Source organism: Schistocerca americana, chromosome 5, assembly GCF_021461395.2.
Source record: "Schistocerca americana isolate TAMUIC-IGC-003095 chromosome 5, iqSchAmer2.1, whole genome shotgun sequence".
Taxonomy (NCBI): Eukaryota; Metazoa; Arthropoda; class Insecta; order Orthoptera; family Acrididae; genus Schistocerca; species Schistocerca americana.
In genome coordinates, this window is record NC_060123.1 from 73515737 (window position 1) to 73587825 (window position 72089).

Consider the following 72089-nt stretch of genomic DNA (forward strand, 5'->3'; position numbering starts at 1 on the left):
ATCCTCCATTTCTGCCCTACGAATGTGAGAAGGTAACCTAGATCCTGCAACACCTAACCCATCTATACCAGTGGTCACACGATTTTCAGAGAGGCTGATTATGTCCATTTGGTTGGATGACTCTTATTCATCAATGCAGGTAAGTAAGTAGTTCATTAATTTTACTTATTAGGCTACGAATATTTTGATGCAGTAATGTTAGTTGGCATTTCACAATTGCTCAGGTAAAACTGAGTGGAAATAAATTTACTGCTGATTGGTGAAGATTTTTAACCAACAGCTGTGTTTGCTGGTCCATTGTGCCAGAATTATGCTGTTATTTTCCTTTTGAAACTGGAGATTCGTTTCAGTCCTGACCCCTCTCAGAAACTGACTTCCTTCTGTCCCATCTATCCTAAATAAGTTTCTGCTCCTACACCTGTATCCACTGGTATTTTACCACTTGTGATAGTGTCTCCCCCCTCCTCCCCTCAAATTTCCTGCTTTAGCCCAGCCACTTTACCCTTTCCTTTGGTGTTGATGTGTTGGCCATACTTAGTGTAATCCAGCCTACACAGAGAATCAGCAGGCACCAACACGGGGCCCCAAACCTGATCAGAGCACCAATTGCATCTGCAAATTAACTCTCCTGACAGAAGAGTTCAAATTAGGTTGGTCAAAGCATCTCAGATCAGACAGAAACTATACACTGGTATGTGTCAGTGCTGCTGCAGTCTTTACCAGCTCACACTCTACATTGTAACCAGGATCTCTGTCAACACTGTTGCACAGTCCACTCAAAATAATCAGGATGTCTTCCTTGATAAAATTTTTACAGAGTGAACTAAATCCTTTCACCTTACTCAGACCAACACTATATTAAAATGAATTTGTGACCAGGTCCTCTGATCCTGATTCATCCTGAAGAACTTGGCCTACTCTTCTGGCATAAAAATTACAAAGACAGGGAAAAGCACTGCTGCCAGTACGTAGTAGCTATGTTAAGTAAGATGAAAATGCGACGTTACGCATGACCGAACTACGGAATTATGTAGAACAAAAGTCATTCCTAGAAATGTTTCATTTCTTACACAGTTCATAGGGAGGCCATCTACTTTTCATTTTACATTGTCATTTTGCCTCTACAAAGTGAAATCCATGGCATTAGTTTTCTTAATGTTCAATGGCACTTTATTGCTTATTACCAATCATAAACGTCCTTGAGAGTTTCATTTGCTTTCTCTGCAAAGAGTTCTCTTTTTATTCTCAGTGACTATAATACTACTGTCATCAGCGAAGAGGATTTTTTTCCCCATGATTAACACTACCAAGAAAGTCATTGATGAATATCAGGAATAGTATTGGTCGTGATGGGCCTCTCGCAAAACCCCTATGTTAATGTATTTGGGTTCTGATAATTTGGGTTGGGTTGTTTTGGGGAAGGAGACCAGACAGTGAGGTCATCGGTGTCATCGGATTAGGGAAAGATGGGGAAGGAAGTCGGCCGTGCCCTTTCAGAGGAACCATACCGGCACTTTCCTGGAGTGATTTAGGGAAATCACAGAAAACCTAAATCAGGATGGCTGGAGGCGGGACTGAACCGTCGTCCTCCCGAATGCGAGTCCAGTGTCGAACCACTGCACCACCTCGCTTGGTTTCTGATAAGTGTTTTACTAAATGTGCAGATCTATTTCAAGTGTGTGTTATCTCTAGTCTTTGTACCCTATCAGCTAGGTATGATCAAAATCAGTCGTTAGCTACCCCTCTTGTTTCTAATGCTTCTAATTTATTTAATAGCATTTTGTGGTCGACAATATGAAAGGCCTTAGAAAAACCAAACAATTTGCCTTGACACACTCATCTTTGTCAAGAGCATCTAGTATAACTTTTTTGAATTCTACTATGGCTGACTCTATATTTTTAGCACTTCAGTAACCAAACTGTGATCCGCTTAAAAGACTGTATTTTGTTAGGTAATTCATTAATCTGACTTTCATAATTGCTTCTATTATTTTTCAGAATGGTGACAACATGGAAAGGGAAAGTAATTTTCAGTCTTCTGCATTATTTTTCTTAAGCAAAGGTACAATTCCTGCCTGTTTCAACTGCTCGGGAAATGTCCTTGGCGTGAAGGGTTGAGTTGTTATATTTGTTAAGGGTCCTTGTATAATCTCCATGCATTGTTTCAGTACACACTTTGGTACTTCATGTAATCCTACTGACTTCTTATTCTTTAGTTTTTGAATAGTTTTATTGACTTCTTTCTTTGTGGTTGGAAGTATCACCATTGTATTTAGTGCAACATTATTTACAGATGTTATATTTGCTTTGGGGAATTTTTGCTGTGACTTCTCTGCAATACTTGAAAAATGATTCAATACGCAGTTTGTCAATTGGTGTGGATCATTTATTACCACATCCCCCTCTCTTAGTATTATGTTATTCTGCATATGTTTGCCTCCCCCCATTTCCTTTTTATAACATCCCAGACTGCTTTCCTTTTATTCTCTGCATTATATATTAATTTGTCATTGAATTACATTTTTGCAGCAATCAGCACCTTCCTATAGATCTTTTTGTATCTATGATAGAAATTTAAGAATTCTGGATCATTGCATGTCTTTTTCACGGAACTATGGTACTTAAGTGTTTGGGAGGACTTCTTAATACCTGGTTTTGTAAGATGTTGTTACTCACATGCATACTTTATGAAATTCATTTCAAAGTTCGAGGTAAATAATGTGGAGAATTTACATAATTTCATATTCACATTGGTTTCGTTATATATTTCATCCCAGGTTTATTTTCGCTAGTTCTTTTGAAAATTTTTTATGTTTATTTCCGATAGATGTCCTTTGCAGGGTTCAAGTTTAGGGAATGATTCGATGACTGATTTTACTGTTGTTACTTCATAGAGATGGTCTGATAGCCAGAGATAATTTACAGCTACATCCCGTTTGACCTGTCCATATTTGTGACCACATTGTCAGTTACTGATACAGTAATTGCAGTAACACTAGTTGTACTATTGACCTACAGGAACATGCTAAACTTTTGAAGGATATTTATGAGCATGCTGCTGGATTCATTTATGATACTAGTGTTGATGTTAATGCCCACACACAGAATTTTGTTCACCTTTGTACTTGAGACTTTATCTAGAAATTCTGTTAATTTATTGAAAAAGTGTCCACACTACCACTGGGATATATATACACTCAAAAAATGATTATTTTCTTGGTGATATCAAGCACTGTGAATTCAACAGCTGGTATTTCAAAGTGCTTGTCTTCACTTACTGTACTGAGGTCATGTCTTCATTTGAACTATGTTCCTTTTCTGATATCAAAGCATGATCTTCCGCCCCTTAAGCCACTTCTGCAGTATGAGTTTGCCCTTTCATACAATGGTAATACTATATATTGGATTTCTGTGTCTCTATACCAGAGCTCAGTAACGTAAACTACTGTGCAGCTCAAAGGTTGGAGTCCAACATCTAATAGTTGTATTTTATTTTTTATTGATAGCATATTTTAATGGAGGATTTTTAAGTCTGTGAAACTTACATGTTACTCTTTCCAATAGCTTTTTTCTTTGTGACATGTGGTATGTGTGATATTCACAGTGTTAAAATCTGTCTTGCGAGTGATTGTTTTAGTATTTCTTAAACTACTGGAGATGCTCTTTAGGCAGAGGAACCTGTTGTCTGGATGTATCCAAAAAAGACTTAGTGTGCAGTTTTTGAAGTCCAGACGACCTACTTCATAGGCAGAAATGCATCCCCAGATCATCTGTCCTGTTGGATGTATGACTGTTGTTATAAATGAAGGCAAAAATTCTTCACCTACTCGGCGATACTCTGACTCGTTGCCATTGGAGCCATGCGGATTAAATGTTGACTCATCTGAAAAGATTATTCTGGCCCATGTCTCCGATTTCTAGATATATTGCGTGCGTTTTTGCTCATTCTAGACGCTGTTGACATATTACCTTTGTCAGATAAGGCTTCTTCTAGGTCGAGGTGCAGTGAGTCTAACTTCCGGCAGTCTGTTTGTAACAGATCTACTTGCTACTGAAACGTCACAAATTTCTTCCCAGTCTCGCTTTACTTCATTTGATGGGAGGCTACTACCCACGAAAGAAAGCCTTGGAAATATCGTATCTTGATTCGTAGTAAACTCACTCTTTCTACCCCTTCCTTTCTCACGATTAACATTCCCTTTCTCCCTGTATTTTTCCAGTAAGCTCGAAATTGTAGACTGATTAAATACTATCTCAGAGAGTATTTGTCTTGGTCTCAGACCAGCTCATGCGTAAGCAAGTATGTCAGTTTTATTCTTTGGTGATAGTTCCACTGCTCTGACTACTTCGTCTTTTCGTTTCAATGTGTCAACTAAAAATGAATGTACAAACACTGCTTCATTGTAGACGACAACAGCAGCAACAAGATGTAGGGTATTGTTGAAAAACGTGTGATAGGAAGAGAAACAATAAAGGCAACAATATGTAACCTGTGGTTTAACAACAATGGGCTCTTATGACATGAAGAATACTGCAGCCAAAGACAAAATTCTGAAGCTTGTGTATTTCACCAGACGCGTTTCTCTCTACGGAGGTAAAGCATCCTCGGTGGTCTGTAGTATCATTCCTTGCACACCACTGATGATGCTTTCCCTCAATAAACTTGTAGTTGTAATGAGAGAACGAAAATACCTTCACACATTGTAAAACAACTGTGGACAATGCGGCCACACAAGTGAAGAGGAAAAAATTGCCAAGTAATAATCGTACAAAAAATCACTTTAAAAAATACCATGTTCCAGAAAACGTTAAACGCTTCCTATTTTGAAGCGATTTCTGTAATATGGGACTATTTGTGGTTCAGCATATTGCCCCCAAGGCGTCCTCAACATTTTGTGTGCAACTCTAATTAATTATGAATTCTCAATGAAATTTTGTGCTGTGCGAATGTTAGTACAAACTGACCTCGGTTAAACAGCACCTTCCTCTCGTCTGATTTGATAATACATCTATGTTTTTGTATTTTCTACTAAATCATTTATTATTAGTGTTGCGAACCTTACCATCTTTCTCCAGTACTCCAACAAAGGAGTGGCACCAGCAAATATGGATGTACCTGTATTCGATACCTTACAAGGTCTGATATTACATTGGAAATAAACCTGAAATCCGATGCAAAATTAATATTCGCCTCGGTCTCAAACTGGTACAAGTTTCCTTTCACTTGCCCTGCCTGCGACTGTAAAGGCGGTGCCAGACAGTTTATGTGCGGTAAGTATGGTAGTGACCTGTAATTGAAAAGTGCCCTAATTACTTCTTCAGTGGCAAAAGTTTCCGGAAAAGTCTCCCATTCGAATATCCGGGAGGGGATTTCCAAGGGGAAGGTGACCATGAGAAAAAGATTGAATAAGCAAAGAAAGGATAACGTTCTACGAGTAGAGGACGTGAAATGTAATGTCATAAGTTCCAATGTGGTGGGAAAGCTATAAAATCCTAAAAGGGAAATGCAAAGACTCTATCTAGATATAGCAGCGGTCAGTGATGTGAAATGGACGTAAAACAAGGATTTCTGGACAACTGACTACAGGGTAGTAACAACAGCAGCAAAAAAATGATGTAACCGGGGTAAGATTCGTTACTTATAGGAAGGTAGGACAAAGAGCGCGTGACTGTGAACAGGTCGGTAATAGGGGTGTTCTTGTCAGCATCGACAGCAAACCAACACCGACAACAATACTGCAGGTATACATGCAGACGTCGCAAGCTGATGATCAAGAGATAGACAAAGTATTTGAGGATATTGAAAAAGTAACCGAGTACGTAAAGCGAGATTAAAATATAATAGTCATGGGGAACTAAAATGCAGTTGTAGGAGAAGAAATAAAAGAAATGGTTACAGGAGAATATGGGTGTGGGACAAGGAATGAAAGAGGAGGAAGACTGATAGAGTCTTCTAATGAATTTTAGCTAGTAATAGCGATTATTCTGTTCAAGATTTACAAGAGGAGGACGTATACTTTGAAAACATCGGGTGATACGGGAAGACTTCAGTTAGATTACATCATGCTCAGACAGACATTCCAAAATCAGATACTGCGTTGTAAGGCGTACCTAGGAGCAGCTATAGACCGGGGTCACAATGTAGTAGTGATGTAGATTGAGCTCCAGTTAAAGAGACCGGTCGGAAAGCCTAAACTCGCGAAGAAGTGGTCTACAGAAGTACTAAGAAATGACAAAAGATGCTTGAAGTTCTCTAAGGCTATAGATACGCCAATAAGGAATAGCTCAGTAGACAGTACATTGGAAGAGAAAAAGGCATCTCTAAAAACGAAAATCACAGAAGTTGAAAAATAAAGAAGAAGGTAACTATGAAAAAACTAATGGCAACAGAAGAAGTACTTCAGTTGGTCGATGAAATAAGAAAGAAAAAAATATTTGGGGAAATTAAGGAATAGAAGTCACTGAGAAAAGAAGTAAATAGGAAGTAGAGGGAAGCGAAGACGGAATGCCTGCACTAAAAATGTGAAGAAATCGAAAAAGAAATGATTGTCGGAATGACAGACTGACATATAGGAAAGTCAAAATAACATTATGTGAAATTAAAAGGAACAGTGGTGACATTAAGAGTGTAAGGGGCATTTGCTAAATGCAGAGAAGACAGCAGATAGGTGGGAAGAGTATAATGAAGGCATCTAAGAGAGGGATGATTTGTCGGATGTGATGGAACTGAAAACAGCAGTCAGTTTAGAAGAGATAGGGGATCCTGTTTTAGAATCAGAATTTAAAAGAGCTTTGAAGGACTTAACATGAACTTAAGCAGAAGGGAAGATAACATTAGACGAGAATTTCTAAAATCATTGGAGGAAGTGGCAACAAAACGAACGACTGTTCACGTTGGTGTGTAGAATATATGAATACGGCGACATACCATCTGACTTCCAGAAAAATATCATCCACACAAATGTGAATACTGCAAGAACTTACAAGTGGAAGAATTACCGCAGTCAGCTTAACAGCTCATGCATCCAAGTTGCTGACGAGAATAATATATGGAATAATGGAAAATTGAGGATGTGTTGCATGACAATCAGTTTCGTTTTAGGAAAGGTAAAGTCACCAGAGAGGCAGTTCTAACAACGCGGGTGGTACTGGAAGCAAGACTACAGAAAAATCAAAGATTTGTCGAACTGGAATATCATTCGATGATGTAAAATGGTGCAAGTCTTTCGAAATTCTGAGGAAAATAGGGATAAGCTAGAGGGAGGATAATATAAATGTACAAGAGCCAAAAGGGATTAATAAGAGTAGGCGCAAATAACGAAGCGCTCGGAGTTTAAAAAAAGGCGTAAGATAGGGAAGTAGTCCTTCGCCCCTGCTGTTCAACGTGTACATCGAAGAAGCAGTGACGGAAATGATAGAAACCTTCAGGAGTGGGAATAAATACAAGGTGAAAGGATATCAATGATCACATTGCTATTCTGAGTGAATCTGAGGAAAAATTACATCATCTGTTGACTGGAAAGAACAGTGTAATGAGTACAGAATATGGATTGGGAGTAAATCGAACAAAGACGAAAGTAAAAAGAAGTAGCAGAAATGAGAACTGTGAAAAACTTACAAGCAATATAGATGAAGTTAAGAAATTCTGCTACCTAGGTAGCAGAATAATCAACGACGGACTGAGGAAGGAGGACATGAAAAGTAGACCTGCACTGCCAAAAAATACATTCGTGACCAAGAGAAATGTACTAGTATCAGTTATAGGCCTTAATTTGAGGAAGAAACAATTGAGAATTTATGTCTGGAGCACAGCATTGTATGATAGTGAAACATGGGCCGTGGGAAAGGGCAACAAAAGACAATCAAAGTATTGAAGATGTGGTGCTACAGGCAAGTGTTGAAAATACGGTAGACTGATAAGGTAAGTAATGATGAGCTTCTGTGCACAATCGGAGAAGAAAGTAATATGTGGAAAACACTGACAAATAGGAGAGAGAGGATGATAGGACATCTGTTAAGACATCAGGGAATGATTTCCATGCTACTAGAGGGAGCTGTAGAGGGCAAAAAATGTAGAGGAAGGCGGAGGCAGAGATTGGAATAGATCCAGTATATAATTGAGGAAGCAGGTTGCATGTGCTACTCTGAGATGAAGAGGTTGGCACAGGAGACAAAATCGTGATGGATCGCATCATATCTGTCACAAGACTGATGCCTACAAAAAATGTAAATTAAAATAAAATAGAATAAAATAAAGGTAGGTGCAACATCATTCGCACACTGACCATCGACACGTATGTACATCATTATAGCGGCAACGTTTTTATGACAGGTAGACCAGCCGCAAGGTAGCATTAATGTTGTCGATGTGTAATGTTGTTACCAGACCTGGTAATTCATGTAAGGTGCGTTATCGGAGTCAGATGTTGACTGATCTCTGTGAAGGAGACGAAATGATGTATATTCATGTGAGACTGTGCGTAATAGACTAACCGAGCTAACAAGCGTTTTTGCTGTCATTGTGATCTTCGACAGTGAAACAAAGTGACACTTCACCGCTGATGAACACATATTTGGGTAAGAACATGTCATGCCACTGATTTAATGGTATGAAAAGATTTCCCTGGTGAATGAGTCCCGGGGCTTCGTTCTTACATAAATAATGATAGGTTTAACAATTAGAACGGAATCAACTAACTGTGCCCAGCCCAACCCCAGTTTATTACGATTACTCCTTGTGAACACATACATAAAGGACATAGCAACAATAACCCATTTGCGTGATCAATAATATAAAGAGTGAAAGGATCTGGACGCTGAAACAAATTTCAACTCGACCTACGATGATTCCGCAAAGACTGCAAGGAACAAACAATATGGGAATAACAATCGTCTCAACAGGCCATACCTGAAAATGCATAGCTATGAATGAGTGCGCAGCAGTTGTCCCGATCGTGCAAGAGAGGTGTATGAAATGCACATGCAAATGATAAAGCCTGCTTAGTCCAGAATAAGCCGTCGATTACCTGACCACGTCTTAAATGATGGGATAGGATCAAGATAAAAAACAACGCGACGAGAAACGCCTGACTGCTGACCTTCCCAGGTAGCCTTTGCTACCAGATACTTTCACCATAGGTGACTGGATGGACAGTCGAGGCCTACATGTGGCCAGACCTGATGCCAGCTCCTACTCACCAGGCACTTTGCAATGGGCTGATCCTCGGTAATGCAACATGACTCCTGCCACGTCTCTTAAGTCAGAGTGTCCTCTTCTACATCTCTTAACAGAGTGTCCACTTCTCAACATTTAAAATACCCCAATGTTGGCTTCCATGTCTCTCACCAGAGTGTGACAAAAATTCTATGATTTCTCTCTGCTGTGGACAAAATCCACGCAAAATACACCTTTCCAGAAAGAAGACTTCATCAAGCATCGAGAAACTATACTAAAAGGAAACAGCGATGGAACTTCACCTAGCATATGTATTACAAATAATCCTATGTACTGCCCTCCTCGTATACCATTTTGAACAAAATGAGGTCCAAACTCCCAAATCTTAGATATTTTTACAATGTCCAATGGCCTGTTCTCCCATGTACGAAATTTCTAGAAAAGAAAACCTAAAAATCCACTTTCACATTTTCTTTAGTTCACCCATGAGTTGCCTTTTCACCTTGAGAGAATGGGAAGTCCTCATTCAGATGGAGGATTGGCACCTGGCTGTCGTAGTTCCTTCGCATTTCCTCCCCCAAGAGGGGACAAGCAAAAGCGCCTAACAATGCAATTCAGAGGGTACAGACGAATTACTCTCGACCAACCTGGTACAGTTCCGTTTTCTAGCAAAAGCGTTACTGCCTTAAATGACATTCAGACAAGCTGAAAAGACCCACTGACTTGTAAAAATTAATCATTCTACACTAGTCCGGACGAGTAAAAAATTTCGTTACACTAGGTTTTCTAGCCAGAGACCCAGACCACAAGGCACGTGGCCACAGTTTGTAGAATATTGATCATGCATGCCTCATTGGCACTGTGGCAGACATATGGAGCCTGTAAATGTGTAAGTGACTTCAGTGTCCTGATTGTCGTCCTATGATCGAACTAGGCTATTCTCCCCAGGGAGCCCCAGGGAACTTCGGCAATGACCTCTTTCCCTTTCCTACAGAGTGGGCCATCCAAGGTTTAATCAGGTTCATATTGGATTACGAATATGGGACATGAAATTAAATGCACACAGATAGATGCCTTAATCTTAGAACTATTCGAATACTCCAGGATTCTCTGAATCGGCTATTACTTATTTATTCAAAGCATAGTACTGAATAAACAGCAAGTATGCATGGGATGTGCATTCCACCATCTGACTGATGAGTTTCGTGCATTATCAGCACATGACAGAGTTAGAAGTAGGCTCATTGTCATTCCCCATTTGGTCTGGCGGCTGATAGTGCAATATCCAGATTCTTGCAGCATTTGTATGTGACACTGGCCTGGTGAGGTCAGGCATTCTCATCGTCAAGAACTAGTTGAGCACGTCTGGGCACGACAAAGCTAGATCGCCACATTCTGCACCAAACACATTACAATCCATTCAGTCCTCTGTCTGCCAACAGAGATCAACTGATAGACTTCATGCTACATTGTGTGTCATCTTGCACCAATGGCTGGGGGCTTCCAGCACCTGTAATACGGAACTGCCATCCCACGTGCAGGCTGGTGTTAATGTCACAATGCAAATGCCTGCATCTGCAGTGATGCCATGACCAGTAACCATGAACTGCTGGTCAATGGTGGTGTACCATGTTCATTGAAGAGTCATGATGGTGCACTATAATGGATGACTGTTGTAAGCCATTATGCTATCTCAGTAGAGGTCAGATTCTTGCAAAGTTTTCGAGAGGCCCAGCAGTGTTGCTCCTGGCATCATCATCTGCCTAGCAATCATGTATGGCTTCAAATCACTGCTCATATTCATTGATGGAACTGTGATGTAATAGACATCTTACGCTGGCATGTGGTACATCTCATGCGACAGTATCATGGTGGCATCCACACATGACTCATATATCTATGATATGCCTGTATGAAACTTATGTTCTCTTACACTCTGCATGAGTCACACACCACTTCAAAATGGAACTTCTGTGGCACCACCTCTGATGTCATTTCCTCCCTGTGTCAAGGATATAAACGAGCAGTTCGAAATAGTTGTGCACCAGCTGGCTTTATACAAGATATAGCTGCTGCATTATAAACTTCCCAACCGAATCAATGCTAGCATGCGACGTACAGGGGATGCAACGTAAAACTGATAAAGGGAACTCTTATTACAAAACCCTGTGGAAATTTTATTCGATTTTGTAACTGTTGAAACACGTCGAATACAGCCGATCCATGAACCTTCCTATTCTTCTACTGGGTTCTTCATTTTATTTTGTCAGACAGTGTAATTTGATTAGTCACAAAAAGAAAACATGACCTTCCCAAATTGATGCCCGGTAAGAACCAAGAGCCCTGCTTAGGTATAGGTGAGACATCGTCCAGACAGGGACATGACAGCGATACTTGATGGTAGATACATTATTACTGAACACCACAGCCACCGACTGTTGACATCTGGACTCTTTCAGCCACACCACGAGCAGCCCAGGCAACGCCTGTCACATACCTTGCACTGCAGCAGTACTTCCACACAAGTCGCCTGCCAGTTCCGTTTGCCTCTAAGAAATTACGATAAAAAATCGTGGTACTGTAACTAAGATTTTTCATTTGCAGTACCGCAAATGATGCAAGCATTTTGTGAAGCTGATTTGTGAAGTATAGTCTTTACAATGGGGCATCTACGATGGCGTGGTGTGGGCGGTGATTCTTTACTGGAGACGGATGTGAGGTGTGCAGAAACGATCCAGTCAAATTTACAAATAACTTGGCAGTATGAGTCCGATTATATCTATGATACTGTACTCCATGTGGCCTGGATGCATGCACTCGTACGGTTGGGAAGGCTGGCCTAAGGGCACTGTATGTCCTGAGGGGAGCTGTGCCGCAACTGTTGCAACTGCCCATGGATATCTGAGCTAATGGAACTCCCACAGATTACACGTTCCTGCTGGTCCGACACATTTTCTTTCGGAGACAGCTAAGGGGGTCTCGTGAGGCACCACTGATATGCAGCATAATGACAGTGGGACGGATTACACGTTCCAATTGGTCCGACACATTTTCTATTGGTGACAGCTATGAAGATCTCGTAGGGAGCCGTTGATGTATGGGCTAATGGCACTGGGACAGGTTACACGTTCCAGCTGTTCCAACACATTTTCTATCGGAGATAGATACGAGGATCTCATAGGGCGCGACAGTACCCCAGAATCATGCAGATAGTTCATAGACACATGCGCCTCCTGTGGAAAGAGAACCGTCGTGTTGAATAACAGTACTGCGATACTGCTGTGTGAGACGTAATATAGTAGGGCGCTGGATGTCTGTGACATGAAACTGTGCGCTCAGGATTACATCAATCACTGCCAAGAGCGACGTTAAGTCATATCGAATGGCTCCCCATACCACTGTGCCTCTACAAAACACTGTACGAATATGGCGTCTAACGAGATAACACCCATTCTCGCCGATGAAGGACGTCAGGGGTGGTGCAGAACCAGGATTCATTGCTGAATACAGGTGAAGTCATTCATCAGCAGTCCCTGCTTCCAAATCACACCACAAGTCCAAACGCAGCCATTCGTGTTAAAGTGGTCTTACTGGCAGCCCTCACGTACCTCGGCAATTCCATAATGCAACTATTTTGATTCTCCATCACTGAAGCGGAATGACGCAGAATGTATCAAGGAGTTTATTACGTGTTATCCAATAACAAGTGGATATGTGAATGTGGCTGGTGGACAGTGGTCGTCAGACGTTTTCCATCGGAAAGTGGACCATGAGTACGTCTGCCATGACGTTCAGACACCTGTGCGATCATACAAATTCCTCTTTCAGCTGGTTCCCTTGAAAGGCTACGGTGGAGTGTTGCCCCAATTTTCTTCATTTAGAGTGATTGTTTTGTCTCTAACGCCATCGTCGTCGAAAGCATGTAAGGCCTTCATCTATCCTCGTTTCCCCTTACGACTGAAATCCAATTTGATGCATCAGAGACTGGAACAATACGAGACTGGAATAGAAGGGAGAACCGATGGAGGCACTCAGCGTACCCTCCGCCACACACCGTCAGGTGGCTTGCGGAGTATGGATGTAGATGTAGATGTAGATGCAGATGTAGATGTAGATCAGTCGAACAGGATAATTTTCCTGATGGATGAGTGGTATTGCTTTGGTTGTGTATACAAGTCCAAACGTCCATTCTTTATTCTCATTTATTTGTAGCGTGCATTCCAGTCACTGTCCTACCCTACAGTTTTTACCATCTACAGCTCCCTCTAGTACCGTGGACGCTATTCCCTGATGTGTTAACATATTTCCAAACATGGTGTCCCTTCTCCTTGACAGTGTTTTCAGTATCTTCCTCTCCATGCCGATTCTGTGGACAACCTCGTCGTTCCTGACCCTATCAGTGCACCTAATTTTTAACATTCGTCAAATGTTTAGATTCTCCTCTGCTGCGGTTTCCCATGGTCCATGTTTTACTACCATACAATGTTGTACTTCATATGCGCATTCTCAGAAATTTATTCCCCAAATTGAAGACTATGTATAGTACCAATCGTTCTACCTCAACTTTTAAAATAATGTCTGTACAGCATAATAGTTTTGTGATTGTTGAGAACTTGCAGCTATTGAGTTAAGAAAACAGTCGCTGCTCTTACAATGGACATCGAGATACAAGTTATACTGATGTAGGATAAAATATCTCTACTGATCCATCATCTGAAATAATTATAACTGTGTTCTATTTGCTTATGGTTCCCGTTTGCTTCGATCTCGTAATTACTTATCAAAAGTTATATACATTCAGCCACAGATTAAAATTTTCTCCTTAATATGCAGCTATTTTTGTTAAGGGTTAGAGTAGCCATCTGTGAGCTACAATTATTATATGGAAGTTACTGCAAGTGTTTTTCGATTTTTCCACAGCGTATTTTAATTCTTAATGCTGGTATTGCTTAGCCGTAGAGCAACAAAGTAGGCTTATAATCTTAATTTCTTCATAGTCTGTATGATACTGTCTTTCATCAGAAACCAAATAAAAGAAGAGGTATTCTAGTACAGACAGACTCGTGAGTGTGTTAATTACATCCCAAACCACGCCACTATCGTATTCGCTTCCCAGTCATGTTCCAATAATAATCATGAGATGAAAAATAGTAAACACACAAACGGCATTCCGTACGTGACTGTCTAACAATGTTCCGTAATTATGCAGTCCTAATTAACAAAACAATCACATGATTTGCCGTCGCTGTGCACACTAATGCGAACGACGGAAAGGGCAGGGGCATTTCACAAATTGCCTGCTCCATTGTGCGGAGCTGTGCGGACTTCTTTTATCTGATAACACAGAGGGCGATGCAAACAAAGTGACATGAATACATTTCTGGCAGTAGGTTAGACGGTTGTTTCCGGAATTTCTGAAGGCGTGGCGCGTTTGGAAAAGAGCTACCTTGTGCTGCTTCGTGTACGGGTCTTTTTCTTCATTTTTAGAGACGTTGACAGCATTTGTTTTTCTCTGTTCAGGTACTTCATAGCCTGAAACTTTCCACTTTCACGTTTCAGTTGACGACGCAACAGCTCTAAAAGTACTGCTCTCTGTTGCAGCAGGATTTGTTGCACTATATAATATAAATAGCATTTCATTTATGCAGTCCATTTCTGTTATGTTACACCATTGACGACAAACCACTGGAAACAGTAACAATCCAATTTATCGATGGTTAACCATTAAGAGCGCCGTTCGTGGCATGGCCTTATAAATCAACCTGTGCGAAAATCTGAAACCAAACTGAGGTTTATCGGAAAACGTTCTTTTGAAAACATTTTTAGAGAACATCAGCAATCAAAATTCAATATTTAACATTAATTACAAAATATTTTAGACAGCAAGATACGTTTATTAAATCGTGACCGGTCTCTGTCGTCATGTGATCATCTTCAGACCGTCAACCATAGTGATGGACAATGGCTGTGCTTGGAACAGGAACCGCTGAATGACGATTGTCAACTGTTCAATTGACTATCGTTAATCAGTGGTTCCTGATCCAGGCACAGCCATTGTCCGTCAGCATGGTTGACAGTTCACTATCATCATTCACCGGTTCCTGCTCCATGCACAGCTGCTGTCCATCAGTCTGAAGGCCTGAATATGATCATCTGATGATCAAAACCGGCCGCCTTTTAATAAATGTACCTTACAGTCTAGACTGTCTTATAACTAATTTCGGTTACTTTAAAACTCTAAGGAAAATGTGTCTTACAAACCATTTTCATCGCCGATTTCTGAATCAAGCTCATCAGCGAGCAACCCCTACCATGTAGGATTAACGGAAGCAACAAAGAAAGTCGACGTCATGGGTGTGGTAATCACGAGAACCTTACTGAGACGCTCGAACACCAGAGGTAGATGCATAAGACTGGCGTTGTGTATTACTAACAGATTTGCTGTTGAAGTTCTTGGAGCTTACGTTCCAAGAAGAGCCTGTCAACATTTAAATTCATCCTACTTATTTCTCGCGGAATGACCGCTTAGAGAAAAAAAGATCAAATACGAAGGTTTATCGAGAGGTTCTTCACACGGATCATTCGCCAATGTAAAGAGAAAGCGGGTAATGGGAGATTTTCTGTTGAAGTTCCAAGAGCTTACGTTCCTAAAAGAGTCTGCCAATATACAACTTCACCCTACTTGTTTCTCGCGGAACGACCACTCAGAGAGAAAAAGAGGACATACGAAAGTATATCGAGAGGTGCTTCTCAGGGATCATTCGTCAATGTACAGGGAAAGCGGTTAGTGGTAGCGGTACCGCAACTACCATTTGCCACACACCAAAAATCGCGTGAAGGTGTACTTGCACATTGTCACCTCATCGGGCTGAGGCAATTTTACCTTTCTTGTCGAGAAATCATCCTGTCATCATCACCTTTCTCATTTTTCTTATCCCACGAACTGCGAATGACGCTGATTTATCATGAGGTGAAAATAAAGGGACTGACGCGACACGTCTGACTGGATACGCTTCGTCAGATGGGTACTTACACCATTCCACGTTATGACGCGAGTTCTGAGTGTCGGAGACTCGAATTAACGCGACTTGTTGATATTCTGACAACGCGTGAATAATGGCCTCGTATGTGTCATTTAGTAATAAGTCAGTCCGCCTGTGATCAATTACAAATGTAGTCAAGAGAGATGCACATACTTTGCAATTTCTACCAGTCATTCATCACTAAAAATGACACATGAACAATGAGGTGACTTTGCTCCAATTGTCCAGAACGCTGTTCAAACCGATCGCTTATAATTATCGCCCGGTGGCATGGTGTCATTCATACATATTCCATCGTTATTTGGAAACATAAAGAACACGAGGGGCTGCAAATTATCTCCAAGTAGACGAACGTAACCAGAACCGAGTTCATACCTTGTAAACAAAGCCCACCCCATTTTCAAGTAACCAACAGCTTCCACAGTGGCTTGTCAACAACTTGGGTGCATGGTTTCGTGGGGTCTGTGTCACACCCGAATCCTCCATGGGCACCTACCAACTGCAATCGGGACTCATCTGATCAGATCCCGGTATTCCATTTCGTCCTTTTAGCAAAGGCACTCACGTCGTCTGCTGCCATAGCCCATTAAATCCAAATGTCTCCGGACTGTCCTAACGGATACTTTCGAATAAGTCCCACGTTGATTTCTGCGGTTAATTCACGGATTGTGCCTATCTGTAAGCACTAACAACTCTACACAAAGGCCGCTGTGCTCAGTCGCTATGTGAAGGCCGTCCGGTACAGAGTTATCCGTGGCACACTCCTTACAGTTTGGATCATGGCATGTTGAATTTCCTAACGACTTTCGAAATGGGATGTCCAATGCGCATATCTCCAGCTACCGTTCCACCTTTAAACTCTGTTAATTACTGTCGCGAGATCATAATCACGCGGGACACCTTTCCAAATGAATCATCTGAGTATAAATGACGGCTCCGCCAACGCACTGCCCTTTAACACCTCCTGTACGCGATATATGGGACCTTAGTGTACATCACATATGGTTAAATGTCTCTTGCAAATTTGTTTAGATCCCGCAATGAACTAAAAATTTCCTCATTATTCAGTTGGCTCCACTAAACGAGCTAATTAACAACTCGACAGCAACTATGTACAGACCACTATACATCTGTAGAGTCTACTACATGTTATTATTATTATTATTATTATTAGTATTAGTATTAATAGTAGTAGGTCTATTCGTGACAGCGGTATAACTCAAAGAACTGACAACATGTCTACCAACTAAGGAGTTCAGCAATCAAGTGATGTACTAACAGTAGGCTTAAGCACAGCACATACAATCAAAATTGGTTGATTTTAAGTATGGTGGAGGGTGTTGGTGAAGCAAGTACCGTTACAAAGCGGAGTGGTGCAGAGGAAGCGTGTTCTGTGACAGGTATCTTCTATCATAATGGATAGTAACTTTTGCCGGCCGGAGTGACCGAGCAGTTCTAGGCGCTACAGTCCTGAACCGCACAACCGCTAAAATCGCCGGTTCGAATCCTGCTTCGGGATGGATGTGTGTGACGTCCTTATGTTCGTTAGGTTTAAGCAGTACTAGGTTCTAGGGGACTAATGACCTCAGAAGTTAAGTCCCATAGTGCTCAGAACCATTTGAACCAATTGATAGTATCTTTTTTGTGAGAAGCTTTTGTAAGTAGCACTCACAATGGCTTCACCATTCCGTAGGTAAAGGTTTCGTAGGAGTAATGGATACGAAATGTGTTATACTCTCCTTACTTAGTGGTTAAATAAAAGACCAACAAAAATTAAATAACATATAAGGTCAGAGGAGTTGCAAAAAAGTTCGTGAGAACCTAGTTTATACGAATACTGAATATATATTGCACTGAAAATGAGTACAAAATCTCGTGTTGCACGTACATGTGCCCTTCAAAGGACCATGTCCCTTTACGTAAACATACGCACACAAAAGGCAAGGAAAATCAACCGACATTCATATTAACACCCTTCTCTTTATTTAGTTAGTGAAAGAGCAATGAGATAAAAAACTTGTAATCCCAGACGACAGAATAGGAATTGGATATTGAATCCCACGTATTTTAACGAAACTATGAACTCGAACAAACGACTAGTACGGCCTGCATTGAACACTACTGCAAAGTACTTCGCATAAATTATCATCGAGCAGAAAACCCAAAAAAGACTAAAACTACTAAAAACGCACACTTCGAACATGATTTATACTTACTAAATGGCTATTGTTAAGATAGGCCTCACAGTAACTACATATATACAGAAAAACTGTTCAGCATTTTAATCACAACTCTTGTGAAGATTTTCGTAGCGGCTGTAGATACAAGGTGTAAACTAATAACAGCAGAAAATGGTAAGAGTAAATGTATACAATAACAGAAGTGGAAAAGTTCCAGTTACGTGAGTCCGCTAGGGACTAGTTTCAGAGATATTTTAGAATTTGTGGCTGTCACCCGTTGCTGAGTTCTGTACGAAATGTTGTCCTTGTCAGTTCAAGTGTTTGAAATGCAAGCTTTCTCATTAAGTACCCATCTAACGACGTTCAAATTTCATCCATGACCCATGTTCGGTCCTTGTACTGCAATGCATGATCGAGCAATGCAACATTTGGATGTAGGTTTAAAGCGACCTCTAACGTTCGAATACGTTGCAAATGGATACGTCGAACAGCGTCTATTCCGTAGCAGCCTAGACCACTTGAATTCAGTCCTCTGGATTTTTCTATGGGTGTCATCTCGAAAGCGGAAAATTCAGCAATCTCGCTTGTACGATTGAAGGAACAGGGCAGCAAAATTTACAGTTATATCACGATTTGATTGATGATTCTACTTTGGGTGCCCTTCCTGTAGCAAAGCCTCCCCCCCCCCCCCACCCCCTCACCCATAACTTCCAGTACATAATTCGTGTGTTTAAGTGTGTAAAGCCTGATACCAAAGACTGCCTAAGGCTGCTCTTCTCATAACGCTGTTTTTTGTCTTTAACGTAACGTAATACTGACGCACTGCTAACTGTCATTGTTTGTAACTGAAACTCGAATTGAAGTCTCCACTCTTGTTATCGTTTTACTGAAATAAATTAGAACAAAACGAATGCTTAGGCTGATTCGATATGTGCAATGTTTCACGTCTGCACCTCGAAGTAAAGTTAACCTAGACCCCTCCCCATCATACACACACACACACACACACACACACACACACATACACACACACACAGAAATAACCACACTCGAATCACTCGTACATAAGCAGATACACAGTAAAACATTACAGTAATGTTGCGTATTTCATTTGCAGTTATGGTTACACATCTGGGAAGCACCACATAGCTATTATTCCGCCAGATGCATATCTTTTGTGGATGTTGGCAGGTCTTTGTACCAGGAGCCATGGGTTCATCCATTCCTTTCTTTCCATTGTGTTAGGATAATGACACCATTCTCGTCACCAGTAACAATTCAAAATAGGAATGGTGGGTGTTGTTCACAAGCCAATGGATGAGGAGCAAGCATAGAATCATATAAGGCCACCTGCTGATTTTCGTGATTTAGGGTTAGGGCGTGCGGTACCCATCCACCTGATGTTTGAACCTTCCCCACGGCATGCAAATGTCTGTATGGCGGTGGAGTGATCACATCTGCCACATCTCCAATACACTGAGTGGATCATTGTGTATTAATCTGTTTAAACGATCTTCATCAAACACCGAAGGTCTTCCTGCATTGGACAGACTAATGTCAAAAAGCTCCTCCTGAAAACGACATGGCATTATTCCCATACGTGCAACAAATGTTTATGCATGCCCCTTCTGCTATCACCCCTCTATTGAACTCAAACAGAACAATATGTCTGAAATGTTTGGATTTCTTCACTTGGCTCACAGCTTTTTAATGTTTACAACTCCACTAACTTCCTTAAACAACAATATGTAAACTCAGACAGCAACAGCGAACTACAAATAAAAAGTGTCAATCGATAAATAAATCCATGGCAACTGGAATGTCTACATGCTAAAAGCTACGAACTTGCGCACGAACTTAATACTTTTCTTATTAGCTTTCAGAATAATTAACACATTTCCAATGTACTTGGGTGTAACCTGCATTGATATACCATGTTTCTATCTTCACATATACACTCCCAGCTGTAGCTACAGACAGGTGCACAGTTTCTTTTTCTCCTGACCTGTGTCTGTAGCAATGCCAATGGCTGAACACGTTCACTGAACTCCAGCAAGGCATATGTTTTGTTGGAGTAGAAAGCTGACAATATTGCCCTTCATCTTCAGCTCTAGTATTGAAATTATAAAAAAAGCTTCCTTCGGAGTCAATGATCCCAAAATTATTTCAGATGAGGTACAAAGGTGGAGATTGTGCACGTTATATCATAAACACAGATTTTTTTAATTTTAAAAATGGGCTATCACACAGTAGTCTCTCCATTTTGCAAGGCACCAATTTATTTAAAGCTTCGCCCTCAATCTAAATCACTACTTGATCCTAGCAATAAATGGTTCAAATGGCTCTGAGCACTATGGTACTTAACAGCTGAGGTCATCAGTCCCCTAGAACTTAGAACTACTTAAACCTTACTAACCTAAGGACATCACACACATCCATACCCGAGGCAGGATTTTAACCTGCGACCGTAGCGGTTCCGCTCGGCCACACCGGCTGGCTAGCAATAAATAATCCTGATAATTGAAACATCGTTTCAGCACTGTTCCGGTACCACAGACACGATTTGTCGGTCATTTTCTCTTGTAACGCCCACCGTCATTGTAGTTTGGTGGTTTTGTCCTCCTCCCAATTAAAACAACTACCTTTTAATTTCTCTATACACAGTCACTGATATTGTTCCATATATGCGTGCTCGTGCTTCTTCATCGAAAGCTGCGAAACGTCGTTGTTCATTCGTATAATTTAATGATTTATTACAGTAATTAAGCCCTCATCCATCATTAGCAACTGCATAGTTCTGCTTGCAGTTTAACTTTCAGAAACTGCTTCCCACTATTTCAGTACTTCGGTTCTTCTCTGTGCTCTTTACCAACCAACATTACTGTAAAGAAATAACTTTCCTGCCACAAACGCACAATGCGCTTCTCGACTAATGAACTTATTGTGTCCACTCTTTCCATCTTTCCACTACTAACTGCCGTCATCAATTGTCTGTTCCTTCTAGATAGAATTTCAAAAATAGTTTCTGACATAATCGACCAAATAACTTTGTACTAAGTTAATATTACATCGGATTTATATTTGACTGTAAATGACATACATTAAATATATATTTACATAATACAACACATTTGTATGTGCTTATATTATGCTACATTTTAGAATTTGTAGATTAAAAAGGTTTTACATTAAATTTTGCGTTAAATGTGTAAGTCAATCTTGAAACATAATACACAAATTTACAATGCAGAAATACCTCCCTCCTTACCCTGTCTGCCTGCACTTAGAGCTGTCTCATGTAACAGTGTGAGAAATTTTTCGAAAAGTTTGTGAATAGTGTAACAATGAAGGAACTTCGGTGGGAAACCACCTAAAATCACATCCCAGCTGGCCAAAACACGGGGCTCCATTGTTAAACCAATGGGTGGATTGGGTTTGGGCTGTGCGTGCCATCCCTGAATCCCACAAGGGGCTTGATGATGCATATGTCTATTTGTAGGCTGGTTGAGATTTTACTCTCCGTAAGTAACATAAATTGATGAAAACAGTATTCTTTCCTTTATCTATTGCCAATAGTTTTTTTGTTGTGTTAATTTCTGTATTACTGGTTTTGTATGTGCAAGTACTAAAACTGAACATGTGTATTTGAACGTGTATAACCTTATCTGTAAACTTAAGACTGTGTTGTAATTTTTGAGCAACTCTGATATATCTTTTGTGATCTATGTAAGTGAAGCATTGTGATGGGAGGATAAAAATGTTCATATTTGTCAATTAATGGACATCTCGCAAGTGATGAGGAAGGGGGAGGGGTACGAGCAACACTTCGTTAAAGAAACCTGGGTCCATCAGGCTCTGGATTGTAGCACCATGTATGGGCTCCTGCCCATAGTTAGTAGGTGAAAACTGGTCAGCTGTCTCGGAAGAGGAATCTGATTCCCAACGATGGAGAGGGTGGAAGAACCTAGTGGAGTTAGCCATGAATTAAAAATCAAATCAAAATCCAAAAGCGGCGGTTCCCAAATTGGGCGGCCTTCCGTCAGCGTCTGTCACCAGGTAAGGGACGTTGTGAATAATCCTCAGTGCTTAACAACCTTGGATGTAAAAAAAGGTGAGTCTAGGAATCACCCATAGAACTTAAAAAGAATTATCCATCATGGAAAAGTGTGATGTGAAACTAATTACTGCAGGTGGTCAACCCACCGCACATAGTGCGCAAGCGGACATTTGGATTCTGGATTCTTGGGAGTATTCAACGTCATGCATACACGATTCGGGGGATCTTGGAACCTCAAACAAAATTAAATACAGGAAAGCAAACTACTTAGCAACGTTTGAAATTGGGGAAACTTAAGTCTCTAGCGGACACATTAAAATAACACAGATTCATCATTGCAGCTGTGCAAGACACCAGGTTCATGGATGAGGACAGCTTTGAATGGGGAAGGTTCAGGATAATTAAGGGGAAGGCGGGGACAAGAGTTATGAAAAATGATTCGTAATTAACAAGGAAATATTAGGCTCCATTGTAAGCTTTGATTCTACCTCTGAAAGACTATCCACACTCACGTTTAAGTCTACCAATAAATTGTTTTCCGTTGTAAATGTTCACACCCATATAAACATTGACAAAAAAAGAATAAGGAGAAAATGGAACTATTCTGGCACAAACTAGGTCACACGATCCAAAATATCCCCAAAAAACATAACGTCATCCTTGTAGGGGATTTTAACGCCCAAGTAGGAAGAGAGAAAAGGCTCAGACATATAGTGGGAAGACACCCACCACATAACATGACGAACCAAAATGGTATCAGGGTCATCAAATTATACCAGGTGCACAGTTTGGTCCTGAACTTATCTAGCTTTAAGAAATTGCAAATTCTTCTAGGAGAATTCCATTTAGATCATGTTGCGATAAAGCAGAAATTTCATAACGAAATTCAAAATGTTTGGTTTCTCAGACGGTTCAACCTCGACTGTGGCCAATACCTGTCTAACATGAAACTGAAGAACATCCCGAAGAGTAGCTTTCATTGGAAAAACCTTGCACGAAGTAGATATTATCCAGAGAAAGTAATGGGGAAGAAGGAGGAATGGCGCAAGTTAAACAGAGTCCTACAAGACCAGGACTGGAAGTCAATGGAGAAGAGTCTTATAACCAGGGCAGAGCAGCTTGTTCCTGTTACCAGGATGAAGAACCACAGGTGGTGGAACGATGAGTGTGATAGACTACTTGATCTGAGGAAGAAGGCGTGGCACATGTTTCAAACCCAAAAGGACGAGAATGCCTTGCAATACTTTGTGGAAACTAGATAGATGGTGTCCAACGGGGTCAAGAAAGTTAAGAAGGCGCAAGAAGACCAACTGCTCAGGAAGATAAATGACGACTTTGTTAAGAACAACATGAGAAACAACTATTAGATCTTCAGGGAGAAGAGAAATAACATGACCACCCCTGCCCCCCCCCCCCCCCCCCCTCAAGTCTCCAACTTCAGGACAAAAAAGGGAACATCGCTTATAGTAATAGGGGAAACTCTAAGATACTTGCAGGATACTTATAAGAACTTCTAAACTGTGAGGAACCACACCAAAAGATGGCGTTCGTTGGTGAACCGAAGTCATCCCCCAATCCTGACTCAAAACCCCCATCTGTAAGTGAGATCTAGACAATACTGAATCATATAGAACATTTCGAGTTAATAGAGGGAAATCAGATAAAAGCCGAATTATGGAAATATGCTAGCAAATTAGCGGCTGCTTTACTCCAGAAACTTTTTGATGAGATATGGAAGAAAGGAATCATTCCAGAGGAATGGAAAATGGCCCTGATTTTCATAATAAAAGGTCCTAAATCTGATCCCAACAACTATAGAAGGATTTCCCTGGTGGATGTAATCTACAACAAATTGTCCAGAATTTTATTAGAAAGAGCGGAATCTCAGTTGGGTTGCCAAACTGGAGAGTATCAAGCAGGGTTTAGGATAGGACGATCCTGCCCTGAACAGATCTTAAACATCAAAAACATTTTAGCATATCAGGAGCAGAGGGAGAAACCATACATATAGTGACTTTCATAGACTTCTAAAACGCTTACGATTCCATAGACAGAGAGCAGCTATTCAATATTTTGGAGGAGTTTAGCTTGGACGGGAACCCTCTAAACATCATCAAGGAGACGCTCACGAATACCTCCTCTAAATTCAGATTCATGGGTGAACTATCAGAACCTTTTGAGATCACAACAGTGGTCCGACAGGGCGACTGTTCTCACCCCTGCTGTTTGACTGTGCACTCGAAAAAGTTGTGAGGGAATGGGATGCAAGAACGAGAGGGGGAATAAGACTTGGAATAAACAACGAAGGAATCACGATTGAGTTTTTGGCATTTGCTGACGACATGGCGCTACTCTCAGAAACATGGGAGGATGCTAAAAAACAAATTGTCGAGTTACAAGAGCAGGCAGGGAAGATAGGACTTAAGATTTCTTAAGAAAAAACGAAGATTATGACGAATATACTAGACACTCCTAAGATAATTAAAGTAGGAGCTCAAATAATAGAGATGGTTAGGAGTTTCAAGTACCTAGGGTAATGGATTTAATGGAACAACCTTGTAGCGTAAGCAATGGAAGCAAAATGGACGGAAATGGAACTAGCTTTCCAGAAAACTAAAAGCACATACAATAAGAGAGCCCTCTCTTGGAACTCCAAAATAAGGCATTATAACACAGTAATTAAGCCGGAAGCACTTTATGCTGCAGGGACAGGAGAGGGAAATTATGAGGAAGATCATAGGTTCTAAATTACAAAATAACAAACAAGTTTTCTATAGAAACGAAGCCCTCTGTGCAAAGTCGGAGACACTCTCGGAGACCCTGGGGAAAAGGAGGACTGATTTCTACAGACACATACTCCGAATGAATCCCGACAGACTGACTAAACAAACCTTTTACTTATTTTATAAAACAAAACCAATTTGTTCCAGGAAATGGAAAACGATCTAAGAGAACTCCAGATTACCGATGTCATGTTAAAGAATGGTATAGCCAAGACCGTGACCAAGACCAAACTAAGAGGTTCCAAGTTAAGATCAACACCACGAAATCGATTCAGATATCTGAGGAGGAACGAAAGAAGAGATCAGATAGAATGAAGAACTATTGGGAAAAAAGAGAGCAGAAGTATCTAAGAATTGATTGATCTGACATACCCCAAAGATGAGTAAAAAAACAGAAAATGAACATGAAAACATTTGCGTGAAGAAGGTGAGAGATAAAAATGCTTTATGGGGGGATCAGATTATGTGCTAAGAGTCGAATTAGTATAGACTGTAATGTGCAGAGAAGAAAATTGTACTGTAACGAGCAGAACTTAAAGTGAAGCGGGTTCGGAGGAACCTGGGATCGTAACGAACAATGCTCTCAGAGATTGATTAATGGCACCTTGGTTCATCGTATTAGCGAGCTTGTACTCAACATCCAATACGTGAAGTATTCTGACACACTGAAGGCAGTTCAAGAAAAGAAGTAAAGCGTATCTGCTGAAGAAGGATGAACGGCAGTTAATTTTCTGCAAAAAATTTGAAGACAAGAAGAGAAGAGAAGAACAAATTAAGAACCGATGAATGTCAGATGGCAGGTGCGGCATGCTTGAAGAGAATTGAAAAGTTAACCGAACACTGATTTGAATTGATTGTACTTTGTAGAGCAGGAAGTTTATAGGCCAGCAAGGCAAGAGGTTTATGTGGAATGCACATTAGTTGTAGCGAACTTACGAGCTGTGTTTATCGGAATGTGTGAATGCTGTATGGAATTTCATAACCAACAATCAGTTCAGATAAGCATATTTAATGTGACGGCGTAACATATATATGTGGAATTTGAAATCAAGATGCACATCGTTAGACAAGTATAGCTATTGTGTCGGTAACTGGTGCTATAAACAGTTTCTGACTTATCTGCATACCACATCTCACTCCTACACAGCATTTTTTCGTGAGATTTCAGTATTTCTTGTTACCGAGTGGAGTTTCCCAATTAAAGTTTTAGAGGAATTATTTTTATTGTAAACTTATAAAGTTTTAATTGGGTACAGACGCCATATTGGCGCCACCTTATAGCATAACAACGATAAACTCAGACATCACGTCACCCTGCTTCCTCCTCTACCAATTAGAACGATTCAGGTAGGTGAGTCACATACAAACATCTTTGGAACCTTAACGTACAAGACAACAACAAAGAAAATGTGCACGAGAACACAGTATGTCGCAACCTTAAATACGTGAGAGCAGTTTAGTGACTTAATAAAATATCAGAAACAATTCTTTATAATAGTAAATAAAGTTATAAAGGTGAACCGTGCGTGGCTTATGTTCGTGCCATCTATTATTTAACATCTTGTTTTTACCGTACGGTAGCCTCGTCATTTTAATTTCAATTACTGGTGTCACTGAGTGGCTGTCTTGCCTGCCCGTGAGTGGCAGCAGCAGCGCGTAGTGATATTAGCCCTGCCGTATTTTCTTTTCTGGGCGGCTATTACTTCCCGGTCGTCGTGTCTCGTGGGGGGAGATCGGACGTGGGGTGGTTGGAGTGGGAGACGGACAAGAAGTGCAGTCGGAATGTACCAGCAGTCGGAGAGGGAGTGCTAGGGAGGCGTGGACGGCCAATACTCGCCGACCGCTCGCGACACAGCGTTTGTCTTTTGACCGTTTCTGGGCCTCGTCACTGGGTCTTCTTGCTAGACGTGGCTGGGTTCCTTCTTGTGTGGAGACGTCTTGGCCAATATGCAAGAGTTACCTCAGCATGATTGGGTCCGAGCCAGTGTGCTCGGATCACCGTGTCTCCCAATCCCGACGGACATCGGGTTGAGTCGGGTTGGAGTTGCAGTGAGCTCAGGATAGGTAAGACTCGCCCCACCGTTGCTGAAACACATGGTATGAGTGCCAACGACTTTGGTTGGTTGTTGGGTGGTCGTCTGGTCAGGCGATGTGTGTTTCTTCACCGACCATTCTTCGGTTTTGTGTATGTGTCCGCCTGTGATTTGATCTAGTACCTCATCAGTGATTCGTTTTACGAGTGTTCGAGTTTCTTGTAGCAGTGTTTCGTGCTTGTGTCAGTTCGACTGAGCAATGCTTAAATGCTGTACTGCTGTCTGTGTACGGCAGTAGCCAGTTGGTCGGTTGCAACAGAGTAACGAGTGAGTGTTTTCTTACCGTGATGCTGTCCGCCACGGCGTGTAGTTCCACAGCCGTTGCGATGTTCATGGTGTCAGTAGTTATTGTGCCTTGGCTTATTAACACACCATTATTTGAAGACGAGTGTTACTGGTGTCTTCGCCTCGCTGGCATTTTGGTTGTAGTTCTATTGATCTGGTGACCGAAATTAGGTAATTGGTTGGTTCGTCGGCTGTGTTTGAATTCCGGGTCGACCCTTGGAAACTTCTGAGCGCCGTTCCGTGTCTGCTACATAGTAACTTCCCTGTTTGAGTTTTAGTTATTTGGTTGATGTGTGGCCTTCTGCCATGTTTTAATATATCTTGAATTAATGTTCCTTTCCTGCTCTTTTGGCATAAGATTGTTATTCCTTATATGGCGCTGTCAGCCGAATTTTACATAAAATCTTTTAAGGCCTTAAGCCGTCAAATTATTGTGTAGATGTGTGGCCTTCAGCCGAGTTTTAATATCTCTTAAAATAATGTGCTTGTCTTGCTCTTAAGGTAACAGACGGTGATGCTTTTGTATGGGCCTTCAGCCGAATTGTGCATAACATGTTTTAAGATAAGGCCTCCTGCCTTTTGATTCAAACTCTTTTTATTGCTTAATGTGTGTTCTCCAGCCAAGTTCCATTGAAACTAAATTACTAAGGCCTTCAGCCTGTTTAGATTGAAGAGTTAGAAAATATTTTTGGATGAAACCTTCAAAAGAAACTTGTATTTCAATTTCTTCTTCAGGTCTTGTGTCTTGGATTTTGAGTGTGGCCTACAGCTGATGTAAAGTTAATCAAGGGAGGTCGATTAAAGTTTTAAGTATTTTGCATCCTTGTTGTAATATTGTGTGTTGATAAATAAAGTTTGTATGTTGAGTGCAACTGACAGGAACTCCTTTTGTCCCCTTTCCACAACCTAATACGGTCTGTCCTGCTAGCGCAAGCGTTTCAATAGGTTAAACTGTCTGGCATTTAAAAACTGTAGAAAATAAGTCCACATTAGCACTATTCAGCCAGTCATTGCGTCACCAGTAATAGTCATTTCTGTCACAGGTATATCTGACACACAGATTAAGCATTGAAATTTCGTGTAAAAAATTCACATTGCAGCGTTGATGTTTTGCGTTTAAGCTCAAACATCAACACAGACGCTGTCGAGTAATTAACACTATATCATTTGTTTGAGTAATTAACATTACTGTAATTTATCCTTGTGCATTTGTTTTTGTTGTGCTATTTGAGTATGTGTATGTTGTTGCTCATGGATATTGCTGAGAGAGAGACGTGAGACAGTGTGGTAAACGAAAAAGTTTTGTTATCAACTGAACAGACCTACGAGGAGTACTTAACAAGTTTATTATGATTGTCAGAAAAGGAAGAAGAGAGCACTTTTTATCCGATCCGACATTGGTAAGAGGTAGTACAGAGAAGTCATCTGTCTTCCGTTTATTTGGCAAGATAGTAGCAATGAAGAGAGAGAAACATTCATGTGCGCTACAGAAGGTGAACCCAATTTTGATAGATGGGAGGAACTGGTATTTATCGTCGAGATTGAACTGAGTGAAATATTTTTACATCTTGTAAAGAAACTGGTTTTCTACTTCTGAAAAAAAACCTTTTAAATAATAAAACATGATCTATACAAGGAATCTGACTACCCCTGTTAGTCATGGCCGAAAAAAAAAATTGCCATAGTCTTTGTCAGAACGTGCAGAATCATATGTGGGCCCAATAAGACGTCAATTTTAATCTAAATATGATATGACAATGTTTACAAAAAAAAATTAGGTAATTAAGTACAATTATTTGATAGATGCGATAAATCACTTTAACGGGGGCCAAATGAACAATTAACGTTAATATAATTCCAGTAAACCTGCAAAAGTAAAAAAAAATTATTGTAGGGGCCTACATAGACATGGCGCATCTGCTAGATGTCCACGAAATACGTAATTTTGTTTTGAAGGTGACAGCCAATGAGAAAATTTGTGCAAAAATACTATTGGTCAGTTTTAAAGCAGTAATGGCGGACAGCATCAGCTGGTAATATACGTAATTTTATGGTAGCTAATTTTACTGCACAAATAATAAAATATATACTCCCTCCAAAAGAAGTTACACACAAACATTAAAATAAAATTACGATGAGCAGCAAAATGTGTGAGAAGAATTCAGAAAGAAAATTATTAATTGAACTTTAATTTGACGGGTTTTCAACACTGTCAACAAGACAAAATACTGGAAAGAATATTTATTGGAACTAAACGAAATTGAACCTTGAAATTGTGACAGTATTTTTAAAATAGATAATTTAACTGCAATTGTCTTTAATTCTGAAATGAGAGAGAAAGCGTATTAATTTTCTTTTAATGTCTTAGCTGTTGCTGCAGGCAGTGCGATGACGTCAGCGGTGGTCCGCGCGGACGATGTGTGAAGTGAATCCTGGTTCGTGGCGTGAAGATAATGACGGATCCTCCTGTTTCATTAAAATTCCAGCTACGGCGGTGGTCCACGTCTCCGTTGTAGTCGAAACAGCGGGCAGCACTGGGGCGATAATAATAGTTCCAGTGTGTGCGTTGTCGTTACGCGCAAGACGTTTTATTATTAAAAGTTTATTAATCACGCGGTGCGGGTAGATCGGAATTATGCAATGTCTTTAGTATTTACGATGTATACCCGGTTAATGCCAGTACTTCGCACAGTCCTTTCACCGTGTTGCTACAGGAAAACAGTCACATGTGTTTATCACTATAACAGTCCGTTAAAAATCAGTTCATTTTATGTGGTTGTCTTTAAGACAGTTTGGATGATATAATAAATGTTTTCTTGATCAAATTGCAGCACTGTTCTTTTACTTAACGTTTTGGTTTGTTCACCTTTCACGCAATTCTAACAGTTAGTGTCACCACACGACAATGGCGTCTGGTTCACGGCTAATTGTCACAAGTTCACACAGTATGTAAAATTGTCAGCGCAAACACTCGATATGCTTTCCAGGTTTTACTGTTCACTTAATAATGCACGATCTCCATTTAACACAGCGGACGCACTGTAATTAATTGTTCCTCCGCGTTTCACCGTCTTTCACGCCAAACTTTGCAACGTTTCTCCACCCGCCAACCGGCCACGATACCACAACTCTTACGCTCTCTATCGACAGTCGATCGCTCTCTCTCTGATACAGTACTTCTCCTAGCCTAACCAAGATTTACAAAGCATATATGACCAGAACATTTATATTCGTACAATATAAAATATAAAACAGTAGCAAAATGAATGAAGAAACAATGAGACGTATTAACAAATAAAGAATAGTTGAAATAAATGATACATACGTACTATGACAAGGTAATGCACAAAAGAAAAAATATTATCTAGTTTCGGAGAAAGCAATGTTTTTACAATCTCTAAACGGTTTAAGGGTGATCAACACCCGGTGGATGATGGGAAGATGAAATGCGTCCTCTGGGCCCTGCTGGTAGAATTATAAATCTCTGTCGAAGCTCGGGGGGGGGGGGGGGGGGCATCCCGCAGGACCGGCTGGTGACACTTAACCCAGGCCGGAAAGGCAACACGCTGTGGCAGGGCCCTTGATACTACCACAGTTACAACTTTCGTCCTACAAGTGACTTACCACAGACGAAATATCTGACGACAACAACAACCATGCTTAACATTCCTGTACATAAACATAAATGCTTGAAATTCAATAAACAGAGAAATATTATTCAACGTGCCTTCCTCTAGCCTCTTGAGGCCTCTGATGTACGGTGCCAACACCGGGAACGCAGCACTAGTGTACGTTTTTGTGTCACTGACCTCATGGGTGACAGGAAACTTAAACACTAGGACTTCATTTTATAAATCAAAAAACTTAAATCGCAGAAGAAGCTGAGCTAAAGCTTTAACAACAAAAACTTGAAACGAGCTATACATTTAAAAAAAACTTGGGGCTGGCCAAGTTCATAATTACTCTGCTCAAATACAAATAAGTTAGTGTCACACGGACTGCCCAGTACGCCCACAGAATCACAAAATCCGCTACGGTTGGTGATACACTTTACCATAACTGCACGTGGACGCGCAAGCAAGGTAAACACTAGGCAGGCTTTTGCACATCTGACCCCAGGGAGCTGCGCAAAACAAGTCAGATAAGACACTGCGACAGCACCCAGATCAGTACTTATGCTCAGGTTCCTTTAGTTAAGTAACTAGCAACTGTGGTATACCACTTTACTTTTCTATACAAGCAAAGCGCCCTACTAGACACAGCCGGCCGATGTGGACGAGCGGTTCTAGGCGCTTCAGTCCGGAACTGTGCAGCTGCTACGGTCGCAGGTTCGAATCCTGCCTCGGGCATGGATATGTGTTGATGTCCTTAGGTTAGTTAGGTTTAAGGAGTTCTTAGTTCTTGGGGACTGATGACCTCAGATATTAAGTCCCATACTGCTCAGAGCTATTTGAGCCATTTGAACCTGCTTGACACATAAAAGGCGCACAAAAGGCGAAAATACCACACAGCAAAAACCTTTACAATCAACTCAGCAAAACCAATACCAATAACAAACAACGCAACTGATCCCACTACGCCCTGCGCTGTCGGGAACAGTGTGGCCATGCGACAACACACCACAGGGAGTCAATGTTTCGTCGTTCTGGAATCCATTCCAAAGAGGCAGACAAACAGTTCTTTCCTTTTTCATTAATTCGATAACAGTAGCAAGACCGAGAAATTCGATGCGTATTGTACTCTTGAGAGGTGATCACTAACTCAATAAACGGTCTTTTACGACGGCAGGTAGGCGTTGTAACAATTCTTTGTAAATAACACAATTAAATAACCCAAGTTGCGGTCGTATCCAGTCCTTACAGTAATTCAAAACGGCATCGGCACACAACTTCTTGACTGTGCATGCTGTATCAGCGTTTCCTTCTTATAACTTGAAGCGAATGTTCTCGAACCATTTTTCACCATCTTAAGCCACCGTTAACCACCTTGCTGACAACGGTGGAGCTACTACAACACAGAGAGAGAGAGAGACCGACGGCTGAATAATCACCACTCTTGGCTACAAACTGCGTAAGCCTGTGCCTCGACTGTTGCCAACGCAATAACCAGGACGAGAGAGCAACATCGTTAGGACTCCACATACAGCGATGATCTTAATGACATCAGCAGGCAGCGATCATCACTAGACTATGGCAGAGCTATGGAAACCCACAACCCTGGCCAACACGAACTCTGCGTTGTTGATGTCACGAATACCAAATTTCCGGGGGAGGAGACTAACCAGAACGAAAGCACGAATTTAAGTTGTTTGAGGGTGCAGAGCTGGCGTCCGATTGTGGCCCCGAAGCGATCTACCGGGCTCAAGGTTCAACGTGATTTCACTACCATGCTCCTCAAACCAATGTTGTACGATTCTGGCCATGGGACACGATCAGTTATCCTCCTGGAAAATTCCACTTTAGTCGCGCGAGACATCAAGCATAAATGGACGCAGATGGTTCGCAGTCACGTCATGTAGTTTACAGCTGTCATGGTGCCTCCGAGTACTGCAACAGGCCCCGTGGAAATAAGGGTCACTGCGCCAGTGACGGGATGATCCAGGCACTATCACCAACATGATGGAACGAGAAATGTGATTAATCCCACCAACTGACAGGTGTCCTTTAATCTACGGCCCAATCTCGACGATCCCGCGCCACCTGCAATGTAAGTGACGATGTCGTTGGGTCAAGATATAAATATGTATTAGTTGACTGTCGTGGAACCCCATCTTAAACTAGTGTGAGCCGAACTACGAGTTCCGAAACAGTTGTTCCAGTATCATCATTGACTCTGTCGTGAAACACACGTTGCCGCCTATCTTCCGTTCCAAAGTGAGCAAGTCTTCGACCTCTACCTTCTGTGGTGACCTGCGGAATCCCACACCTTGTCACCTACTCGTGGGCTTTCAAAGTGGGCAAGACTCCGATTTCCACCATCTGTGATGACGTGTGGACTCCAAGACCTTATTACCCACTCGAGATTTCGCCGTCATTAAATCTTTTTCCATAGATATTGCAGTTTCATGAGGCCGGCAGGCCAGTTTCACTGTTTCAGGGATGCCCATGCCAAAGCTCTTTTCTTCTTTGTCGATGTCGCTTCTGTCTGTAGATTTTTTCATCTGACGCTCGTATCGTCGAAAGAATGGTTCCTCGTTACCCTGTCAAGCGTTTATCTACCTTGCTCACTGCGTCATGTTCCCGTATCGACGATGGGTGTGATTTTGTGCATGGGTAGGCAGCAGTCGTAAATGTTTGCTTCATGAGTGTATCTCAACTGGAACGTTCTCGCTTATAAAAGTATTATCGTGTATTGTTTTATTCACAGCCGCAATTTTTAGCAATTGTATGTTTCAGAATAAAATTCAATCGTCAGCTGCAAGTGTATTTTATTTCCGCTTTACCGGTTTCGATAAATAAATTTGTGCTGTGCAGAAACCTACAAAATTAGTTGTATTATAAATCTGCAAACATTGGCTGTACATTTATGCAAAGTATAAAAAATGTATTACTTAGTATTTGTTTAGAAAATGTCATCATCTTCTCCGAAGGAGCATAATGACATTATATATCCAAAAATGTATAAATTGTGTTTGACTGTTTTAAATGCAGAATTACATGTACATGCATGTCAAACTGTTGTGCTAGCAGCAAGGAACATATATAAAAGCATATGAAAGGTAAAGCTAAGATAGATAAAGAAATAATATACAATACATTTGAAAAAGTGCTACGTAATCAAAACATAGTCTATTTTATAATGCAAGTTGAACATTTAGAAAAATCTTTTGAATTTGGCTGGGAATGTTTAAATATTTCAGATTCTTCTAAAATGTTCATTTTCTATCCCTTGTCAACTACATGCTAAATTCACGTGCTAAGCAAAGATGGAAGAGGAAGAGAGTGTTTCTCGATTTTGAAATGCCATGGAAAAGTATATTTACATGAATTCTGACTGTCTTTGTTCACTAAGTGTTCACGAATGCTTACATTTTATGGTATTTTGTATACTCCAAATTTGAGAAATTTTTCTGTTGGAGGTCTCTCACTGTGTGTAAAGAGCAACTTAGTGACGTTGTTGGTGGTAAAGGACACAATAATATCACATTTTATAAACAAATGAGCTATATGGTATGAAATGCGATTGTAGTGTATTTGTTATCAGGAATGCCATTCTAATTGAATGCAGAGGAATTTATAGTCTTGTTGCTTTTTTTTTATAATGTATGTGTAAAGATCTTGAAACTTCCTGGCAGATTAAAACTGTGTGCCAGATAGAGACTCGAACTCAGGACCTTTACCTTTCGTGGTCAAGAGCTCTACAATCTGAGCTACCCAAGCATGACTCATGCCCCGTCCTCAAAGATTTACTTCCGCCCATACCTCTTCTCCTACCTTCCAAACTTTACGGAAGCTCCCTTGCGAACCTCCTCCTTTCTTTCAGGAGTGCTAGTCCTGCAAGGGTCCATGAATTGAGCTATTGGTTTGAAAAAGTGATTTATTTTTAATGACAAATTTCATTAAGGAATAAATATATTGGGAAGCAGGAGTTAGTATCCCTAGTTCCCTAAACAGGCTTCTGTAGGATGTTCTTGAGTTCACACCACATATAGCTCTTACTGCACGTTTTTTTGCCCGGAAAACTTTAGCTTGGCTTGATGAATTACCCCAAAAAATAATCCCATATGACATTATGCAACGTAAGTAAGCATAATATGCCAGCTTTTTAATTTTTGTATCCCCTTTGTCTGACAAAATTCGCATTGCTAACAGAGATTTGTTAAGAAACTTCAGCAGTTCTGTGGTGCGCTCCTCCCAGTTGAATTTATTATCTAGCTGTAATCCCAATAATTTAACTCTGTCCACTTCTTCTACCTTCTTGTCATCGCATGTTAGACATATAGTCGTGGGGCATCACTTACAAGTTATGAACTGCATGTAGTGTGTTTTTTCAACGTTTAGTGACAAGGAATTGGCTAGGAGCCAGTGATTAATGTCCACAAATATTTTATTAGCTGATCTTTCTAAGACTACACTTGATTTACTATTTATTGCAATGTTTGTATCATCAGCAAACAAAACGAACTTGGCATCTGGTAATGTGTTTGATGAAAAGTCATTGTTATACACAAGGAAAAGTGAGGGCCCAAAAATGGAACCTTGTGGGACCCCACATGTAATTAATTCCTAGTTGGATGATGTCTGATAGCTTGGTACATGTCTCTTTCCTAATAACACCCTTTGTTTCCTGCCAGAGATATAAGATTTGAACCTTTTTGCAGCATTTCCTGTTACACTATAATATTCTAATTTACTTAAAAGGATATCGTGATTTACACAGTCAAATGCCTTTGGCAGACCACAAAATATGCCAGTTGCCGGCAATTTTTTGTCTCATAAATTCAGCACATTTTCACTGTAAGTGTAGATAGTCTTCTCAATATCAGAACCATTTAGAAATCCAAACTATGACTTTGACAGTATGTTGTTTGAAATAGGATGGTTATAAAGCTGACTGTACATTACTTTTTCTAAATTTTTTGAGAATGCTGGCAACAGTGAAATTGGATGGAAATTTGATGCTATTTCTTAATCTCCCTTCATAAACAGTGGCTTAACTTCCGCATATTTCAACCATTCAGGAAAATTACCACTGATAAGCGACTGGTTACACAGATAGCTTAATGTGTTACTTAGCTCAGAATCACATTCTTTAATTAACTTTGTTGATATTGCATCATACCGACTAGAAGTTTTTGATTTCAAAGATTTTATGATGGACATTATTTCTGTTGGGGTATTGAGGGTCAAATTCATATTATGGAAATTACTTGAAATGTCTGGTCTGAGGTATTCCATAGCAGCACCTACCGAACCTGACAACCCCACCTTTTCAGTAACAGTTATAAAATGTTTGTTAAACAAGTTCTGCAGCACTAGATACATGTGTCACCAATGTATCATTTACTCCTAATGCTATTTGTTCCTCTTCATGTCTGGTTCTATCAGTCTCCTCCTTCACTATATCCCCATATTTTCTTTATTTTGTTATGTGATATAACTATCTTTTCCTTGTAATATACTTGCTTTGGCTTCCGAACTTATTGTTCGGTGTTACGATTTTCAGCGCTGTTAACACATGTGCGTGATCCTAGAGATATATTCGGTAGTTTCCATACTCCATCTGGCCGATTTTTGGCGTTCTTTCACTCAAATTTGTCACATCGCATCTATCACTTGCACTTTCCATTTACTTGTGACCAAGATGTGTGTGTTTTCGGAGTGTAGTGTTACCAACTGTTGTTGTGTGTTTGTCTTTCGTCTTCTGTTTATGCTGTGGTTTGAATTTTTACATTTGTTGTGTGTGTGTCCCTTTGTGTGTGTGTGTGTGTGTGTGTGTGTGTGTGTGTGTGTATATCCTACGTGTAATTTTGTAATTCTTTCCTGAGAGAGTGTTTACAATATTTGTTTGTTTATTTGTGTGTATCTGTATTTTTCGGGGTGAAAAAGTTTCTATTTGATTTATTTCTTTTATATGACATGACAGTTATCAGAGTGAATAATCACCGCACAAAGCTCTTGACATTGAAAGAAAACTTTCACGTACAAAGAGTCATTGCAACGGAAAAGAAGTTACTCAAAGACCTAATCGATATCAGCAATAACTCTCTCGTCATGCTACCCACCAAAACAATAAAAACCGAAATGTAACCAGGATATAATAATTAATGCGTCTCCCTTATCCCTTCTCTCTCCCTCCCCTCCCTCTCACCTACACATAAGCACATATTTATATATATTACTGAAAATATAAATAAAAGCAAATAAAATAGACCAAAAACTTTTACACACAGAAAACCACAGACAACACACACACACATGCACAAACAAACAAACAAACAAATATCAAAAACACCCTCTCAGGAAAAAAATTGCACACTTACATACACACACACACCCCCACACACACACACACACACACACATGAACAACAAATGAAAAATATCAAACTACGACACAAACAAAGAAAGACAAACACACAACAACAGTTGGCAACACTACACAACGAAAACACACATCTCCTGATCACAAAAAATGGAAAGTGCAAGTGATATATGTGATGTGACAAATGTGGGTAAAAGAACGTCAGAAATTGGCCACGTGGAGTATGGAAACTGACGAATACATCTCCAGAACCACACACATGAGTTAGCAGAGCTGGTACTCGTAAGCAACACCGAACGATAAGTTCACATTACGAACTTGATGCTACAGAAGTTGATTTTAACCCATAAAACAAGAAAAGGATACGAAATAATGTAATATAGGCCCATATTATATCTACTACATTGTACATTTGTTGTATGTAAAACAGGAAACATGTATTACAGGCCACTGACGACGCTTCCCAAATAAATGAAGCGAAACGCGTATGGCAGAAAAACAAACTGTCTTCGGTTGGTTGCACAGAGGGTACATACGTCCAAGAGCTTAAAGCAACTAAGGGAAAAACGGAAAACAGAAATAATGACCATAACAATAGCTTATTTTCAATAGTGCTGTATTCCCCATTAATTATGACAATCCTTGTACACGGGAATCAAAGAGACAATAATATAAATTTTAAGTCTTCGGAAAAGATTTGTGATGTTTGTAAGATTAAAACCTAGTTTATAACAGTGTTTAGCAAAATATGACACAAAAAGTATCGAACCAATACATGTCTGAGCCAAATTTCTTGTTAATTAAGGAATGGAACGATATTAGGATAATGCCAGTTAAAGTTACGCAGTTTACCAGAATATGTCTACTGAACGCCACTGTCCTTAAGTCAGTGTAACGATGCTGCAGCAGCAGTGGCAGATTACCAATTCCTCCGATTTCGTGCAATCAGTACGTCAGCTTCCGCCCTTATTGGATTTATTGAAATCGCCATTAGTGGGCGGCTTTTATTGGCTGAGAGCCATAAATATTCTTTTACAGCCAGACTGCGTGCAGATTGGAGCGGATTTAATCAAAAACCGAGACGATGTCTCATGAATCATTAATGAGTTCTAAATGATAGTCTGCCGGTTTCTCCGCTGACCACTGCAGTGACGTACATTGAGATACTACGGCTCTGAAGTCCACATTTTCTACAACGAATTTATAAACTGACTGCGTATTAAAAACATTTTCTTTTCTGCCTTGCTATCTTTAAATGGAACAGATAATTAAGCACGCCAAAGTAGTCTGTCATATTGAAAACAATATGCTGTTCGCAGTATCAAATTACATTGTGACTTGTAAAACAGTTTTCTTCGATTGTCTTATATTAAGCATATGACACAGTTTGACAGATTCATATATTTTCTGCTCTAACAACCGGTTGGTAGGATTCCTCGTGAGTCATGGTGATGTGAAGAGGAAATTAGGTTAGATAACATTCAAATTCGTTAAGGTCAGTTCGCTGTATTTACGTGTTTTGTAGTAAATTTTGTTTGACGTAATATTTCACATAATTTTAGTAACGCTAGGAATATAAATTAGCTACTATTCCTTCACTTACTTTGTCTTACGTGCACTAACAAGATCTTCCTCCAACGGTTTAAATTCTACTATAGGTGAATAAAAGAAATATATTAACGCAAACACATATAAAACTACTAAAAATCTTGCTGCGAAATATTTTTCATTTGTGATCTCTCAAGAAAAATAAGTCTTCTTTGTACCACTACAGACGATATAGGTCTCTGAAAGTCTGAGTGAGTACCATGCTCCAAGCGAATATTATATGCCTTATATGGGGCAGGCTATTAGAACAGTCCAGGATGATCCAAGGGAAATAAGTGACACACACGACCAAAACAGCCAAGCAAATCATCTGCCGACGAGCACTGCACCGATTATAATTATGAAACGAAATATGACCAGCATCGTTGTACAAACACCAAGTATCTTGATAGCATAGTTAAGGGAGTTTACCGTAGCAAAGAGGTCTGGAAACAATAAACAAGCACGGAAATATAATTTAAACAATACTTTGAATCCGACACTCAATTCATTAAGATCACGTCGACTGTCACATCCACCAGACGCGTCTAAGAGAATTTAAATTTTGTTGGACGTTCATGTAAGACAATTAACAAGGAAGCCGGTTTCTCACATGTCTTGTACTAGGGTAGTAACCATTACTAGACATAAACGATTTTTTATGTGAACAAATTGCTGTACCTGATGGTAGGTTCCTTGTTTTTACTGCAAAAGGGTATTGACACTAATGCCTTTAACTTCGACTGGGACAGAGTGATGCCAATAAATATAAACTGTTATGAAACAGTTTAAATGCTATCGTCACCTTTGACAATCAGATTTTGGTTTTTACACTCACACTTGTGGCATTCTGGTACTGACTTGTAAATAAAGCCAACAAAAAACAAAATGAAGTCATCGAAAACATTAATACGACTACTTACCAAAAACAATAGAAGTTATTGTTACGAAACTGATTACTGTAACTGTCTTCGTGTTGTACTAATGCATTTTCCAACATGGTCATTTTGCAGTTGTATTGTGACCTCAAATACTTTCTTCGTTTTAATCATGATGTAAAGTGCAGATATTAAATTAACTGGCGAGAAATTGAATGCGAGTTTCCTAGCACGCTGCGGAAGGAGCTCATCTCTTGTCTTAGCCATTTGAATAATTCTACATAGAAGTTTAGTCGATTCACGGGTGTAAGACGAGAAAGAAACTGATTTATGGCTAGTGGGTCTATGGCTCTAGTACCACACAAAATGTTCTTAATGACAGATGTCGACATGTATCTGTAAGTATCCTCGAAGAGAACGATCTACTGATACGTAATCAGCATGGCTTCAGAAAACATCGTTCTTGTGTAACGCACGAAGTAATGGCCGCTATCGACAGGGGATCTGAAGTTGATTCCGTATTAATAGATTTCCGGAAAGCCTTTGACACCGTTCCTCACAAGCGATTTCGAAACAAGCTGCGGGCCTATGGGGTATCGTCTCAGTTGTGCGACTGGATTCGTGATTTCCTGTCAGGAAGGTCGCAGTTGTAGTAATAGACGGCAAATCATCGAGTAAAACTGAAGTGATTCAGGTGTTCCCCAGGGAAGCGTCCTGTGACCTCTGCTGTTCCTGATCTATATAAATGACCTGTGTGACAATCTGAGCAGTTCTCTTAGGTTGTTCGCAGAGGATGCTGTAATTTAAAGTCTAGTAAGGTCATCCGAAGACCAATATCAGTTGCAAACCGATTTAGAAAAGATTACTGTATGGTGTGGCAAGTGGCAGTTGACGCTAAATAACGAAAAGTGTGAGGTGACACACATGAGATCCAAAAGAAATCCGTTGGAATTCGATTACTCGATAAATAGTACAATTCTCAAGGCTGTCAATTCAACTAAGTACCTGGGTGTAAGAACTACGAACAATTTCAGCTGGAAAGAACACATAGATAATATTGTGGGGAAGGTGAGCCAAAGGTTGCGTCTCATTGGCAGAACACTTAGAAGATGCAACAAGTCCACTAAAGAGACTGCTTACACTACACTCGTTCGTCCTCTGTTAGAATATTGCTGCGCGGTGTGGGATCCTTACCAGGTGGAATTGACGGAGGACATCGAAAGGGTGCAAAAAAGAGCAGCTCGTTTTGTATTATCACGTAATAGGCGAGAGAGTGTGGCAGATATGATACGCGAGTTTGGATGGAAGTAATTAAAGCAAAGACGTTTTTCGTAGCGGCGAGATCTATTTACGAAGTGTCAGTCACCAACTTTCTCTTCCGAATGCGAAAATATTTTGTTGAGCCCAACCCATATAGGTAGGAATGATCATCAAAATAAAATAAGAGAAATCAGAGCTCGAACAGAAAGGTTTAGGTGTTCGTTTTTCCCGCGCGCTGTTGGGGAGTGCAATGGTAGGGAGATAGTGTGATTGTGGTTCGATGAACCCTCTGCCAAGCACTTAAGTGTGAATTGCAGAGTAATCATGTAGATGTAGATGTAGATGTTTTTCAAAATTGCAGGAGTCATCTCATTAGCGTGTCACTCCGAATGTGGAACAGATGGAGACATACTGGTTTGATCAGCATGTTGAAGTTCTGCCGTGGAACAAGACATATGCCATTATAAAAGTAGTTAACGATGCTTTGTGACCAACAATGCTACCTTGAAGCTTCTCACAGGCATGGGCTTCTGACGTACTTTTACATACTACTACCTCTACAAACAGACGTGGCAGAACTGAAATCTGTTTGCGGAAGAACGGGTGGTATTCATGGTGTTAGGCATGTAATATTTATGAACGTCAGCACAGAAGAATTGGAATCCAAGACGACAAGTACGCAGAAAAGCCTTCGAGGCAGTGGGTCTTTTACCCAATAGTATACAGTTCTTTCGGGCAGTAATGTCATAGTGTTCTCATACGACACCTTTTGGAGACAAGGATAAATGTGTAATATCCTCAGTCTTATTCCCCGTCGTGCGCTTGCAACATTGCAAGAAAATAGGCTTAGCAATAATCCATACCAAGTGATTGTTTGGAATACAAGGAACGAATAAATTATATTGGATAATGGTCTTTCTCATGGCTTCGTCTTAGCATTTCTGCTCCTCAGCATGGATGCTGTTGATATGCCTGCAACAATATCTCTAAAATTGGGATATTTCAAGAAATGCCGATGTATCTCTGCAAAATCGAGTCAAGCAACGTAAAAAAAAAAAAAAAAAAAAAAAAAAAAAAGCCGGAGGAAGAACTAACAAATGATTTGGTAGCAACCACTAACTAATTCTGTAAATACAGACTACAGCCCAACTCCACTACGACGGAGATTTCATGTTTTCAGCTGAACAACAGACTTCAAAACTTGGAACTTCGAATTCTTTTCAACACTATCATCTAAACTTACAATAAAACCACTAAGCGTCTATCCGTTTTTTAAACGCAGAACGTTAACCAATAAGCAACACCTGACAAAGGGAGATACAGAACTCAGTCCGAGGAGAAACATGTAACAAAAGCTGTGCGGAGCCACGTGGAGCTCTTTGACATCTACGTTAAGAACTATGCTTCAGCTCTGGTTTATCACTGCTGCCCTTCTGGCCAACCAGCTCCATCATCAAAGAATTAGGTACCGAATTAAATACAACAATGCTAAAGTTTCCGGACACGATTAAGAGCTCTCCCATGTTTTGGCTAGCAGACCTACGTCATATAATTACATCACAGCTGCGAAGACAATTATTAGAGAATTTAGAAGAAAATCGAAACAATCATCATCTTCCCAGTAATTCGACGTCTGACAACACACTTATTAAACGACTCAGGTAGAAACCACTATGTGTGGAAGTTATATGCTTATAAAATAACAATTTTGATATTCGAGAAACACTCGAAATAAATTTTTACCATCTTCAGGAACTGTATATCTATTTTTATTGAAATACTCAGTAACAAGTTGTATGCAAGGAATTTTATTTCCTCGACTAGTTTCAGGCACCTAGTGTCCTTATGCAGAGGGTTACAATTATCGCATTATTTGCCCGAGTGTCAGAAATAAGATGTGTGCAGCATACTCCTGTGGTCATGCGGTTCATATTGCTGTGAACCACTATGAAACATATGACCACAACAATAGTCTGCATACGTCTTGTTTTTGGCACTCGTAAATAATACGATAGTCATAACTTACTGAATAAGGTCACTAAGCGCCTGGAACACACGAAGGATATAAAATGTCTCTTGTCCAACTTGTCACTGATTATTTCAACAAACTGAAATAAAGGCTTGCGAACATACTGTAGAAGCAGATTTCTTGAAATTCTGATGTAGCTGTAGGAAAACCGAGTGACTTTGACATCCCGAGAAAATCCTAGGAAATTATGAACTGAATTAGAGCCAACCACGCGTAATGGGCGAACTCATTCTATATAGAAATGGCTCTGAGCGCTATGGTACTTAACATCTGAGGTCATCAGTCCCCTAGAACTTAGAACTACTTAAACCTAACTAACCTAAGGATATCACACACATCCATGCTCGAGGCAGCACTCGAACCTGCGACTGTTACGGTCACCCGGTTCCACACTGTAGTGCCTAGAACAGCTCGGCCACACAGGCCGGCTTCTATACACAGAAACTAAATATGTATGTGGGGTACAAAGGCAAACAGTCCAGCGTATAGTGCAGACATGTTCACTAAGAGCCTAAATGGCACAATTTGAAGATTTCCAGAATGTCGCCGATACTTCGATCAACTACATTTGTAGGCCAGATGTTACTTTATCAATGTTACTCTTAGTTTATGTTCAGTAAGGTGATTTGCAGTAGTGAAAGTCGAAAAATTAATAAAAGCCCTCATGCTGCCAACTAAATCTGTCCTGTGATTGACGAAGTGTAGATTTCATCCCACTTTTAATTCCGTTTTATGATGGGCGAATAACAAAATTTAGTTGTAGACAGGTCGGACATCGGGTACAATTCTGATTTGTAGCCAGAATTTGAAAAAGCTTTGTTTGCCTCTTGCAATTACTCGTACGAATGAACCACACAGGACTTAAAATGGAGGGACGTATGTATGTCAATAAAATTCTGTCTTAGATGATGGTGAGACTTAGGAAGTAACAAATAGTAAGTTCCATAATGAGATTTTTACTCTGCAGCGGAGTGTGCGCTGATATGAAACTTCCTGGTAGATTGAAACTGTGTGCCCGACCGAGACTCGAACTCGGGACCTTTGCCTTTCGCGGGCAAGTGTTCTACCATCTGAGCTACCGAAGCACGACTCACGCCCGGTACCCACAGCTTTACTTCTGCGAGTATCTCGTCTCCTACCTTCCAAACTTTACAGAAGCTCTCCTGCTATATATATATATGATGAAATGTCAACAGGCTACCCAATTTGCACAATAAATACACATAGTATACAATTGAGACTGTAATTAAAAGTGTGGGGTTGATAACTTTTGAACAGCTTAATGTTGACAATAATTTGAATGCGTTTCTCGAAATTTGTGTCCAGTCCGACAAGTAATTATTCATAAAAATTTACTAACATTTTGGAAAACAAAACGCATAAAAATAACGGTGAACAGAAAACCTGTCATAGTTATAGATACAAATGATAACACATTTACACTAACGTGCCGAAGAGACGGGTATAGGTATGTGTGTTCAAATATAACGGCGCTGCAATCGGCAACGCCTGTATAAGACAACAAGTGTCTGGCGCAGTTGTTAGATCGGTTACTGCTGTTACAATGGAAGATTATCAAGATTTAAGTAAGTGTGAACTTGGTATAATAATCGGCGCACGAGCGATGAGGTACAGCATCACCGAGGTAGCGACGCCTTGGGGATTTTTCCATAGGACCAGTTCAAGAGTTTACCGCGAATATCAGGAATCCGGTGAAACAACAAATTCCCTTTATCACTGCAGCCGGATAAAGATCCTGAGAGAACAGGTCCAACGACAACTGAAAAGCATCGTTGAACGTGACAGAAGTGCAACCCTTTCGCGAAGTGCTGCAGATTTGAATCCTGGGCCATCATAATGTGTCAGCGTGAAAACCGTTCAACGAAACATCATCGAAGGACCTTAGGAGCCAAAGGCCCACTCGTGTACTCTTGATGACTGCACACCTGGGCCCGTCAACACCGACATTGGATAGTTGATGACTGGAAACATGTTTCCTGGTCGAACGAGTCTCGTTTCAAATTGAATCGAGAGGATGAACGTGTACTGGTATTGAGACAACCTTATGAATCCATGGTCCCTGCAAGTCAGTAGGGGACTGTTCAAGCTGATGTAAGCTTTATAATGGCGTAGGGCGCGTGCGTTTTGTGTGATATGGGACCATTGATAGGTCTAGATACGACTCTGACAGGTGACACGTACGTAAGCATACTGTCTGGTTACCTGCATACATTCATGACCGTTGTGAATTCCGACTAGCTTGGGCAATTCCAAAAAAATGGCTCTAAGCACTATGGGACTTAACATCTGAGGTCATCAGTCCCCTAGACCTAGAACTACTTAATCGTAACTAAACTAAGGACATTACACAAATCCAAGCCCGAGGCAGGATTAGAACCTGCGAGCTTAGCAGCGGCGCGGTTCCGGACTGAAGCGCCTAGAACAGCTCGGCCACAGAGGCCGGCGGGCAATTACAGCAGGACCATGTGATACCCTACACCTCCATAAAAGCTACAGAGTGGCTCCAGGAACACTCATCTGAGTCTATACACTTCCGCTGGCCACCAAACTCCCCAGGCATGAACTTTATTGAACATATGTGGGATGCCTTGCAACGTGGCGTTCAGAGGAGATCTCCATCCCTTCGTACTTTTACGGATTTAAGGACGCCCTGCAGAATTCGTGGTGTCCGTTCCCTCTAGCACTATTTCAGACATTAGTCGAATCCATGGCACGTGGTCTTGTGGCAGTTCCGCGTGCTCGCGGGGGCCCTACACGACAATAGGCAGGTGTGCTAGTTTGTTTGGCTCTCCATTGTATAGTAGCAATGAAACGCAACTAACATCACTGACTAGCGAATCCTGCACTGTAAACTAAAGCATCAACGAGAATGAACTATCATCTCAACCGTGAAAAGTATTTTACGAAAATGTTCTATAGAAACACAAGTTACGGGATTATGGCGATCCAGCAACAAAGAGATAGGCGACAGCTTACTCACTGACGCAATATAGGAATCTATTCCAACTAGCTGTAAGTGTGTATGCAAACTGACCTTCCCGTATAACTTTTATAAACGTAAGTATACTCACCAAACGTAAGTACACTACATCTACAGATTTACTTGAGAATGGCGCTATAACCGAAACACGTTTGCAATAAAGAACCATTACCAGCTTACCTGGAATTATTGATTACATCATAATCTACGCTGTTGCTCAGAATCTTATCCATCCAGTAGAGTCCGTTGCAAAGCAAGTAAAACCCTGCCATTTATTTCTCAGTCAAGTCATATCTGTCACAACTGCTGAACAGAACCAGAATTGCTGAATAGAACCACATCTCCTCCTTTGACAGTCTGTTTCTTTGTAGTACGACCTTAAAGTTCCCATCCGCCTAATCCTTCACAGGCGAACTGATAACTTCGTCTGTAAATCATCTCAATGGGAGGCAGGCAATCGCGCTAGTGTTTTCGAAGGGACAATTACAGGTCTGTGCAACACGATTATGGCCAGGGAATAGTGTGTCCAGTCGTGTATTAAAAAGTTGATAATACCCTCTAACCATGAAACATACTCGACTCACTTTGAATGCTTTATTGATCAGTGACTTCGTGCCAGCGCACCGATTTCTCGAAAACAACGTTCGATGGGATTTAGCAGTAGATGGTGGATGCTCATTCTGTGGATTGTGACTCAGCGCAGCGGCACTCAGTAATCAAAGCGTGAGACGTTAACTCGGGGGCCATGGTCGGGTGGGACACATTTGAGGTTACCGAACACATTGGTGTAACATTACAGGCACCTCACTAGTACGACAGCCGAAGTGGTTCTTAAGAGTAGAATTTTATTTACTTTGTAAATATTTCTAGCGTAGCAAAAAGGAGAAGAGCTCCACCTCATCCTACTGGGAGACTTCTAATAATCAACAGACAGCAGTTCTCTTAGGGCATGCTTGTTGTAACTCTGTTACTAAAAATATTATGCCGGTCTGGATATAAACTGCTTCCTTTTCTAATTTTACATTAGTTCGGCTTCCGGCAGACTTATAATAGCGTGTGTCCATTCCTCAGTGCTAAACTGCTACCTGCCTTTAACAGGGGTTTAGCCCGGTCTACGATGACCACGTAAGCCACATTGCCTGGGGGTACGCACTCCTCCCATGTACTGCAAATAGATAGCAGTAGGGCAGAACCACTCTTTCTCCGTTTACCCACATATGAATTCTTCATTTTCGCAGTCAATAAAGGCACCAGCGCGACTCGCCATTCAGTACCCAAAACTATAGTTACTGACAATTGGTTCAAAAGAAGCGTCAGCTGGGACCAGATAAACATCTTCAAAGACAACTCAAAAAAGACTTGCTTATTAGCGGTTTTTGTCGTGGTCTTCCTATCCTCAGTGCAGTCAGTTTGAAAACTTCAAATTTAACTCAATCCTTAAAAGCCGTTGGAATATGGCTCTGAAATTGGAGAGGTAACTACACCCGTATCAAAAAGAATTTTTCATGTGGAAAAAAAGCAGTCAAGTTCTGTATGGGGCATTTATTATGCCTGCTCAAACAATAAATGTTCTTCGGCCAACAAGTTTTGTAGACAATTTTGAGTGTAGTTGACCGCCCTTCCTTGAATCACTGCATACAGACAGTGGGTGTAACTTAACAGTACATGTTGGTTTTCTGGAGTCAGCTCCATCAAGGAAGCTACAATATTTACCTGGAGTCAGCTTCATAATTGAAGCTGTCACCACGCGTGGCAAACTTTCCCTTACTCTCTGAGGTGGTGCAAGCTACCAGAGGTTTGCCTTTTGCTTCCTCCACCAGGTGTTATTGAATTGCATGGCTATCCAGTTCCTGTCATTGTGATTAATCTAACTGTAGTTATTTCTCTGATTCCATCCAGACTTATCGTTCACCAGACCAGAGCTGCACATGCTCTGATGGTTAATAGCTTGCGAGCGATTACTATCAAGACTTAATCCGTCATTCATTGGAAGGCAGTTATCCGTTACTATTGGGAAAGGTTAAGACAAGATCCCGAGATACTGCTCTGCCCTGATGGTACGTACTGTCCCCTGTAGTCCCCATCGCCATACCGGCATCCAGTGATAAATCAAGGGTATCATTTCTTCATGGTTCATTGATGATTGTAGGTGCTGCACTTCTAATACCTTCAATGAAAAGACCTTCTGGAGAGTTTCGTCACTCGGACTGTACGATGGCCAGTCCTTAGAGATAATCCGACTCTCTGATCCCATTTCAGTATGGCACTGAGAACTCTCTGCTGAGTTGTGTGAAATCCGAAAGGTAAAGGCTGTTGATCAGCCACCCAGTACTCGCCTCGGTAACGATATGCTGTCCAGATACCTTCAGTAAATGATGAGAACTGATACTGATGGTGTCATGCCGGTCTAGAAATTTTGCAGGAGATCAGCCCCACGTACCCTTGATTTCATCCCACTGAAACCTTGTCGTTTAGGTGGAATGAACGGAATGGGAGAGTTCCAAGTCCGTGAATTACTTACTACCAGCGAATGAGACAGCTCCTGACCCGCTGAATTATGTGAAATTCCTTCTGCAAGAACAGCTGTGTATCTCTGCGTAATTGTAAACGACCCTACTCGGCTTGCTCGTTCCACCCCCGAGACTATAACTGGAGCAGAAACTAAGTTTACGGACGGGGACACGTGCACAGGCCAGAGCGTACCTGAACATATGATGCTGTCTGTCAAAGGGGTCACGTGCATACCATTAGTTCTAACGCTCCACCTGGTTCATGTTATGAATGACACCTGAGGCACAGTAACTAACTGCGGAGCCACCGACAACGACTTGCCCGCACTAAGCTCAAAAACCTGGTGGTCGGCTGTAGCACATTGAGTCTTAAGGCTAATCTTATCACCCAGTCTTCGCTCTAACTCAGCTTGCTGTGGCAAATTCTCTTCCACAACACTCTTCTTAAACTGCTCCAGCGCTCTTTCAGTTAATTCAAACCACGGATCAACAGAACATAATAGCCATGTGTGGCCTGAAATGATGGTGCCAGTCCCTCCCATCCACTTTCTTGGAAACTAGAGCGTACTTTCTGTCCGTTTATTTTATTTATGCTTGTAGAACCTGTTTTACTATCCCACTTAACATCTCATCATCTGTGCCCAGCTTTCACTCTGCACTAGGTTCAACACTTCTCCCGGTTACAGTAAATAAAGGGGCCTGAATGTCTAGACGCCTTCGAAACTCGTTGCAATGTGCCAGCAGGACTTATGAAATTGAATTTTTGAAACGTTCTACTGCTCGTATTGTTGATCAAAGTTCGTCGCTGATTTGGTTTTCCATTTTGCCTTATAAACTTCTAATTTTGAACCTTGCGCTTTCAGAGATGCACGTAATTTCTTTCATTGGGCTCGTAATTATTCATCTAACTTTGCCTCTCTCTCTCTTGTAATTTAGCATATTGAGCTTTTACTTCTACATTCTGGGCCGTCACTGCAGCCAGCAACTGATCGAACATCACCAATAATTATCTGCGAAGAAGTGCTAGCCTTTTGATGACTAACATCGACACGCGGCAGTATCGAGTACAGTGAAACTGTTTACTTGTAGTCAGTGTGCGGTGACTTGGCACCACTAGCAGTGTTGTCGGTGGGACGGTGACGTCGGATTCTGCAGTGATGGCAGTAGCGTCAGCAGTCGTTGTGGTGGCGTCTTCAGCACCCTGGTCGTGGCTGGGCAACATGTGTCACCAGCTGTAGGATCATCAGGTAGTGGATTTGGATTGGACTGTTTTGGGGAAGGAGACCAGACAGCGAGGTCATCGATCTCATCGGATTAGGGAAGGACGGGGAAGGAAGTCGGCCGTGCCCTTTGAAAGGAACCATCCCGGCATTTGCCTGGAGCGATTTAGGGAAATCACGGAAAACCAAAATCAGGATGGCCGGACGCGGGATTGAACCGTCGTCCTCCCGAATGCGAGCCCAGTGTTTAAAAAGAAATTACTCATCCTTGCCTCCATGAAAGCCATTGACGATCCGGGCAACGATGCTGACCTTGACAAAGGTGCCAGCTTCTGCAAAAGCAATGAGTGTGGTCGGCATGCTTACTGGGTATTTGTCATGTCCTCTTCAAAGCCTGATTAGCAAAATACTCTGCTCCGTAACTGTTCCCTCGGACGTGGGAGGTTGCAGTAAGCAACGAAAAAAATGCTCATGTTGCAATTTTAAAAGCTTTGCACAATAATTCGACCACCACCTCCAGGGCATGGCTAGTAGGAAATGGGCAGAGCTCACATCACTGATAATGGCTAGGGCAAGTCCAGCCAACAGAGTATCGGAGTGAAACTTCTGTAACTACGGAGAAAAACGCGTGATGAGGTTGGCGTAGTAGACTTGGCCATTATGAATCATAGTCAAATCCTGTCACGGTCGTCAGGTCTGTAGCGTCTGGAGGATGTGTGGCACTTGTTCCTCCACCACATGTGTAGCAGTACTGGACACAAACCAGGAACGTACTACCTACAACTCTCTCTATCAATCAGGAAGTTGCACTCAGCTGCTGATCTCCTGCCTTAAGCCTGTGGAGTCCTTTGCACCTACTACTTATGTTCCATCGGCAAAACTAATGATATATTGAAAGAAAAGGGAACTATCGGAAAGTAGCAGTTGAAATCAACACCGAATATATTGAAAAGTAAGACAAGTGTGAGGTAGCCCAGTTACCGTTTTTATCGACTCCACTCCCAATTCTGCAGGATATAGTAAGCTACCAGTTTGCTGGTGTACAAGTAATGGGATAGGAGATACATAAAGATAAAACAGGATTTCAACAAGAATACATGCAGTTTCTTGAGCAGCGAGAACTTCATAGCAGAGATTATCAAGAAAAACGAAAATGTTAGCCACGAGCCCAAAAATACGATCGCAAAGTCAGGGGCAGAAAAATAAAGCTTACTGTTTTCCTACTGGTGGAATTTGGATGCCGGAGACTGAGTGTGCAAACAGGAAGGCGACACAGTTACAACCAACACATTTGGTCTCACAGTCCTCTCACGAAACATGCTAATCGGATTGGGCTACTTTCAGATAAGGTTGGTCCCAAGGCTTTTCTAAATTAGGTCAACATACCATAGCGTCTACACAGGTTCTTGTAGCTAACATGACAGGGGATGAAGGTGGAATGGTTGCAGCTGCCTCACCCTGGCGGAGCGACACGGCGTCTTGCCGTTCAGGTTGTCTGAATTGACTTGGTGACATTTCTCTGAACGTAGGAGGAACTGGTGTTCCTCTGCAAAGACATTATTGCAACTCAAACTCGAACGAAACAGCCGAAAATTTTATGGATTTCTGTCATCTTGTGTACCTCCTAAATTAATTAAATGGTTAATGTGGAAATTACTTAGCCTTCGTCAAGTGATGGTCCTCCATGGAGGGAAGCCATCAGTGGCATGTATTAGCCAGAGAAAATTAATCCTACTACACATATGACTGATTTAGTTTAAGAACTTTTAGATTGATTAGTAGTCATGTCCTCGATTGCAATTAGTGAACTCGTCATTTTACAAACAAATTTAATCTGTGATTCAAACTCCGAAATTAATTCTCTTCGGCTCTTTCTTTGTACTGGTTAATGGGCTGGACATCCACTGCAGCTTCGGCATGTGCATTGTTTGCTATCGAAAATTCTTCGGATTACAAAGGACTCAATAGTTATGTAAACTACCTAAATGATCAGTTTACAGTATTTCTACATCATTTATCCAAGAGCAGAGATTGATTATTTCTTCGCGTACAAACAACGTCATCGCAGTGATTACAGTGGCAACTTGAATTAGCAAATGTAAACAACAGTTCTACATTTCACCAGTTTGTTGTGATGTTGTGAATGTGCAATGCTAAGTAATGGACGTGCGGCAGTAGCGTGTCAACACTGTTTACCGCACTAGTTTGACAACATCATAAAGAAGGACTTTTAGAGAATTTCACATGGTCGTATGAGCTCTCTGGGCGTTGTAGTAAGTGCTGGCGGACCACGTAGAACATCTTATACATTACACCCCCTCGCCCCCCCCCCATATTTATATTTCTATATTTTTTATTAATCTGGTCTCCAAACTTTTGGTCCTAAGGGATATTTGCCACTTTGAAGACCAACATATACAGAGAAATACTTCTGATGGTTGAATAATACAATGTATCACTTTGTAAAATAACCAGATTAGCATTCAACAGGATTTTTTTAATCATCGAAAATCCATAGATCGCAGTATTGTGCTATGTAGCTTTGCGTCAAATGTAATAAGTTTTTATGGATTCCCAACTTCATGCACGATAATGTGCTACATTCATATTAAAGAAGTGAAAAGATACATTGTACCAAATCTATTATATTTCACTGTTTGCGATGACTGGGTTAGCCTAAGACGAGCTATTAGTCACTTTAAATGAAGTGAGATCTTTGTAAACAAGATATTTCTTGATATGAATTTTACCTCGTCACACATATGTTCTCATAGGTCTTTCCTTTACATTTTTTTTTTTTTTTGCAAAAACAGACATAATGTCTTATGGGATAACAGCAATCAATGATTTTATAATGTTATTTTAAATCCGTCTTGATTGCAAATTTTTTTATTATTCATATTACCGGTTTCGGTTCATTCAGAACCATCTTCAGATCTGAAATTTAAGTTACAGGAGTAACCCGTCCAATTCAGCAACTTTCACATGACGTAGCATGTGAAAGTTGCTGAATTGGACGGGTTACTCCTGTAACTTAAATATCAGATCTGAAGGTGGTTCTGAATGAACCGAAACCGGTCATATGAATAATAAAAAAAATTGCAATCAAGACGGATTTAAAATAACATTATTTCCTTTACATGTTACCGCTTATTCTAAAATTTTATAGTCAAGGTACCTTAAAAAAATACCAGCTCCAGAAAGAGAGACACATACGGCAGTCGCTAGTGCGATGGTACTTATCCGGTAAGTGTTTGCTTCAAATCCAGGTGAAGGGAGAAAATTGCCATTATTAAACAGTCGACCCTACTTTCAGTAAGAGAAGTAAATTTTAAAACACATTTCCACGCCACGTGGAATGCTATCAGTTTGGGAGGAGAGTAATTACCATATTTTGAGTGACTCAAAAACGTACGACTCCTTGTCGCAAAATTTCTCTTAGGCTATATATCTTTATCTCAACGAATGGTTGTGTACATAAATGCAGTTTCTTGACACAAAAAAGTATATTAAAGATTTTTTTAGTTTAGAAAAGAAATAAAGACTAACATTCAGTTCCTTTATGAATAAACAATCACTGAAATGGAGAATTAGTATCAACGTAAGTTTCGTGCACTGTATAAATGTCACAATTTTGCTCAAAACCCAGCTGGGTAAGGATTTTAGGGAGGTTCTTCACTTTTAAGTGCTTCATGAGAAGACTTTGTGGAACCAGAAGCAGAAGATGAGCTGTAAAAAAATAGTAAGATAAAATTCCGAACGCTGTAGACAAGTTGAAACAGTGCAACAAAAGGATGTACGATAAACAGTACAGAAACAAGTTCAATGGATTCACACGAGGTATACATAAATACTCTCCAAAGAACTTAAAGCCTACATTCCGTTGTATCATGCGTTATCGATTTGCATTCACGTATGACGGCTGTCAACAATGGCTGCTTAAATACCTTTGTGCAAGCTGTATTTACAATAGCACTTCGTCTTCTCACCCCTTACGTAGTTGACTGGGAGCTAGTCTCTCGATTGATCATTTAACATTGGTTCTCGAAGGTTTGTAAGTAAAGTTTCGCAGTATTGGCCTACTTGACTTATATCTTTATATTCCCACATGCTCAGCTTTTTCAGCATTTCCGCGAACTTTCCATTAGTTACACAAACATCTTACCACTCCTGTTATCTTTTGTCTGTACTAAATACTCTCTGTTAGTCCATTTCACAAGTAATACGGATCACATGGACTTCATCAACATTCTAGAATGCTTCGCACAAGTGTTTTGCACGAAGGCTCGTTTGTAGATTGACTGGGATTTCCAAGTCTCCTATGGATTAACCCTGTTCCACCACTCGCTTTACCTATAATTACGCTAATGTAATGGTGCATTCGATTCCCAGAATTGAGAAGGAATAGGGTACACTAGGCCTATACCACTAGTTGCGTAAAGTTGACAGGGTTCTATTGTCAAAGAAAATAGTTTTTGCATTAGGTCTATTACCTCGTATCACACATAATTAGCAGGTCTTCCACCAACCGCTGCCGAAGTTACTCCTGGATTCTAAGTACACTTTAGACCCAATACTTTCAACAAACAACCCTATATCAGACACTAATATTAAATTTCTGGTTTGGCTTTACGTTTCTTCGTGTCCTACAAAATGAGGGGCTAAAAGCGACGAAAAAGAGTGACCTATTTATAGATGTGCCGTTTTTCACGGCCAAATGTTGTTGCTAAACACCACACATAGTGCGAGTGTAGATACGACATCCGAGTCGTCTGTTGTGCAGTCACGTAGGGACTGCAAAAAGTAAGTTACACATTTCGACCCAAGCCTGACCGATTCACGAGAAGAATGACACATTCTGATGCTTTAAAAATAATTACAATTCACAGAATTAATTCCATTTCTACATGAAAGATTAGGAAAATTAGTCAGTAGGGGCCACATTTTCCGGGTTTCTCATGCAGTACAGGTAACACTTGCACTACAGAGTGCCAGTGAAGTGCTGCTGCAACTCTAAACGTATTACAAAGCGTGATGTACGTGGCACAATACGTTTTCTGTTGTCGAAACGTGTAAAATGCACACAGTGAAATTCTGGCAATATATGGACCAAAAAAGGTGTTGTGTCCAGCGGTAGTGAAATGCTGTCAACTGTTGGATTAAGGCCGCATAGGCTTTGGAGGGACCGATCTGGATGTCCAAATCTTGTATCATTCGATTTGCATGTTTTCGTTTAGGAAGTCTGTTCGAAAAACTCCGGAACTTTGGCCACAAAATTCTTCCGTCCGCAAATTTTACTTATTGTGCATGGTCTTCTTCAAAATTCTCTCCTCCACAATAGATACACCGTTCCCAACGGCGTTTCCACTTCCGAAATCAGTCTTGGTACGCCTCTTGCTAGAACGGGGAAAGCGCCGCCTCCAAATTTTCTTTTATCTCGTCTGTCATAGCAAACATTCGTCTTTTCTACGGTATTTTCAACTTTGGAAATAAAATAAATTCCTCAGCTGCCATGTCTAGAGAGTACGGAGGATGGGGCAGCACAGTAACTTCAATTTTTTTTCTTTTTGTGCAATAGTCATGCAAGAACAGGGATGAATACAAGAGCCATGATTTGTCTTGACACATTTCGAGCCGTTTCCTCGACACATTTTCTCGCAGGCGTCGCAACACGTACCGATAGTACCACCGATCAACATTTCGTCCCTGCGGCACGAAGTCGTGATGAATAATCCTTCAAAGACAAAGAAGACTATCAGTATGCCTTTGACATTTGACCTGACCTGACGAGCTCTTTTTGGCCTCGGAGAGCCTTTGCCAACCCACTGTGAGTACTGAACCTTGGCCAGGACATCATAGCCTTGGACCCACGTCTCATCACCAATTAGGATTCTCTTAAGGGACAGCTCGCTCTCATTTGCGCGAACTAAAACCTCTTCATAGATAGCGAGGCGCAGGTCATTCTGCTCATGGGACGCACTTGGCGGCAACACGGTGCATTCCAAGATGCTGTGTCAGGATTTCGTGACACGACCCAACTGAAGTGTTGCATTCTTCTCCAATCTCTCGTACAGTCGGTATTCGATTGGCACCCACAATTTCGTTGACATTCCTGACATGAGTGACGTCGGTAGATGTCGAAGGGCGTCCTGTACGAGGGTCATCTTTAACCTCAGGCCATTTTTAAACCGCGTCAACCATTCGTAACACCGAGTAGGGCTTCAGCACTTATCACCGTATGGTTCCTGTATCATTTGGTTTGCCTCTGTAAAGGTTTTCTTCAGTTTCACGCAAAATTTAATGCACACTGGCAGCTCCTCTAATTTTGTCACCTCGAAATTCGCAAACTGTGCGACACAACGCTCTACTCAATACAGCACTGAACAGTAATAAACAGACATACAACAATGACACTTCCGGCAGTTGCACATTAAAAACCGGCGTGTACAGAGATGCCAACCGCATTTCGCTCAAACACAGCATTGGCGCGATATTACCAATGTTCAGGAATTTTTTGAACAGACCTCATAGTTGAAAGAACATGTGGGGGAAAGAGCATTTCCAACGATGAAGACGTTCACACCGGTTCTAGAAGGGCTCCGTGATCAGTGAGTGAATTTTTAATGTTGAGGAACTGACAGACTGGCAGACTCTTCCGACTGTTGTACGAGTTCGTGTCCATGCTGAATAAATAGTGTCACATTGAAGGGTAATTCAATAAAACTTATTTACTTTACCGTAATAAAATCAAATATTCTTATTGGTCAATCTGTCCTACTCTTAAATTTCTGCTTTGCCTCGAACGTTCTGCATCTCCTACAAGCTAAGAGCCCAAACGTCCGGAAGACGTTAACTTATATGAGACCACTATGACACCCGAATGTTGTGTCTAGATACAGAACATGGTGTGAGTGCCGACACGGTATCGGAGAAATGTGTCAGAGAGAACAGTGCGATGACCGTAGCTGCATGTTGACAATTAACAGACTTGAACGTGGGATAGTAATCAGTCCAAGACGAAGGTACCATAGCACACCGTACGTTACGTAAACTATATGGATTCCGAAGTTCTCAGTGTCTATTATGGATATTTATTGCCACAGAGACATTGTTAGCGGACACGCAAAACGCTTCGCAGGTCACCTACAAGCGTTTGATTAATAGGCTACGTTTCATATCCGCTGTGCCACGCAAGGTAATCGATAGTCTACTCGAAGTCAGATGGGCGCAGATTTCAATTAGAGGCATCAGGAGATCAGTTCTATCGCTACTGATCGAGGTAAATGCAGCAAAAAGAGTTCAGCAGCCGACGACGAACATTACAACCAGTGTCTTCCAAGACTGTTGGTCACTCAGTGTACACTGACTAGATAAAACTCTTAATATCAAGAAATAGTTAATGTAGAATAATGAAGGTTCGAGAATACATTTGTCTAGGTAACATCTTTAAGTCATTAAAGTAACAAGACCACGGGGTAATGCAGACTCAGGAAAAGCCGTTGTACATGCGAAATGCTTTTGTATTAATGGCTGGTGTAACCGCTAGAATGTTGAATGCAAGCTTGCAAACCAGCATGGATTGTGACGTACAGCTGCCGAATATCAGTTTGTGGGCTTGAGTTCCATGTCTGCTGTACCTGGCCAGTCAATACAGAGACGGCTAATGCTGCTTGTGGATGATAGAGTGCCATGCGTGCTAGATTGGTGACAGTTCCGGTGATCGGGCAGGCCAAGGCAACGTGTCGCCACTCTGTAAAGCGTATGTGGGGAAGCGTTATCGTGTTGGAAAATGTATCCTGGAATGCTGTTAATGAATGGCAGCACAAAAGATAGGATCACCAGTCTAACGTACAAATCAGCAGTCAGGGTGCGTGGAATAACCACGAGAATGTTCCTGCTATCATACGAAATCACACTCCTGACCATATCTCCAGGTGTAGGTCTAGTATGTCTAGGTCACACACAGGTTGATTGCAGGCGCTCAGCTGGCCTCCTTCCAACCAACATATGACCATCACTGACATCTAGGTGGAACCACCTATCATCAGGACACACAACAGACCTCCACTCCGCTCTACAACGACGTTTCGCTTGACACCGTTGAAGATGCAGTTGGTGGTGGTTTTTGGTCAGTGACATGCACGCTAGAGGCCGTCTACCTCGGAGCTGTCCTTTAAGAAACCGATTTTTAACAGTTCGTTGTGTCACAGTGGTGCCAACTGTTGGTCGGATTGCTGCTACCGACGAAGTACAATGCGCCTCAGCCATGCGTCGAACACGATGATCCCTGTCGGTAGTGCAGCGTGGCTGTAAGGAGGCCTGTCTTCTTGTGACCGCACATTCTCGTCGACACCGCTGCCAGCGATCTTGCACAGTGGCTACATTCCTGAAAATCTACTTCTGCAGTATCGCTGAAGGTACATGCAGTTCCTCCAGACTAATGACCTCAGAAGTTGAGTCCCATACTGCTCAGAGCCATTTTTTTAGTTCCTCCAGCCCTATTACACGACTTCGTTCGAACTCAGTGAGGTGTTCATAGTAGCGTCTTGGTCATCCTAAAGGCATTATTGCCTAACAACAGCTTACTACGTCCAATGTCTCAAGTAAATAACGCTCACGAACTTCAGGGCCCGTATTTAAAGCAGACCTGATATACATCCTCTTAGTGGTGCTACAGGCGCCATTCTCGTGCGATTGGCGCGAAGTTCGAACAGACGTCATCCTCCAGAATAGAAACACGCCTAAAAACGTTCGTTTATCTCGCACAATTCCTTCATGGTGTTGGGAGTCTTTCTGTCAGTGTATTTAAGTACCAGGCTTTATGATGGGGATCATATTAACACGCTTCGGTTCCAGCTCCGTTACACAAAATTAGAAAGTATACATTTCACAAGCTCCGACAAGGTCGCGAATTCAACAGTGACCCGAATATAGAATAAATTTTCTTTACTATACGTCTATGGTCACAAACTTTTTTGTCACCAGACTACCGGTTTCGATCTATAATCACCATCTTCAGATCTGTTTTATAAAAACATTGCTACAGGATATTAGGACACTTTTTTATAAAACAGATCTGAAGATGATCTGTATAACCGAAACCGGCAGTCTGATGACAAAAAGATTTCAGCCTGTCGACGGGTCGTAAAGGAAATTTATTTCATAAAGTGAATTATCTGATGAATTCGCAACTGACACCTACTGTCACGAGAGGTGGGCCGGCGAGTATAAAAGGAGACACGGAGTGTTGTGTTGTCATTAGAGAAGCAGCAACAGCTGAATCTGCTGGTCAGGAGATCTGAGTGACGTCAACGTGGCCCAGTCATTTGATGTCAGAGAGTGACACATCCTCCAGGGACGTTTCAACCCTTCTAAAGGTGCCCAAGTCGACTGTATGGATGATGTGGCTGTGAATTGGAAACGCGAAGGGACATCGACCGCTCAATTAACACTAGGTAGACTTCATTTAGTGACGAGCCGGCCGGAGTGACCGAGCGGTTCTAGGCGCTACAGTCTGGAACCAGTGCTGTGACCCCGAGCACCGAGGTGGACGTGTACTTAGCGTGGTGTGCTACCTAGTCGGCCGGTGTGGCCGAGCGGTTCTAGGCACTTCAGTCTGGGACCGCGCGACCGCTACGGTCGCAGGTTCGAATCCTGCCTCGGGCATGGATGTGTGTGATGTCCTTAGGTTAGCTAGGTTTAAGCAGTTCTAAGTTCTAGGGGACTGATGACCTTAGAAGTTATGTCCCATAGTGGTCAGTGCCATTTGAACCATTTAGTGACGGACCATCATGCGTTACTGAAGCTGGCTGTAGAAAATCGCGTGAAAACAGCACAGTCGTGAATTCCTCAGTCCCGTCTACAGTCCGGCTAGCTTGCGCGTAGGTAACTGAGAAAAATGTACGGTGGGCGACGAGATCCTCATAAGCGCCACATCTCTGTAGGCAACGCTTGGGATGGTGCAAAGAGCAACGTCACTGGTTGGTCGAGGACTGCAAATGAATGATTTGGAGTGGTGAATACTGGTATACCCCGTGCCAGTACGATGGAAGTGTTAGGGTTTGGTATCTACTTGTGGAGCGTTACCCTTCATTATGTCTAGCGCTAGCAGCGAATTTGGTAGATTTGAGGTGACGGGATCAAACAGCGAGGTCATCTGTCCCATCGTATTAGGGAAGGATGGGATGGGAAGTCGGCTACGCTCTTTCAAAGGAACGATACCAGCATTGGCCTGAAGTGTGTTAGGGAAATCAGGAGAAACCTAAATCAGGATAGCTGCACGCGGGTTTTAACTATCGTCCTCCCGAATGCGAGTCCAGTGGGCTAACCACTGCACCACCTCGCTCGGTCAGCAGAGAAGTACGGAGGGCATGGTGTTACCGTACAGGGCAGTCTTTCTTCGATACGGTGTGGTCGACATTCTATGCTTAAGAGAACGCAAAATGCGTATGGATATGAACACATTTCAAAGCACTGTGTACTGCGTATGTGACAGAAATCGTTTGGGGACGATGACTGTTTATACTGGCGTTGTAACGTTCTTTAAAAATTTCTTTGTGTGTAATACTTTGAATGATAGTGTAAATTAAATAAAACAACAAGTTTGCTGTTACCAGTCACCGTTAAACGGTGACCGGTAACAGTAAACTTGTTTCATTTAATGTCAATAACAGTCACGATAAAGCCTAACCTAAAATGTTGGCATTTAATGATAGTGTAAAGTTCTTTAAAAATGTTCTTTCTCATAAACTGAATGAAAGTTTAACTTTCTTTAAATAATTTCTTTTTGAATACTTCGAATGAATGACTGAATTGGTAATGCATTCAAAACAAGTTATCGTGTAGATTGTTGTAACTGCAAGTGGTGTGCTTACTCTGTGTTATTGTTAGCAAAACTGCATAGGAGCTGATTGGGCAATGCGACTCCCACTATCAGTAAAGAAATAGTCACTGCAAAATACATTCAGCCCCTTAGGCACTGAATCCTTTGGCCCTGTTCAAAACTGGTAACTTTGGCCCCTGTGCACATAACAAATATATGAAATTATCCTACCTCTATAACAGGTACGGTGAATCGCGATATATTCTGGTCTCTCATGAAGAAGAACAAAATATACTAGCTACAGGCTCAGCGGTGTGCAATGCTGGCCGTATTACTTTCAAATGAATATGAAATTCTTTTGGCTGACAGATGAAAACTTTCAAGAAAAATTCAATGTCTTTGCGAAACACACGACCAGGGCAGGGAAGTCGTATTGATTAGGGTTAATTACTAACACCGACCTTTTCAATAGTGAAATTGTATTGGACGTAAGGTTTCGCTTTCCAAAACACCAAGATGACAATGGAAATTACATTACTCTGAAAAATTACATCCTTTTTACTAATTGAGTCACAAACAATGAAGTTTATACAGCAAGTATTATTTAACCTAACTAAAAAACCATAAAGACAAAACATCGAATTACGTATACCTGTGTTGACAAATCTTAGAAACATTACGTAAGTGAAATTCTTAGTAGCATTTACATCAAATCTGTTTACGTACATTCTGGCACTACTCAACAATTGCCAATTAACAGCCAATTCATCTACACTAAAGCGCTAGGAAAACCAAAGTCATAAATATTTACCATCTTTGTACTGCTTGCGAGAACACTTCTGCCTCCACATTTATATTTCCAATGACAAATGTACTCGCAATTCCTACATTATAATGTAACACCTGGTGGCTTTACAGAGCACACCACTCCATCCTCTTTCGTTCACAGACAGCTACCCACCGCTGTGCGCCAAGTGCTCTCCTACTCCAACACTACAATCTTAGACCAGAAACAGTATCTTTGGCTCTGCGATCGTGCACAGTCAGCGTCCGCTTTATAAAGCCCATCAGAGACATACATTGTTTATAATAGTTTTATTTTAGTTCACATCAGTATCATTACGCTATTCGGACGCCACATGTAAGTGTACCCCAGTAGACACCTTTCAGCATGGCAATGCACCGTGTCTGTGAGGCAATGGTTTGTCGACTGCAACAGTCTAGAAACGGACTGGCCTGCTATGAAGACCGGTATGACACCAATGAAACATCTTTGTTATAATCTAAAACGTGAATTTCATTCCAGACCTCAGTCTGGAACATCACTACCTTCTCTGGGTTTCTTATGCCCATCCTTGAGACTGGAGGTCTGAGCGGCTTCGGGCGTTTACTTATGTAATAAAACGGAATACCTACATCCATCCTCACGATGTTATTTATTACATGGCTACCAGTTTCGGCACTTCAGTGCACCATCTTCGGGCCTTAACTGCCGCTGACGAGCTTAACATCAACCGTCTAAACGATTCATCAGTGGTCAACATATATGAACTGGTTTTCACAGATTACCTGTAACGACGATGTTATCCCTCCTACCATCAACTAGTTGATGGCTGAAGAGACAACAGGGTGTTAATCCCCTCAGCGTCAGTTAAGGCCTGAAGATGGTGCACTGAAGCGCCGAAACTGGTAGCCATACATTAAATGACAGCGTAAGGATTGTTGTAGGTGTTCCATCCTATTACATTGGATTCTCAGGTACAATAAATTGTCACTCCACATACTTTCAGACACCTCACAGAAACTGTCCAAAGCATAGTTCAAGCAGTAACAAAGGTGACGCAACGTATTTTAATGTACGCTATGAGTGTCCAGTTATTATCTATCAGCCACTGTGCGTCACAGAGATTTCTGCGTCGCTGTCCCGAGTATTTTTTTATTACTTCCTGCATGATGTGCTGTGCGCCGGCATTCGCGCACACCAGGGGGGAGTTTACAGCTCTGCAGGGCAGCGCTGGGGATTGTGGCCGGCCGCGGTATGCCCGCCGCTGCAGAGGCGAGATGGCTCCCTGGCAACGCGACGCCCCGTAATTTTCCAGCAATTACCACCCAGCTGCGCCGCTGCGGCTCTGCCTTTATTGCTCGGCAAACGCCGGCCAAAGAAACCGCAGAACGCACTTTGTAACACCGGACGTTATGGTACAACAAATTTTCGCTGAACTTGAGTCGTTCCAAATGCTCTTCGTTGAGCCAAGAGTCTGCTGGCATGCAAAGTGGGCCCCGACAGTAATCTGAGAGTGGCATCTACACTACGTGTACGCAATGCATCAAGAAGCATCTACTGCTGTGAGAGTCGCTACAATGTGTCCAGAGTAATTACATGGATATCGCATTTACAGCGTCAGTTATAGCGCAAGTTCTTTCATTATGTGGAGAATAAACACCAAACTCAGTATAATTCAATCGCGGCTGAGGCAAAATGATTTGTCTTTCACGTATAGTGCTTTTACGCCACTCATGAAGATCCTATGCACTGAAATACTGCATATGCAATCTTTTCGGAATGTCGAACGACTCAAAAGTTCAACTTCACTTTCACATGTCAGCTAAAAGACGTGCTATGAGTTTCGTATGGATTCAGCCAGTTTCTTCACAGTATGTTTTCTACAGCAACTAATTGTAGAGGTCGGGATGAGTGACTCCTATAGTGATGATGGCACCACACTGCTAATGAACGCGATGGCGGTCAGTTATCCACCCAGGTTTTGGTTGCAGGAAGCCGGTGGGTAGCAACCACGTTGATTTCCGACATACAGTCATAAAACCAGTAAATTACAAAAAATGGTTCAAATGGCTCTGAGCACTATGGGACTTAACATCTGTGGTCATCAGTCCCCTAGAACTTAGAACTACTTAAACCTAACTAACCTAAGCACATCACACACAACCATGCCCGAGGCAGGATTCGAACCTGCGACCGTAGCAGTCGTGCGGAGTAAATTACAAAGACACTATTATTCCGAGCGAATGCTGCAACAGTCGTAGTGTTGTGTGTGTGCATGTGTGTGTGTGTGTGTGTGTGTGTGTTTGTTTGGCGTTTACTTGCGTTCAACGGGTAGATTATCAGTACCGTTACAAATGTAAAAAGAAACGAGTGTGGAAAATGTGGCTAATTATGTTGCCACATAGTAAGGAGGAATCGCACAAATCAACACTTACTCCGTCACTCCCATGTCACTTGCGTTGAGCCACACAATCACTCTACCACACACGACATAAGACAAAAGAGGAAATGTGAAACGCACTATTCCCGTCGTTAAAAGTACGTAAAACGACAGAGGAACCAAAATAACAACACAAGGAAAATTGACTGTGTAAGTAGGCTGTTTATGTTTTCTTATTGGCAACGTTACATAGCGCTCTGTGTGAGAATCACTGGCTGTGCTGTGTGCAGTCTGTGGCCGGTTTGCATTGTTGTCTGCCATTGTAGTGTTGGGCAGCGGCGGCTGGATGTGAACAGCGCGTAGCGTTGCGCAGTTGGAAGTGAGCCGCCAGCAGTGGTGGATGTGGGGAGAGAGATGGCGGAGTTTTGTAATTTGTCATGAACTGCTATATATATTATGATGATATTAAGGTAAATACATTGTTTGTTCTCTATTAATATCTTTCATTTCCTAACTATCCCTATCAGTAGTTAGTGCCTTCCATAGTTTGAATCTTTTATTTAGCTGGCAGTAGTGGCGCTCGCTGTATTGCAGTAGTAGGAGTAACCAAGATTTTTGTGAGGTATGCGATTTGTGAAACGCATAGGTTAATGTTAGTCAGGGCCATTTTTTTTGTAGGGATTTTTGAAAGTCAGATTGCGTTTCGCTAAAAAAAATATTGTGTGTCAGTTTAAGCACAGTCGTGTATAATTGTCCAAAAGGGGACGTTTCAACTGGCTGACCACTTACTAAAAGCAAGAGAAATTATCTCCGTAAAATAACTTACAGGTGCTCAAACTACAAGTAAAATAAGAAACACGGGACAAGAGCTAAAACAACAGTATTGGAAACTTCGACTCGCTCACCACTTACAAAAAAAGGGTGACTCACCCTGTTGACTCATTGATAACATCGCCCTTAAAGTTAGGAAACAATTTGGACGTATAACAAGACTTTAAAACCCTAACCACAGTAGTTTCAATGTCACTTAAAATAGAGGGCAGATCTGGCGCTGCCCTCTGGTCCGAGGATGAAACACAGTGTAGTAAAATGTGGTGCACAGGACGCCACAAGCACCGCCCCCACCCTTCTGGCTAGCTATGCATGACTCTGTACCTCAACGTCGAGGAGGCATCATGCTGGAGCAAATTCATTATATTTCAATCGCGGCTGAGGCAAAACAATTTGTCTTTCACGTAAAGTGCTTTTACGCCCCTCATTAGGATCTTCTGCACTGAAAGACCGTAACAGCAATCTTTTCGGAATGTCGAAAGACACAAAAATTCAGCTTCAGTATCAAATGTAAGCTAAAAGACGTGCTATGAATTTCGAATGAGTTCAGTCAATTTCTTCGCACTATGTTTTCTACGGTAAGTAAATGTAGAGGTCGGGATGGGTGACCCCTACAGTGATGATGGAGTCAAACTGCTAATGAACGCGATGGCGTTCAGTTATTCACCTAGGTTGTAGTTGCAGGAAGCCGCTGGGTAGCAACCACGAAGATTTCCGACTTCCAGTCACAAAACCAGTAAATTACAAACACAATATTATTCCGTGCGAAAGCTGTAACAATCGTAGTGTTGTGTGTGTCCATGTGTATGTGTGTGTGTGTGTGTGTGTGTGTGTGTGTGTGTGTGTTTGTTTGGCGTTTACCTGCGTTCTACAGGTAGATTATCAGTACCGTTACAAATATTGAAAGAAACAGGTGTGGAAAAAATGGCTAATTATGTTGCCAAATAGTAAGGAGTAAAGGCACAAAACGACACTCACTCCGTCACTTCCACGTCACTCGCGTTGACCCACACAATGACTCTACCTCACACTACGCAAGACAAAAGAGGAAATGTGAAACGCACGATACATATGGTTAAACGGTAAGTGAAATGTGACTGGCTGACCACTTACAAAAAGCAAGGGAAAGCAAGTGTGTAAAATAACTTAAAGGTGATCAGACAACAAGTAAAATAAGAAACAAGAGACATGAGGTAAAACAACAGCATAGGAAACTTCGACAGGCTCCCCACTTACAATTAACAGGGTGAGTCACCCTGTTGACACTCGTTCGTCCCCTGTTAGAATAATTCTGCGCGGAGTGGGATCCTTACAAGATGGGATTGACAGAGGTCATCGAATGGGTGCAAGAAAGGGCAGCTCGTTTTGTATTATCACGTAATAGGGGAGAGAGTGTGGCAGATATGATACGCGAGTTGGGATGGAAGTCATTAAAGCAAAGACGTTTTTCGTTGCGGCGAGATCTATTTACGAAATTTCAGTCTCCAACTTTCTCTTCCGAATGAGAAAATATTTTGTTGAGCCCAAACTACATAGGTAGGAATGATCATCAAAATAAAATAAAAGAAATCAGAGCTCGAGCAGAAAGGTTTAGGTGTTCGTTTTTCCCGCGCGCTGTTCGGGAGTGGAATGGTAGTGAGATAGTATAATTATAGTTCGATGAACGCTCTGCCAAGCACTTAAATGTGAATTGCAGAGTAATCATGTAAATGTAGACGCATTACTAATATCACCCTAAAAGTTAGGAAAGAATTTGGACGTATCACAAGACCCTGAAACAGTAGCCACAGTAGTCTGAATGTCACTTAAAATAGAGGGCAAATCTGACGGCAAATCTGCCGCTGCCCTCAGATCCGTAAATGAAGGACAATGTAGTAAAATGTGGCGCACAGGACACCAGAAGTATCACTCACTGAATGACTTTCGCAAGAGCATGAAGCCATGGGTCGAGGTACTGTGCCATATACGAAGACGAGTAAGAAAAATCTCATCCCGCCTGATTATTCTATGCCACTAGGAGCCATTCTTCCGCCTACCTGTGCATGACTCTGTACCTCAACATCTAGGATGTATCATGCAGAAGCACTGACACGCTAACTGAGGATAGTGACACGCCTCCTTGGCCTCCCATTCGTTCTCCGCAATACCCATGTGGCCTGGTACTTAGAACAAAGACATCGCCTTCCGCAGCCTTTGTAGTTGCTGGAGGGTACCCTGAATATTTTGGACTACATTATCTACTGCGTACAAGCGTTGCAGAGACAAAGAGTTTCGTGCTCTAAACACATCCAATCTGCTCTAATGCCTGCTAGATCGTGCGTAACTCGGTTTGAAAGACGGTAAAGTCTGGAGACACCTGGATCTTGACGAGACGATCACGGAAACAACAGAACAACCAGCGGATTACTCCATCCACAAAAAGAACGACAGATTTGTGTACATAATTTAAGGGAGTAAAATTATATATTAAAAACATACGCAGGAGTTCAACCTCTCATGCACTGCAAAAATATGAAATTACTCTGAGCCTCCTCAGTAAACAGGGTGGCAGGTGGTTAAAACCCTGGATTTGGGATGCCACGTCATCTACACCAAGAGACTCTCGCACACAGTTTGCACGGATTACTAACGCTCTCTTTTGCCTGTGGATGACTGATAAAGAGGTGCTTCACAGTCGATGAGCAACGCTACGGTAAGCCGTGGATATCGGAGTAGCGAGGAACTTACATGGCTGTCTCACAGTGAGGAGATGATGGCATATGGTAAGTGGTAGTTCACCAGCATCAGCACAGACACTGAGTGTGAGGCTGGTCCTGTGAGCCCCTTTGGCCAGCCTGATCCCCTCATGGTGTATAGAGTCAATAATCTACCGGTAAAAAAACCCTCACTGACTCATACACTATGCACCCACACGCAATCACACGAAGGCCCTGTCAGCTGGCAAAGACCTGTGGCTAAGACATTTCAAGATGTTCAGTGCTCTCTGGACCCTTGCCTTCATTTCCTTGAGGTATGGTAACCACCATAGTCAGCAGATAACAATTAGGCTCAGAATCCTCACATGGCCTTTAAAGGGGAGAATGGTGTCACATCCACAACTAAAATAAAGTGAAAAGATGATGAGGATGATTAAAATGGGAATGCGTTCACTCCTCCCTGCAGTAAATGTAAAACCAGTCTTTGCAGGTCATTTCTACAATCTCCTCACCGTAATTTTCAACTGACGACTCGCTGCTGCGTTACTGGAGGAGAAGGAGAAGACCATAAAATCTTCCAGAAATCAGAAGCATTGGACAGGACTCACACTGCGGACGTTCTACTGTTCACAGCAGTGTCAAAGAGAGTGACAGGACACAATCCTCAGGAACATTACTCACCTGCACAAAACTATCTGAAAGGACGTCACCAAGCCTAAATAGGCCGCTTGAAAGGTGAGGCCGCGTGATGGTGGGGAAGTGACCACGAAAGTCCAATTAGTATAACTGACAGAATATTGTGCCCCAAAGTAGTATATGTTACTGATGTCAGAAAGTACACTTGGAAAACGCTGTTTACATAGGAAGCATACTGGACTTTCGCTTCCAACAAGGTCAGTTGACCGACATCTCCTGAATCCTCACTGAGAGCAGCTAAGTAGATACCTGCTAAGGTTACCGATAACAGACAATAAGCCTCCTGATCTCTGATATCCAAACCAGATGACAGCTGACCCTGCACTATAGCGTTTTCCATACACAGCTTGTTAAGGGACGCTCCAGTATGTACTGGATCACGTTCAGTTGTTTCCTGGATTGAGGGGAGGTACCAAATTAACCACTAAACATGAGTCGAGAATTTGGCCTGACAGTTACACAGAATTAAAGTGTTGTAGGACGTTTTCCTCTGTCACTGTTTGCCAGTGATGCAGGATGGCGTATAAGATTTGAGGGGAGGTACGAAAATAACCACTAAACACGAGTCGAGAATTTGGCCTGACAGTTACACAGAATTAAAATGTTGTAGGACGTTTTCCTCTATCACTGTTTGCCAGTGATGCAGGATGCCGTATATGATTTGGTCGTGATGGCCACTGTATCACGAGCGACAGACAATGCCGAACGCAGCCGCCACATGGACCGTGACCACTTGTAGGATTCCGAATTGGTAGAGCGGAAGTCCCCCTCGATCATCTGGACGGTGGCGCGATAACTTGTCAGTGGTCAGTGCAAAATGTACTCCCATATGCTGCACGATGTCTCCAGTCATTGTTTGGAGACAGATCTGATTCAATGACGTCACTACAGATAACCGTTTACCTTCACCCGAAACCGTCCTGGTGGTTTTCCATACTTTTGTAGAACACGTGGAGCTCTTTAGAGAGTCTAGGAATGCTTTCCCTCTACTTGCTGTCCTTGGTGATGGGCCGAGCCTTGGCACTCGCCAATCGAAAGATTGGGACGTTTTCACATTTGGGCAATACTTACACCGTCACAGAGCCGTGCGACTGACACAGATTGCAGAACGGCACTCATCAGTCCACAGACGGACAAGTTTTCTCCTAAGATGGCTTGAGGACTTCGAGATGGAGAAGTCAGCGACGTGGTGGATCACTCGGCTGATTTGGTCCATCCATCCCCTGGCGCTGTTGTGGCGTTCAAACACATCCAGCTGGCTGAACGGAGTCTAGTTGGCTCTGTTGATCGTCCTCCGTTGCCACGTCCGTTCAGGAGAAGCTCCATCCGCAGTGGGAAGTGGTCATTCGGAAGAAGGTCATCAGTGACCTCCCACTGTAAAGAGACCACGAGGGCTGGAGAGCAGAAAGAGAGTTTCTGTAATTCCGTCTTACGTAAATGGAAGAATGAGACTGCAGCTGGTCTTAAATACACAGAAAATTGATATCCAATAGCCGTAAGGTTATGGAATAAGTTTATTAAGTTACTAGTTTTGGTGCCTCATTGGCATTATCCTTAGGCCCCTGTAAAAAACCACCAAAAATCATCAAACTTGCGATAGGATACAAATATATTACGCAACATCAATCACCATTATTCAGAATAATGATACAGTACGTATGCAATAGTAAAAAGTACAAAGAGAGGCATATAAAACACAAATACGCTGATTTACGTCGTACAAAATATCACATGCAGTTGTCATACCATAACGAAACGTCGTCACGACACAAAATCTGTCTTTAAATATTAATATGTAAAAGTAAAATAAAGCGTAATGTTTCAATGAAGGTTCTCCTAAATATTACAATACAGCATTTTTTACTCTATTTCGTAATATTATGTCAAGATTGCATTTTGTTTAAGTGTTTTTTTTTAAACGGAGTTAAGAAGTACATGACAGTTCGCAATGACCACTGTATGTCGTGCATTTTATGTTACTGCCTTTGTATTTTGTGTCCCTCTTTTTATACCTTTTATTAATGCCTGTGTATTGTAATAGTACTTTAAATAACGCTAGTTGACGTTGCGAGACAGGGGGATTTGTATTCTATTGTAAGCTTGATGATTTTTGTCCATATTTACATGGCACAGAAATGGTGCAAATGAGGCATCGACTTTGGTAGCTTAATAAAATCATTCCATAAATTCATGGCTGTACGCTATCTTTTTGCTGTTAGCAAAAAGAGAGACTGATGGCTGAGGATGCCTCAGTAGTAGCACAGAAATGAGTAGCGGTTCCTGCCTTGAAGATGCACAGCTCATGAGACGTCATGCGGCTCTCCAAAACCCGTCCCCAGGGGACTGTAGAAACCAAGCCCCACACCACCTGGTGGGCATTGAAGTCTCCCAGTAGGAAAAATAGTCGGGGAAGTTATTCTACAAGGTCAGTGAGAGCCTCAGAGTCACTTGCAGCTTGTGAAGGTAAACGCAATCAGCAAAAAGTGGTACTCTGACATAAATGAATTTCATCTGCAACTCCTTGCAAGCCTATAACCAGAGGGAGAGCAGAGATATGATGAACTGTATTGACAAAGCGACCGCTACCTTGGCCCTTTACCCATAGAGGTCGTCCTTACAATTGGGGGTGAAGCCCTATAATACTTATGCATCAGACGCTTTGATATACATTTCCTGCAAATACTACAAGTTTCAGCCCCTCTACATGTGTCCTGACTCCTTTAATGTTCCCCTTTAGTTTGGGAGCCATTTGCCATGGGGTTTGGAGTTTCACTCGGTCTCTCTGCTGGGGAGGGGAGCCTTCAATGGGTGGAAGGTAAACTGTGGGGCCAGATCAGTGGCCCACATCTATATCAAAGGCAACTGGCTAGGAGCAAAAGCATGAGAGACCTCAGATAGAAGGACGTCGACATTATCATATTGGTTATTTCTTGTCTGCGATTGAAGCTTTGCCTCTGATTTTTTGTCCTGGGTGGGCTTTGGAGCCACAACTGCAGCTAGCAGTAAATGGCAGCATTGCAAGGTGGTCCAGACTAAATCTTTGGAGGGGCAGGAAGCTCCTCAACGTTGGCAACCATGGCCTTCTCTGATATTCTGATGAGAGTTATTGGCTTGAAAATAAACCGCAGAATTCCACTGATAAACGCAGGTAGTAGTGCTGGCAATATCAGCCTCCGTTTGGGTAGCAGTATCGGTTTTTAGATCAGGCTTTATGAGAGCATAAGAAAAGCATGTAACGAAAGTGGGAGGGTCAGCATGGCCATGTACGTCTTCTTGGCCTCACCACATAGTATGCGCCTGAAAGGTCTAAGCACTTGTATCTTCCATTCTTCAAGATATACGCTGCAGTCTCGACTTCAGACGAGATTATTCACAGAGTCATTCACACACTTCATACGAAGGTACAGACGAGTCTTTGTGGGTGGCCTGACCACATTTTCAACATGCGGCTTCGCCCTAACATCCAAGAGTAGTGTGACTCAAGCGCTGACTTTTAAAACAGTACATTGGTTTGTGGACACCTAGTTGCAAATTAAAACGAAGACAACACGCCTCTGAAAACTTCGTGCTATGGAAAGAGAGAGTGATCGAACCGGATCCAACCCGATCACCGTTATCCCTTTTCAGACAGGACGTCAGCAATGCCTTCTTGGGCTCCCTCACCTTTCAGTTCTTCCTTGGAAATATCCACCAGATCTCTGAACGACACAGCACCTTTGCTGTAGTTCAGTGCAGTTTGCAGCTACCGACGGTGTTTCGCTTTCTTCAGGTTCTTTCGCATATTGGGATCTAGATG